The sequence below is a fragment of the Spea bombifrons genome, chromosome 3 (genome assembly GCF_027358695.1).
Source record: "Spea bombifrons isolate aSpeBom1 chromosome 3, aSpeBom1.2.pri, whole genome shotgun sequence".
NCBI classification, from domain to species: domain Eukaryota; kingdom Metazoa; phylum Chordata; class Amphibia; order Anura; family Pelobatidae; genus Spea; species Spea bombifrons.
The window spans coordinates 71592214-71652564 of NC_071089.1; the positions used below are offsets into that span (position 1 = coordinate 71592214).

At 45.3% G+C, this 60351-nt stretch overlaps 10 protein-coding genes across 10 annotated transcripts in view; all 10 read left to right on the forward strand.

The window, feature by feature from the left end:
- The first annotated feature begins 998 nt into the window (after positions 1-998).
- LOC128484010 (DC-STAMP domain-containing protein 2-like) lies at positions 999-3650 on the forward strand. The gene has a single exon (XM_053460329.1). It carries the CDS (start codon positions 999-1001, stop codon positions 3648-3650), a length of 2652 nt encoding a protein of 883 aa, XP_053316304.1.
- A 3903-nt stretch (positions 3651-7553) lies between these two features.
- LOC128484011 (DC-STAMP domain-containing protein 2-like) lies at positions 7554-10217 on the forward strand. Its single transcript, XM_053460330.1, has one exon. It carries the CDS (start codon positions 7554-7556, stop codon positions 10215-10217), a length of 2664 nt encoding a protein of 887 aa, XP_053316305.1.
- Positions 10218-14124: 3907 nt separating this feature from the next.
- LOC128484012 (DC-STAMP domain-containing protein 2-like) lies at positions 14125-16788 on the forward strand. The gene has a single exon (XM_053460332.1). The coding sequence runs from the start codon at positions 14125-14127 to the stop codon at positions 16786-16788; it is 2664 nt and encodes an 887-aa protein (XP_053316307.1).
- Positions 16789-20690: 3902 nt separating this feature from the next.
- Positions 20691-23354, forward strand: LOC128484013 (DC-STAMP domain-containing protein 2-like). The gene has a single exon (XM_053460333.1). It carries the CDS (start codon positions 20691-20693, stop codon positions 23352-23354), a length of 2664 nt encoding a protein of 887 aa, XP_053316308.1.
- A 3893-nt stretch (positions 23355-27247) lies between these two features.
- Positions 27248-29911, forward strand: LOC128484014 (DC-STAMP domain-containing protein 2-like). The gene has a single exon (XM_053460334.1). It carries the CDS (start codon positions 27248-27250, stop codon positions 29909-29911), a length of 2664 nt encoding a protein of 887 aa, XP_053316309.1.
- A 3892-nt stretch (positions 29912-33803) lies between these two features.
- LOC128484015 (DC-STAMP domain-containing protein 2-like) lies at positions 33804-36467 on the forward strand. Its single transcript, XM_053460335.1, has one exon. It carries the CDS (start codon positions 33804-33806, stop codon positions 36465-36467), a length of 2664 nt encoding a protein of 887 aa, XP_053316310.1.
- Positions 36468-40369: 3902 nt separating this feature from the next.
- Positions 40370-43033, forward strand: LOC128484016 (DC-STAMP domain-containing protein 2-like). The gene has a single exon (XM_053460336.1). The coding sequence runs from the start codon at positions 40370-40372 to the stop codon at positions 43031-43033; it is 2664 nt and encodes an 887-aa protein (XP_053316311.1).
- A 3899-nt stretch (positions 43034-46932) lies between these two features.
- Positions 46933-49596, forward strand: LOC128484017 (DC-STAMP domain-containing protein 2-like). Its single transcript, XM_053460337.1, has one exon. The coding sequence runs from the start codon at positions 46933-46935 to the stop codon at positions 49594-49596; it is 2664 nt and encodes an 887-aa protein (XP_053316312.1).
- A 3904-nt stretch (positions 49597-53500) lies between these two features.
- LOC128484018 (DC-STAMP domain-containing protein 2-like) lies at positions 53501-56164 on the forward strand. The gene has a single exon (XM_053460338.1). It carries the CDS (start codon positions 53501-53503, stop codon positions 56162-56164), a length of 2664 nt encoding a protein of 887 aa, XP_053316313.1.
- A 3900-nt stretch (positions 56165-60064) lies between these two features.
- Positions 60065-60351, forward strand: part of LOC128484019 (DC-STAMP domain-containing protein 2-like) — a 2664-nt gene continuing 2377 nt past the window's right edge. The window contains exon 1 of the mRNA XM_053460339.1: positions 60065-60351. This exon is cut by the window's right edge and continues 2377 nt beyond it. Within this exon, the coding sequence (XP_053316314.1) occupies positions 60065-60351 (287 nt within the window).

A 60351-nucleotide genomic window follows, 5' to 3' on the forward strand; every position in this document is an offset into this window, starting at 1 on the left:
CGAGGAGGCTCCAAAACCAGAGTTAGCCACAATTGACTCAATGACCTGACTAAACTTTAATTGATCTTAATGGTGTAAAACCAAATAAACACACTGGACAAGTAAAGCAAAAACAAAACCTTATAGCAAGGGTGTTTAACCCTCTCAATGCTGACCCAGTGACTTTGTCAAGTTCTGTGAATAATAGACTTAGAATTATAAGAGGCAAATGAGCCCAATTTCCGAGTTGCTGAGATCCTTGCATACTGTTAAGGGATTTCTGCCAAAGCAATAATTGGGCATTCAGTACTGTTCTGGGATCTCCACCAACTTAAATTAGAAACATGTGTCTGTCATTTTACACTTTAGATACCTCAGGTCTCTTTCTACAGTCCCTTTGGTCTAACTGCTGGTAAAGAGGTTTGGCTGCTCTCAAAGCAAACCCTTGTGGTTTCATTACGTGATATGGTCCTTACATGCATTTTGGCTCATACCCTTTATTATCTTTTAGTCAAGGACTGAATTGTGCCGCACAGATTTTTCTGACTACAACCAGATTTTATGGCTTAAAGGATATGTAATTTAATGTATATATATATAGAGAGAGAGAGAGAGAAAGAGAGAGATAAATATATATATATATATATATATATATATATATATATATATATATATATATATATATAGTTTAATAAGCTTCTCATAACCGTTATGTCAGTTCATCTTTATAAAAAGCAAGGTGCCCCTCCCCCGTAGGTGCTGGCATGTGCCCTGCTCTCCCTGTCATGACAGCAGTGCTATTGTGACATCATCAGAGCATAATAACCTCACACTGGGCGTGGAGCTTCAGTACTAGAGGAGACAGCAAGCTACTTGTAGTGACTGAACCTCCAGTAGTGCAAAAGATTAGTAAAGAGACTGACTTTTATTTCTTCATTTTGACCCATTTCTCCTCCTGCTTTTGTGATCGCTGAGTGAGGCAAGTCAGGGCAGATATTGTCGCAAAAACAACTGACGAGATGGGGACAACACTAGGCCCCTGGGAATGGATGTGTACCTGCTGCAAAACCACATGTGGCCTATGCCGGCGTGCCTGCCCCTGCGCCTGTTCCTGCAACTGTCCTTGCTCCTGCAAGTGCCCCTGCAAGCGCAAGTGCCCCTGCGACTGCCCGCGGGACTGCGACTGCCCTCGCGACTGCCCCTGTGACTGCTCCCGCGATTGCTTGTCAAACCTGTGCCCTGAAGAAGTGAAGGTCGAGGAAGTGAGCGCCGAGGATTACATTGACGAGGACAAAAAGGAGGTGAGAGCCCAACTCCGAGAGGACAACGCGGTGAAATCTTCTCTGAGGAGCTGTGGCGCCTTCACCTTTGGGTTGATTCTCACCGCCATGTATGCGGCCATCGTCCTCTTTGTGAAGAACTATAGCCTGAAGTACTGCATCGTGTCCTCAGTGGTCATCTGCATCCTCCTCACCCTCGGCATGGCCTTCTTCATGAAGATGCGGGTCACAGTGTTCCTTATGCTGCCCCAGCTCTTCTCAATTGAGGGCAAGACCATCGTGCTCCTGGTCGCCTTCTCGCTGGCCTTACAGGGACCTGCAGCCAACACCTTGGAGAATTTCCGGCGCTCATCTGAGTCCGTGTCCTGCGGCGTGGAACTGGCCATGAACCAGACCAAGGAGCTCCTGGAAAAAGTTAAAAGGCCGTTAGTGAGTGCGCTGGATATTCTGAGGAACATCGGCCAGAGGCTGAAAGGAGTGGCCGATCGGGCCAGAAAGTTCTTCAAGACGGTGACAGACGGAGTGAAGCACATCGGACGCGTCCTGCAGAATGTGTGGCGTTTTATCGCCAATATCGGGGAGGTCTGTAACGAGGAACTGGAAGTTCCCTATCTAAAGTGCAGGAAAATATTTGACACGGCACGGAATCAGTGCTTCCAGGTGATGCCATTCTTGTCATTCCTGTGCTACATTGTGGACGCCTTCAAACCGCTGTGTGGACTGGCTAAAACCGCTACAATCCTATGCCTCCTGCCAAAGTATCTCCAGAAATATGTCCGAAAGCATGTGAAAAACCCCATCATCAACATGCTCCGCAACATCAAGGACAAGTTTGAGTTTAACGTGACGGTTATTCACGACTTCGACATAAACCTGAACTCCAGCAAGAGCATCAAGCAGGTGGCAGTCGGCATCATGAGCGAAGTGCAGAGCACACTGAACCCCTATCTGGATGTGCTCAGCATGTTCAGCTATTCAATGACATTTGTTTGCCTCTTCATCTACATCATGGCCGCTCGGTACCAGCGCAAGTACCTCTATGAAGATAACCACGACAATATCTACATAACGCGGTCCTTCATAGAGCTGGACGTGATGAGAGCCAAGCAAGGGCGCAGAACCCTCCTGCCCCTTTCCGCCAGAGAGGCCTACAACTTCATCCTGCCAGGTTCGCTTTACCTGACCAAACGTGAGAGGAAGGGATATTCTTTTGACATCATCAACGTCTTCCGAAATGTTCTGGTGGTCGCATTTATGATGGTGATGGACTTCATCATCTACTGGGTGCTGGACATGGTGTATTACCTGCTGCAAGCGGACGTGGTTGCCAGAGCTCCGGTGACGTTCTCTGTGCTGATCAACGGCTCCGGTTATGCCAGCGAAATCTTCTCCAATGTGGTGTCTGCGTTTGACATCCTTCAGAGAGGGAACTTGACAGTTTTGTCAAAGAAATGCCTAGTCGCTCCGTCCGCCCCAGACTTTAAAGGATACATACTCATAGGTTCAATGTATGGCCTGTGCTTCCTCATTGCGATATTTGGCGTCTACATACGGAGGCTGCAGCGCGTAATCTGTGCCTATTATTACCCATCCCGTGAGCAGGAGCGCATCTGTTTTCTTTACAACAACTTGATAACCAAACGCACAAACATTGAGGACTCCTTGATCAGGAGCGTGAGGATGAATGCAGAGGACGGGGGGCACTCTAGCTTCCTGCAGGTCCTGGCGGCAAAACTCCCCGGGTGCCGCTGGTTTGCCCAGCTGTTGGGCACCAATGAGCAGTACTGCATGGCATGTGCCAAGACAATCACTGGCAGCGAGGGGCAGGACTGCGTGGCCTGCATCACCCCAGGCTGTAAAGGGATGTACTGCAGGGGCTGCTTTGAGATCCTTAATAACATCTGCACAATTTGTATGGCTCCACTGGCATACTCTGAGGCTATCGAAGAGGAGGTCGACTCCAGTGACGAAGAACAGGTCCACCTCTGGATCGATGCCATGAAAACCATTAAGGCTGAAGAGAAAGGAAAGAGGAAGAAGCTGAAAGAGGTTGTGAAGGATCGCCTCAAACAGGTTCTCCGTAGCCAGGGTAGCAGAGCAGCGTTAGGCGAGAAGCTCCTGGAGAAGTATAAGGAGGAGGTCCGTGGCAGGGAGGAAGATGAGAGCTCAGGAATCAGTGAGGTTGAATCCAGTGAGGACTCTGAAGATACAGATTTTGAATATCAGAACTCAACAGAGGACACTGACTCTTCAGATTCTGAGGACCACACGACCCCCCCATTCACAAAGTGGACAGAAGCACGAAGGAAGAGGGATCTGGTCACCCCCGCGCGGCAGAGGCCACCCAGGAGGAGAGGACGGCGGGCGGTGAAGAATGGAGGTGGAAACTAGAATGGAATTCAGAACTATACCCACCCCTTCTTCTACCTAAATTTCCTTTGTAATCCCTTCACCACCAAGTGAATCGGCTTGCATCCTGTTCCTGCTGGTTTAGACCACAGTTTTTTGCGCCTTTCACTCTTAAATAAATTTTGACTTTGGGTTTGGGAAAACAAATAGCAGGTTTCTTTTAAGACATTTTAAATGTTCTTTTTTTATTATTTTTTTAGAAAACGAACAAAAAAGGATTAATACTTCAGGTCTACTGTACGTATTCCTTTCAATATTTAATGTCCCCAGATGTGAGTCGTTACTGCCAACTGAATGCCCAATCCATTCTTATGACAAGCAGATCCAACAGAAGCTAGCACTTTAGGTCAGTATTGCTGACAGTAGATCGTCTATACCTGCTGAATACAGAACTAGACTGATGCATCATTTTCAAAGCCATTCGCATCTGGGAGGTATTTAGTTTTGCTGGCTTTAATCGCCAAATTCACAGGTTTCAGCATCTCTTTAAATGTAATACTTATATTTTAATGCTACCGAAAAATATATAATGGGAAAACTAAAAAGAAAGTTACCCGAATGGTCAATTCCCGCATTCAGATTCAATGGTCATGTTGTAGTATAAGCTGCATAGCATAGTCCCAGATGTTTATGAGTACTAATGTGTACTGCTTCTATTTAAATTGTAGTAGATATGAACATAGGGATAAAAAAAGAAGATGGGGTGCAAGTCACATTTTACCACTCAGTAAATTAAGCCAAACACGCGTATAGATCATTCCCCATTATTATTATTATTATTATTATTATTATTATTATCTTTTATTTATATAGCGCCAATAGTTTACGCAGGGCTTACTACAGTACATGAATTCAAGGGATATGACAAGACAAGAATTGACAGAGAGAGCCCTGCTCGCAAGCTTACAATCTTGAGGGAATGGGGTGACAAACATAAGGCACAGAGAAACTGTGAGAGGTAGTGTGATGGTTGTATCAATGACAAGGAAGTTCTAGCAGCTAAGATGGTATGCTTCTCTGAAGAAGTGGGTTTTGAGATGTTTCTTGAATGTCGGGAGGGAGGGAGGGTGAATGCTGAAGGTTCCTTGGGAGTAGATTCCAGAGATATATGGCAGCTCGAGTGAAATCTTGTAGACGGGAAAAGGAAGAGGTGATAAGTGAGGAGGAGTGCCTTAGCCCATGGGAAGAACGTAGGGATCGAGTAAGAGAGTATTTGCTAATGAGGTCAGAAATGTATGGAGGAACCGTATTATGGATGGCCTTATATGTCAGTACCAGGATTTTAAATGTAATTCTAAAGGCAATTGGGAGCCAGTGGAGGGTTTCACAGAGTGGGGAAGCAGAAGAGGAGCGACGTGCAAGGAAGATAAGGAAGTCCCTCAGACCAGAGGAGGATGTCTGGAGAAAACCAGATCAAGTGAGTGTCCTCAGACCAGAGGAGGATGTCGGGGAGAGGAGTTTAGAGCTAGCAGAGTTGTTAGATATATCTAAAGGAATGTTAAAGTCACCCAGAATAAGGCAGGGGATATTAGGAGAGAGGAAGAAAGGGAGCCAGGCAGTCAAAGAACTGTGAGGTAGGGCCTGGAGGGCAATATATGACAGCAATTTGAAGAGAGAGTGGAGAGAAAAGATGGATTGTGTGAACTTCAAAGCAACAGAATGAGAGGGAGGGAGGGCTTGGTATATGCTGGAAGGTGCAGTCAGGTGAGAGAAGGATGCCTACACCACCACCCTTTCTGCCATCAGGCCTAGGAGTGTGGCATCCTGTTATCTATGAAATCAAAGAGTATTTTGTGTGGGGGGGGGAATCAGAGCTTTTGGCATACAAAGAAGAATGGATCCAGCCCCAAAATACCTTACCAACGATTAATGCATATTAAAGTACATAGGACCTACTTGAATATTTTGGGGTTTTGTTTACGTGAAAGAAAAGGAATAAACACCTGCTGGAGACACTGCGGCTCCAGAGCTGTTCAATGGAACGCATCTCCAGCAAGGCAAAAAGCTGAGGGCAGGGAAACAGCGCAAACGAGTTCTGATTAATCGCTCTATGCTTTTGCATAAAAAACAGGAAAATAATAGGTGACCCTCGGCTATCACAAACATCAAAAGACATATCGTGGCTAGAGTTTAACTTTAACCAATCTAGACCTTAGTTGGGTTTTCTCCACACTGTCCATCTCTCATTGTAATGTAGTGTAAAATAATTTAACCAACAAACTTTAAACAGAGTTTAAACACAGGTTTACTTTGAATCTACTTAAAATACATTTTGTACCTTTCACTTTCCTAGATTTCCTTTCAAGTCCTAGATTTTGCAGTTCCATACACTAAAACATATGCCACGATGTTTAAAGATTACAGATTTAAGACATTAATATATGCTTCAAAAAACTTCAAGGGGCAGGGAAATGACTAGATAATGCTGCCTGTTCCACAGTGAGACATAGATCTCAGCTTCCCTGAAGTAAACTAAATCACTACAAAATGACACTAATAAAACAATGTATCTCATTAGTTTATGAAACTGTTAGTATATGGCCAACTGAGGAGAGTTCAAAGATTCCAATATACTGATATGAATTTTGAAACAGCTGCCTCAGCGAAAAAGCTGCAAGGGTAAATCAATGTCAGGTTTGAACAGTATCAATGTATCTATTACTTATACAGCTAAGCCATTCTCCTAGCCAGTTTTAGTGGCTTCCACCCTGCATACACACATAAGCCGCTGAAATGAATCTTTCTGCGTGACACATTTTTTCTACTCTGCAATCTTGTGGTGTGGTGAAAATGTCATTAGGATGTAAGCCCCAAAAGGTAGACCGGCATTAACATACAGGCAACCCTGGGCAGGGCACCTAGATGGTAGGGGCACCTCTGCCAAGATGTCTGTTGGATTAGTAAGGCGGTATACACGAGGAGGCTCCAAAACCAGAGTTAGCCACAATTGACTCAATGACCTGACTAAACTTTAATTGATCTTAATGGTGTAAAACCAAATAAACACACTGGACAAGTAAAGCAAAAACAAAACCTTATAGCAAGGGTGTTTAACCCTCTCAATGCTGACCCAGTGACTTTGTCAAGTTCTGTGAATAATAGACTTAGAATTATAAGAGGCAAATGAGCCCAATTTCCGAGTTGCTGAGATCCTTGCATACTGTTAAGGGATTTCTGCCAAAGCAATAATTGGGCATTCAGTACTGTTCTGGGATCTCCACCAACTTAAATTAGAAACATGTGTCTGTCATTTTACACTTTAGATACCTCAGGTCTCTTTCTACAGTCCCTTTGGTCTAACTGCTGGTAAAGAGGTTTGGCTGCTCTCAAAGCAAACCCTTGTGGTTTCATTACGTGATATGGTCCTTACATGCATTTTGGCTCATACCCTTTATTATCTTTTAGTCAAGGACTGAATTGTGCCGCACAGATTTTTCTGACTACAACCAGATTTTATGGCTTAAAGGATATGTAATTTAATGTATATATATATAGAGAGAGAGAGAGAGAAAGAGAGAGATAAATATATATATATATATATATATATATATAGTTTAATAAGCTTCTCATAACCGTTATGTCAGTTCATCTTTATAAAAAGCAAGGTGCCCCTCCCCCGTAGGTGCTGGCATGTGCCCTGCTCTCCCTGTCATGACAGCAGTGCTATTGTGACATCATCAGAGCATAATAACCTCACACTGGGCGTGGAGCTTCAGTACTAGAGGAGACAGCAAGCTACTTGTAGTGACTGAACCTCCAGTAGTGCAAAAGATTAGTAAAGAGACTGACTTTTATTTCTTCATTTTGACCCATTTCTCCTCCTGCTTTTGTGATCGCTGAGTGAGGCAAGTCAGGGCAGATATTGTCGCAAAAACAACTGACGAGATGGGGACAACACTAGGCCCCTGGGAATGGATGTGTACCTGCTGCAAAACCACATGTGGCCTATGCCGGCGTGCCTGCCCCTGCGCCTGTTCCTGCAACTGTCCTTGCTCCTGCAAGTGCCCCTGCAAGCGCAAGTGCCCCTGCGACTGCCCCTGCGACTGCCCGCGGGACTGCGACTGCCCTCGCGACTGCCCCTGTGACTGCTCCCGCGATTGCTTGTCAAACCTGTGCCCTGAAGAAGTGAAGGTCGAGGAAGTGAGCGCCGAGGATTACATTGACGAGGACAAAAAGGAGGTGAGAGCCCAACTCCGAGAGGACAACGCGGTGAAATCTTCTCTGAGGAGCTGTGGCGCCTTCACCTTTGGGTTGATTCTCACCGCCATGTATGCGGCCATCGTCCTCTTTGTGAAGAACTATAGCCTGAAGTACTGCATCGTGTCCTCAGTGGTCATCTGCATCCTCCTCACCCTCGGCATGGCCTTCTTCATGAAGATGCGGGTCACAGTGTTCCTTATGCTGCCCCAGCTCTTCTCAATTGAGGGCAAGACCATCGTGCTCCTGGTCGCCTTCTCGCTGGCCTTACAGGGACCTGCAGCCAACACCTTGGAGAATTTCCGGCGCTCATCTGAGTCCGTGTCCTGCGGCGTGGAACTGGCCATGAACCAGACCAAGGAGCTCCTGGAAAAAGTTAAAAGGCCGTTAGTGAGTGCGCTGGATATTCTGAGGAACATCGGCCAGAGGCTGAAAGGAGTGGCCGATCGGGCCAGAAAGTTCTTCAAGACGGTGACAGACGGAGTGAAGCACATCGGACGCGTCCTGCGGAATGTGTGGCGTTTTATCGCCAATATCGGGGAGGTCTGTAACGAGGAACTGGAAGTTCCCTATCTAAAGTGCAGGAAAATATTTGACACGGCACGGAATCAGTGCTTCCAGGTGATGCCATTCTTGTCATTCCTGTGCTACATTGTGGACGCCTTCAAACCGCTGTGTGGACTGGCTAAAACCGCTACAATCCTATGCCTCCTGCCAAAGTATCTCCAGAAATATGTCCGAAAGCATGTGAAAAACCCCATCATCAACATGCTCCGCAACATCAAGGACAAGTTTGAGTTTAACGTGACGGTTATTCACGACTTCGACATAAACCTGAACTCCAGCAAGAGCATCAAGCAGGTGGCAGTCGGCATCATGAGCGAAGTGCAGAGCACACTGAACCCCTATCTGGATGTGCTCAGCATGTTCAGCTATTCAATGACATTTGTTTGCCTCTTCATCTACATCATGGCCGCTCGGTACCAGCGCAAGTACCTCTATGAAGATAACCACGACAATATCTACATAACGCGGTCCTTCATAGAGCTGGACGTGATGAGAGCCAAGCAAGGGCGCAGAACCCTCCTGCCCCTTTCCGCCAGAGAGGCCTACAACTTCATCCTGCCAGGTTCGCTTTACCTGACCAAACGTGAGAGGAAGGGATATTCTTTTGACATCATCAACGTCTTCCGAAATGTTCTGGTGGTCGCATTTATGATGGTGATGGACTTCATCATCTACTGGGTGCTGGACATGGTGTATTACCTGCTGCAAGCGGACGTGGTTGCCAGAGCTCCGGTGACGTTCTCTGTGCTGATCAACGGCTCCGGTTATGCCAGCGAAATCTTCTCCAATGTGGTGTCTGCGTTTGACATCCTTCAGAGAGGGAACTTGACAGTTTTGTCAAAGAAATGCCTAGTCGCTCCGTCCGCCCCAGACTTTAAAGGATACATACTCATAGGTTCAATGTATGGCCTGTGCTTCCTCATTGCGATATTTGGCGTCTACATACGGAGGCTGCAGCGCGTAATCTGTGCCTATTATTACCCATCCCGTGAGCAGGAGCGCATCTGTTTTCTTTACAACAACTTGATAACCAAACGCACAAACATTGAGGACTCCTTGATCAGGAGCGTGAGGATGAATGCAGAGGACGGGGGGCACTCTAGCTTCCTGCAGGTCCTGGCGGCAAAACTCCCCGGGTGCCGCTGGTTTGCCCAGCTGTTGGGCACCAATGAGCAGTACTGCATGGCATGTGCCAAGACAATCACTGGCAGCGAGGGGCAGGACTGCGTGGCCTGCATCACCCCAGGCTGTAAAGGGATGTACTGCAGGGGCTGCTTTGAGATCCTTAATAACATCTGCACAATTTGTATGGCTCCACTGGCATACTCTGAGGCTATCGAAGAGGAGGTCGACTCCAGTGACGAAGAACAGGTCCACCTCTGGATCGATGCCATGAAAACCATTAAGGCTGAAGAGAAAGGAAAGAGGAAGAAGCTGAAAGAGGTTGTGAAGGATCGCCTCAAACAGGTTCTCCGTAGCCAGGGTAGCAGAGCAGCGTTAGGCGAGAAGCTCCTGGAGAAGTATAAGGAGGAGGTCCGTGGCAGGGAGGAAGATGAGAGCTCAGGAATCAGTGAGGTTGAATCCAGTGAGGACTCTGAAGATACAGATTTTGAATATCAGAACTCAACAGAGGACACTGACTCTTCAGATTCTGAGGACCACACGACCCCCCCATTCACAAAGTGGACAGAAGCACGAAGGAAGAGGGATCTGGTCACCCCCGCGCGGCAGAGGCCACCCAGGAGGAGAGGACGGCGGGCGGTGAAGAATGGAGGTGGAAACTAGAATGGAATTCAGAACTATACCCACCCCTTCTTCTACCTAAATTTCCTTTGTAATCCCTTCACCACCAAGTGAATCGGCTTGCATCCTGTTCCTGCTGGTTTAGACCACAGTTTTTTGCGCCTTTCACTCTTAAATAAATTTTGACTTTGGGTTTGGGAAAACAAATAGCAGGTTTCTTTTAAGACATTTTAAATGTTCTTTTTTATTATTTTTTTAGAAAACGAACAAAAAAGGATTAATACTTCAGGTCTACTGTACGTATTCCTTTCAATATTTAATGTCCCCAGATGTGAGTCGTTACTGCCAACTGAATGCCCAATCCATTCTTATGACAAGCAGATCCAACAGAAGCTAGCACTTTAGGTCAGTATTGCTGACAGTAGATCGTCTATACCTGCTGAATACAGAACTAGACTGATGCATCATTTTCAAAGCCATTCGCATCTGGGAGGTATTTAGTTTTGCTGGCTTTAATCGCCAAATTCACAGGTTTCAGCATCTCTTTAAATGTAATACTTATATTTTAATGCTACCGAAAAATATATAATGGGAAAACTAAAAAGAAAGTTACCCGAATGGTCAATTCCCGCATTCAGATTCAATGGTCATGTTGTAGTATAAGCTGCATAGCATAGTCCCAGATGTTTATGAGTACTAATGTGTACTGCTTCTATTTAAATTGTAGTAGATATGAACATAGGGATAAAAAAAGAAGATGGGGTGCAAGTCACATTTTACCACTCAGTAAATTAAGCCAAACACGCGTATAGATCATTCCCCATTATTATTATTATTATTATTATTATTATCTTTTATTTATATAGCGCCAATAGTTTACGCAGGGCTTACTACAGTACATGAATTCAAGGGATATGACAAGACAAGAATTGACAGAGAGAGCCCTGCTCGCAAGCTTACAATCTTGAGGGAATGGGGTGACAAACATAAGGCACAGAGAAACTGTGAGAGGTAGTGTGATGGTTGTATCAATGACAAGGAAGTTCTAGCAGCTAAGATGGTATGCTTCTCTGAAGAAGTGGGTTTTGAGATGTTTCTTGAATGTCGGGAGGGAGGGAGGGTGAATGCTGAAGGTTCCTTGGGAGTAGATTCCAGAGATATATGGCAGCTCGAGTGAAATCTTGTAGACGGGAAAAGGAAGAGGTGATAAGTGAGGAGGAGTGCCTTAGCCCATGGGAAGAACGTAGGGATCGAGTAAGAGAGTATTTGCTAATGAGGTCAGAAATGTATGGAGGAACCGTATTATGGATGGCCTTATATGTCAGTACCAGGATTTTAAATGTAATTCTAAAGGCAATTGGGAGCCAGTGGAGGGTTTCACAGAGTGGGGAAGCAGAAGAGGAGCGACGTGCAAGGAAGATAAGGAAGTCCCTCAGACCAGAGGAGGATGTCTGGAGAAAACCAGATCAAGTGAGTGTCCTCAGACCAGAGGAGGATGTCGGGGAGAGGAGTTTAGAGCTAGCAGAGTTGTTAGATATATCTAAAGGAATGTTAAAGTCACCCAGAATAAGGCAGGGGATATTAGGAGAGAGGAAGAAAGGGAGCCAGGCAGTCAAAGAACTGTGAGGTAGGGCCTGGAGGGCGATATATGACAGCAATTTGAAGAGAGAGTGGAGAGAAAAGATGGATTGTGTGAACTTCAAAGCAACAGAATGAGAGGGAGGGAGGGCTTGGTATATGCTGGAAGGTGCAGTCAGGTGAGAGAAGGATGCCTACACCACCACCCTTTCTGCCATCAGGCCTAGGAGTGTGGCATCCTGTTATCTATGAAATCAAAGAGTATTTTGTGTGGGGGGGGGGAATCAGAGCTTTTGGCATACAAAGAAGAATGGATCCAGCCCCAAAATACCTTACCAACGATTAATGCATATTAAAGTACATAGGACCTACTTGAATATTTTGGGGTTTTGTTTACGTGAAAGAAAAGGAATAAACACCTGCTGGAGACACTGCGGCTCCAGAGCTGTTCAATGGAACGCATCTCCAGCAAGGCAAAAAGCTGAGGGCAGGGAAACAGCGCAAACGAGTTCTGATTAATCGCTCTATGCTTTTGCATAAAAAACAGGAAAATAATAGGTGACCCTCGGCTATCACAAACATCAAAAGACATATCGTGGCTAGAGTTTAACTTTAACCAATCTAGACCTTAGTTGGGTTTTCTCCACACTGTCCATCTCTCATTGTAATGTAGTGTAAAATAATTTAACCAACAAACTTTAAACAGAGTTTAAACACAGGTTTACTTTGAATCTACTTAAAATACATTTTGTACCTTTCACTTTCCTAGATTTCCTTTCAAGTCCTAGATTTTGCAGTTCCATACACTAAAACATATGCCACGATGTTTAAAGATTACAGATTTAAGACATTAATATATGCTTCAAAAAACTTCAAGGGGCAGGGAAATGACTAGATAATGCTGCCTGTTCCACAGTGAGACATAGATCTCAGCTTCCCTGAAGTAAACTAAATCACTACAAAATGACACTAATAAAACAATGTATCTCATTAGTTTATGAAACTGTTAGTATATGGCCAACTGAGGAGAGTTCAAAGATTCCAATATACTGATATGAATTTTGAAACAGCTGCCTCAGCGAAAAAGCTGCAAGGGTAAATCAATGTCAGGTTTGAACAGTATCAATGTATCTATTACTTATACAGCTAAGCCATTCTCCTAGCCAGTTTTAGTGGCTTCCACCCTGCATACACACATAAGCCGCTGAAATGAATCTTTCTGCGTGACACATTTTTTCTACTCTGCAATCTTGTGGTGTGGTGAAAATGTCATTAGGATGTAAGCCCCAAAAGGTAGACCGGCATTAACATACAGGCAACCCTGGGCAGGGCACCTAGATGGTAGGGGCACCTCTGCCAAGATGTCTGTTGGATTAGTAAGGCGGTATACACGAGGAGGCTCCAAAACCAGAGTTAGCCACAATTGACTCAATGACCTGACTAAACTTTAATTGATCTTAATGGTGTAAAACCAAATAAACACACTGGACAAGTAAAGCAAAAACAAAACCTTATAGCAAGGGTGTTTAACCCTCTCAATGCTGACCCAGTGACTTTGTCAAGTTCTGTGAATAATAGACTTAGAATTATAAGAGGCAAATGAGCCCAATTTCCGAGTTGCTGAGATCCTTGCATACTGTTAAGGGATTTCTGCCAAAGCAATAATTGGGCATTCAGTACTGTTCTGGGATCTCCACCAACTTAAATTAGAAACATGTGTCTGTCATTTTACACTTTAGATACCTCAGGTCTCTTTCTACAGTCCCTTTGGTCTAACTGCTGGTAAAGAGGTTTGGCTGCTCTCAAAGCAAACCCTTGTGGTTTCATTACGTGATATGGTCCTTACATGCATTTTGGCTCATACCCTTTATTATCTTTTAGTCAAGGACTGAATTGTGCCGCACAGATTTTTCTGACTACAACCAGATTTTATGGCTTAAAGGATATGTAATTTAATGTATATATATATAGAGAGAGAGAGAGAGAAAGAGAGAGATAAATATATATATATATATATATATATATATATATATATATAGTTTAATAAGCTTCTCATAACCGTTATGTCAGTTCATCTTTATAAAAAGCAAGGGGCCCCTCCCCCGTAGGTGCTGGCATGTGCCCTGCTCTCCCTGTCATGACAGCAGTGCTATTGTGACATCATCAGAGCATAATAACCTCACACTGGGCGTGGAGCTTCAGTACTAGAGGAGACAGCAAGCTACTTGTAGTGACTGAACCTCCAGTAGTGCAAAAGATTAGTAAAGAGACTGACTTTTATTTCTTCATTTTGACCCATTTCTCCTCCTGCTTTTGTGATCGCTGAGTGAGGCAAGTCAGGGCAGATATTGTCGCAAAAACAACTGACGAGATGGGGACAACACTAGGCCCCTGGGAATGGATGTGTACCTGCTGCAAAACCACATGTGGCCTATGCCGGCGTGCCTGCCCCTGCGCCTGTTCCTGCAACTGTCCTTGCTCCTGCAAGTGCCCCTGCAAGCGCAAGTGCCCCTGCGACTGCCCCTGCGACTGCCCGCGGGACTGCGACTGCCCTCGCGACTGCCCCTGTGACTGCTCCCGCGATTGCTTGTCAAACCTGTGCCCTGAAGAAGTGAAGGTCGAGGAAGTGAGCGCCGAGGATTACATTGACGAGGACAAAAAGGAGGTGAGAGCCCAACTCCGAGAGGACAACGCGGTGAAATCTTCTCTGAGGAGCTGTGGCGCCTTCACCTTTGGGTTGATTCTCACCGCCATGTATGCGGCCATCGTCCTCTTTGTGAAGAACTATAGCCTGAAGTACTGCATCGTGTCCTCAGTGGTCATCTGCATCCTCCTCACCCTCGGCATGGCCTTCTTCATGAAGATGCGGGTCACAGTGTTCCTTATGCTGCCCCAGCTCTTCTCAATTGAGGGCAAGACCATCGTGCTCCTGGTCGCCTTCTCGCTGGCCTTACAGGGACCTGCAGCCAACACCTTGGAGAATTTCCGGCGCTCATCTGAGTCCGTGTCCTGCGGCGTGGAACTGGCAATGAACCAGACCAAGGAGCTCCTGGAAAAAGTTAAAAGGCCGTTAGTGAGTGCGCTGGATATTCTGAGGAACATCGGCCAGAGGCTGAAAGGAGTGGCCGATCGGGCCAGAAAGTTCTTCAAGACGGTGACAGACGGAGTGAAGCACATCGGACGCGTCCTGCGGAATGTGTGGCGTTTTATCGCCAATATCGGGGAGGTCTGTAACGAGGAACTGGAAGTTCCCTATCTAAAGTGCAGGAAAATATTTGACACGGCACGGAATCAGTGCTTCCAGGTGATGCCATTCTTGTCATTCCTGTGCTACATTGTGGACGCCTTCAAACCGCTGTGTGGACTGGCTAAAACCGCTACAATCCTATGCCTCCTGCCAAAGTATCTCCAGAAATATGTCCGAAAGCATGTGAAAAACCCCATCATCAACATGCTCCGCAACATCAAGGACAAGTTTGAGTTTAACGTGACGGTTATTCACGACTTCGACATAAACCTGAACTCCAGCAAGAGCATCAAGCAGGTGGCAGTCGGCATCATGAGCGAAGTGCAGAGCACACTGAACCCCTATCTGGATGTGCTCAGCATGTTCAGCTATTCAATGACATTTGTTTGCCTCTTCATCTACATCATGGCCGCTCGGTACCAGCGCAAGTACCTCTATGAAGATAACCACGACAATATCTACATAACGCGGTCCTTCATAGAGCTGGACGTGATGAGAGCCAAGCAAGGGCGCAGAACCCTCCTGCCCCTTTCCGCCAGAGAGGCCTACAACTTCATCCTGCCAGGTTCGCTTTACCTGACCAAACGTGAGAGGAAGGGATATTCTTTTGACATCATCAACGTCTTCCGAAATGTTCTGGTGGTCGCATTTATGATGGTGATGGACTTCATCATCTACTGGGTGCTGGACATGGTGTATTACCTGCTGCAAGCAGACGTGGTTGCCAGAGCTCCGGTGACGTTCTCTGTGCTGATCAACGGCTCCGGTTATGCCAGCGAAATCTTCTCCAATGTGGTGTCTGCGTTTGACATCCTTCAGAGAGGGAACTTGACAGTTTTGTCAAAGAAATGCCTAGTCGCTCCGTCCGCCCCAGACTTTAAAGGATACATACTCATAGGTTCAATGTATGGCCTGTGCTTCCTCATTGCGATATTTGGCGTCTACATACGGAGGCTGCAGCGCGTAATCTGTGCCTATTATTACCCATCCCGTGAGCAGGAGCGCATCTGTTTTCTTTACAACAACTTGATAACCAAACGCACAAACATTGAGGACTCCTTGATCAGGAGCGTGAGGATGAATGCAGAGGACGGGGGGCACTCTAGCTTCCTGCAGGTCCTGGCGGCAAAACTCCCCGGGTGCCGCTGGTTTGCCCAGCTGTTGGGCACCAATGAGCAGTACTGCATGGCATGTGCCAAGACAATCACTGGCAGCGAGGGGCAGGACTGCGTGGCCTGCATCACCCCAGGCTGTAAAGGGATGTACTGCAGGGGCTGCTTTGAGATCCTTAATAACATCTGCACAATTTGTATGGCTCCACTGGCATACTCTGAGGCTATCGAAGAGGAGGTCGACTCCAGTGACGAAGAACAGGTCCACCTCTGGATCGATGCCATGAAAACCATTAAGGCTGAAGAGAAAGGAAAGAGGAAGAAGCTGAAAGAGGTTGTGAAGGATCGCCTCAAACAGGTTCTCCGTAGCCAGGGTAGCAGAGCAGCGTTAGGCGAGAAGCTCCTGGAGAAGTATAAGGAGGAGGTCCGTGGCAGGGAGGAAGATGAGAGCTCAGGAATCAGTGAGGTTGAATCCAGTGAGGACTCTGAAGATACAGATTTTGAATATCAGAACTCAACAGAGGACACTGGCTCTTCAGATTCTGAGGACCACACGACCCCCCCATTCACAAAGTGGACAGAAGCACGAAGGAAGAGGGATCTGGTCACCCCCGCGCGGCAGAGGCCACCCAGGAGGAGAGGACGGCGGGCGGTGAAGAATGGAGGTGGAAACTAGAATGGAATTCAGAACTATACCCACCCCTTCTTCTACCTAAATTTCCTTTGTAATCCCTTCACCACCAAGTGAATCGGCTTGCATCCTGTTCCTGCTGGTTTAGACCACAGTTTTTTGCGCCTTTCACTCTTAAATAAATTTTGACTTTGGGTTTGGGAAAACAAATAGCAGGTTTCTTTTAAGACATTTTAAATGTTCTTTTTTTATTATTTTTTTAGAAAACGAACAAAAAAGGATTAATACTTCAGGTCTACTGTACGTATTCCTTTCAATATTTAATGTCCCCAGATGTGAGTCGTTACTGCCAACTGAATGCCCAATCCATTCTTATGACAAGCAGATCCAACAGAAGCTAGCACTTTAGGTCAGTATTGCTGACAGTAGATCGTCTATACCTGCTGAATACAGAACTAGACTGATGCATCATTTTCAAAGAAATTCGCATCTGGGAGGTATTTAGTTTTGCTGGCTTTAATCGCCAAATTCACAGGTTTCAGCATCTCTTTAAATGTAATACTTATATTTTAATGCTACCGAAAAATATATAATGGGAAAACTAAAAAGAAAGTTACCCGAATGGTCAATTCCCGCATTCAGATTCAATGGTCATGTTGTAGTATAAGCTGCATAGCATAGTCCCAGATGTTTATGAGTACTAATGTGTACTGCTTCTATTTAAATTGTAGTAGATATGAACATAGGGATAAAAAAAGAAGATGGGGTGCAAGTCACATTTTACCACTCAGTAAATTAAGCCAAACACGCGTATAGATCATTCCCCATTATTATTATTATTATTATTATTATCTTTTATTTATATAGCGCCAATAGTTTACGCAGGGCTTACTACAGTACATGAATTCAAGGGATATGACAAGACAAGAATTGACAGAGAGAGCCCTGCTCGCAAGCTTACAATCTTGAGGGAATGGGGTGACAAACATAAGGCACAGAGAAACTGTGAGAGGTAGTGTGATGGTTGTATCAATGACAAGGAAGTTCTAGCAGCTAAGATGGTATGCTTCTCTGAAGAAGTGGGTTTTGAGATGTTTCTTGAATGTCGGGAGGGAGGGAGGGTGAATGCTGAAGGTTCCTTGGGAGTAGATTCCAGAGATATATGGCAGCTCGAGTGAAATCTTGTAGACGGGAAAAGGAAGAGGTGATAAGTGAGGAGGAGTGCCTTAGCCCATGGGAAGAACGTAGGGATCGAGTAAGAGAGTATTTGCTAATGAGGTCAGAAATGTATGGAGGAACCGTATAATGGATGGCCTTATATGTCAGTACCAGGATTTTAAATGTAATTCTAAAGGCAATTGGGAGCCAGTGGAGGGTTTCACAGAGTGGGGAAGCAGAAGAGGAGCGACGTGCAAGGAAGATAAGGAAGTCCCTCAGACCAGAGGAGGATGTCTGGAGAAAACCAGATCAAGTGAGTGTCCTCAGACCAGAGGAGGATGTCGGGGAGAGGAGTTTAGAGCTAGCAGAGTTGTTAGATATATCTAAAGGAATGTTAAAGTCACCCAGAATAAGGCAGGGGATATTAGGAGAGAGGAAGAAAGGGAGCCAGGCAGTCAAAGAACTGTGAGGTAGGGCCTGGAGGGCGATATATGACAGCAATTTGAAGAGAGAGTGGAGAGAAAAGATGGATTGTGTGAACTTCAAAGCAACAGAATGAGAGGGAGGGAGGGCTTGGTATATGCTGGAAGGTGCAGTCAGGTGAGAGAAGGATGCCTACACCACCACCCTTTCTGCCATCAGGCCTAGGAGTGTGGCATCCTGTTATCTATGAAATCAAAGAGTATTTTGTGTGTGGGGGGGAATCAGAGCTTTTGGCATACAAAGAAGAATGGATCCAGCCCCAAAATACCTTACCAACGATTAATGCATATTAAAGTACATAGGACCTACTTGAATATTTTGGGGTTTTGTTTACGTGAAAGAAAAGGAATAAACACCTGCTAGAGACACTGCGGCTCCAGAGCTGTTCAATGGAACGCATCTCCAGCAAGGCAAAAAGCTGAGGGCAGGGAAACAGCGCAAACGAGTTCTGATTAATCGCTCTATGCTTTTGCATAAAAAACAGGAAAATAATAGGTGACCCTCGGCTATCACAAACATCAAAAGACATATCGTGGCTAGAGTTTAACTTTAACCAATCTAGACCTTAGTTGGGTTTTCTCCACACTGTCCATCTCTCATTGTAATGTAGTGTAAAATAATTTAACCAACAAACTTTAAACAGAGTTTAAACACAGGTTTACTTTGAATCTACTTAAAATACATTTTGTACCTTTCACTTTCCTAGATTTCCTTTCAAGTCCTAGATTTTGCAGTTCCATACACTAAAACATATGCCACGATGTTTAAAGATTACAGATTTAAGACATTAATATATGCTTCAAAAAACTTCAAGGGGCAGGGAAATGACTAGATAATGCTGCCTGTTCCACAGTGAGACATAGATCTCAGCTTCCCTGAAGTAAACTAAATCACTACAAAATGACACTAATAAAACAATGTATCTCATTAGTTTATGAAACTGTTAGTATATGGCCAACTGAGGAGAGTTCAAAGATTCCAATATACTGATATGAATTTTGAAACAGCTGCCTCAGCGAAAAAGCTGCAAGGGTAAATCAATGTCAGGTTTGAACAGTATCAATGTATCTATTACTTATACAGCTAAGCCATTCTCCTAGCCAGTTTTAGTGGCTTCCACCCTGCATACACACATAAGCCGCTGAAATGAATCTTTCTGCGTGACACATTTTTTCTACTCTGCAATCTTGTGGTGTGGTGAAAATGTCATTAGGATGTAAGCCCCAAAAGGTAGACCGGCATTAACATACAGGCAACCCTGGGCAGGGCACCTAGATGGTAGGGGCACCTCTGCCAAGATGTCTGTTGGATTAGTAAGGCGGTATACACGAGGAGGCTCCAAAACCAGAGTTAGCCACAATTGACTCAATGACCTGACTAAACTTTAATTGATCTTAATGGTGTAAAACCAAATAAACACACTGGACAAGTAAAGCAAAAACAAAACCTTATAGCAAGGGTGTTTAACCCTCTCAATGCTGACCCAGTGACTTTGTCAAGTTCTGTGAATAATAGACTTAGAATTATAAGAGGCAAATGAGCCCAATTTCCGAGTTGCTGAGATCCTTGCATACTGTTAAGGGATTTCTGCCAAAGCAATAATTGGGCATTCAGTACTGTTCTGGGATCTCCACCAACTTAAATTAGAAACATGTGTCTGTCATTTTACACTTTAGATACCTCAGGTCTCTTTCTACAGTCCCTTTGGTCTAACTGCTGGTAAAGAGGTTTGGCTGCTCTCAAAGCAAACCCTTGTGGTTTCATTACGTGATATGGTCCTTACATGCATTTTGGCTCATACCCTTTATTATCTTTTAGTCAAGGACTGAATTGTGCCGCACAGATTTTTCTGACTACAACCAGATTTTATGGCTTAAAGGATATGTAATTTAATGTATATATATATAGAGAGAGAGAGAGAGAAAGAGAGAGATAAATATATATATATATATATATATATATATATATATATAGTTTAATAAGCTTCTCATAACCGTTATGTCAGTTCATCTTTATAAAAAGCAAGGTGCCCCTCCCCCGTAGGTGCTGGCATGTGCCCTGCTCTCCCTGTCATGACAGCAGTGCTATTGTGACATCATCAGAGCATAATAACCTCACACTGGGCGTGGAGCTTCAGTACTAGAGGAGACAGCAAGCTACTTGTAGTGACTGAACCTCCAGTAGTGCAAAAGATTAGTAAAGAGACTGACTTTTATTTCTTCATTTTGACCCATTTCTCCTCCTGCTTTTGTGATCGCTGAGTGAGGCAAGTCAGGGCAGATATTGTCGCAAAAACAACTGACGAGATGGGGACAACACTAGGCCCCTGGGAATGGATGTGTACCTGCTGCAAAACCACATGTGGCCTATGCCGGCGTGCCTGCCCCTGCGCCTGTTCCTGCAACTGTCCTTGCTCCTGCAAGTGCCCCTGCAAGCGCAAGTGCCCCTGCGACTGCCCCTGCGACTGCCCGCGGGACTGCGACTGCCCTCGCGACTGCCCCTGTGACTGCTCCCGCGATTGCTTGTCAAACCTGTGCCCTGAAGAAGTGAAGGTCGAGGAAGTGAGCGCCGAGGATTACATTGACGAGGACAAAAAGGAGGTGAGAGCCCAACTCCGAGAGGACAACGCGGTGAAATCTTCTCTGAGGAGCTGTGGCGCCTTCACCTTTGGGTTGATTCTCACCGCCATGTATGCGGCCATCGTCCTCTTTGTGAAGAACTATAGCCTGAAGTACTGCATCGTGTCCTCAGTGGTCATCTGCATCCTCCTCACCCTCGGCATGGCCTTCTTCATGAAGATGCGGGTCACAGTGTTCCTTATGCTGCCCCAGCTCTTCTCAATTGAGGGCAAGACCATCGTGCTCCTGGTCGCCTTCTCGCTGGCCTTACAGGGACCTGCAGCCAACACCTTGGAGAATTTCCGGCGCTCATCTGAGTCCGTGTCCTGCGGCGTGGAACTGGCCATGAACCAGACCAAGGAGCTCCTGGAAAAAGTTAAAAGGCCGTTAGTGAGTGCGCTGGATATTCTGAGGAACATCGGCCAGAGGCTGAAAGGAGTGGCCGATCGGGCCAGAAAGTTCTTCAAGACGGTGACAGACGGAGTGAAGCACATCGGACGCGTCCTGCGGAATGTGTGGCGTTTTATCGCCAATATCGGGGAGGTCTGTAACGAGGAACTGGAAGTTCCCTATCTAAAGTGCAGGAAAATATTTGACACGGCACGGAATCAGTGCTTCCAGGTGATGCCATTCTTGTCATTCCTGTGCTACATTGTGGACGCCTTCAAACCGCTGTGTGGACTGGCTAAAACCGCTACAATCCTATGCCTCCTGCCAAAGTATCTCCAGAAATATGTCCGAAAGCATGTGAAAAACCCCATCATCAACATGCTCCGCAACATCAAGGACAAGTTTGAGTTTAACGTGACGGTTATTCACGACTTCGACATAAACCTGAACTCCAGCAAGAGCATCAAGCAGGTGGCAGTCGGCATCATGAGCGAAGTGCAGAGCACACTGAACCCCTATCTGGATGTGCTCAGCATGTTCAGCTATTCAATGACATTTGTTTGCCTCTTCATCTACATCATGGCCGCTCGGTACCAGCGCAAGTACCTCTATGAAGATAACCACGACAATATCTACATAACGCGGTCCTTCATAGAGCTGGACGTGATGAGAGCCAAGCAAGGGCGCAGAACCCTCCTGCCCCTTTCCGCCAGAGAGGCCTACAACTTCATCCTGCCAGGTTCGCTTTACCTGACCAAACGTGAGAGGAAGGGATATTCTTTTGACATCATCAACGTCTTCCGAAATGTTCTGGTGGTCGCATTTATGATGGTGATGGACTTCATCATCTACTGGGTGCTGGACATGGTGTATTACCTGCTGCAAGCAGACGTGGTTGCCAGAGCTCCGGTGACGTTCTCTGTGCTGATCAACGGCTCCGGTTATGCCAGCGAAATCTTCTCCAATGTGGTGTCTGCGTTTGACATCCTTCAGAGAGGGAACTTGACAGTTTTGTCAAAGAAATGCCTAGTCGCTCCGTCCGCCCCAGACTTTAAAGGATACATACTCATAGGTTCAATGTATGGCCTGTGCTTCCTCATTGCGATATTTGGCGTCTACATACGGAGGCTGCAGCGCGTAATCTGTGCCTATTATTACCCATCCCGTGAGCAGGAGCGCATCTGTTTTCTTTACAACAACTTGATAACCAAACGCACAAACATTGAGGACTCCTTGATCAGGAGCGTGAGGATGAATGCAGAGGACGGGGGGCACTCTAGCTTCCTGCAGGTCCTGGCGGCAAAACTCCCCGGGTGCCGCTGGTTTGCCCAGCTGTTGGGCACCAATGAGCAGTACTGCATGGCATGTGCCAAGACAATCACTGGCAGCGAGGGGCAGGACTGCGTGGCCTGCATCACCCCAGGCTGTAAAGGGATGTACTGCAGGGGCTGCTTTGAGATCCTTAATAACATCTGCACAATTTGTATGGCTCCACTGGCATACTCTGAGGCTATCGAAGAGGAGGTCGACTCCAGTGACGAAGAACAGGTCCACCTCTGGATCGATGCCATGAAAACCATTAAGGCTGAAGAGAAAGGAAAGAGGAAGAAGCTGAAAGAGGTTGTGAAGGATCGCCTCAAACAGGTTCTCCGTAGCCAGGGTAGCAGAGCAGCGTTAGGCGAGAAGCTCCTGGAGAAGTATAAGGAGGAGGTCCGTGGCAGGGAGGAAGATGAGAGCTCAGGAATCAGTGAGGTTGAATCCAGTGAGGACTCTGAAGATACAGATTTTGAATATCAGAACTCAACAGAGGACACTGACTCTTCAGATTCTGAGGACCACACGACCCCCCCATTCACAAAGTGGACAGAAGCACGAAGGAAGAGGGATCTGGTCACCCCCGCGCGGCAGAGGCCACCCAGGAGGAGAGGACGGCGGGCGGTGAAGAATGGAGGTGGAAACTAGAATGGAATTCAGAACTATACCCACCCCTTCTTCTACCTAAATTTCCTTTGTAATCCCTTCACCACCAAGTGAATCGGCTTGCATCCTGTTCCTGCTGGTTTAGACCACAGTTTTTTGCGCCTTTCACTCTTAAATAAATTTTGACTTTGGGTTTGGGAAAACAAATAGCAGGTTTCTTTTAAGACATTTTAAATGTTCTTTTTTTATTATTTTTTTAGAAAACGAACAAAAAAGGATTAATACTTCAGGTCTACTGTACGTATTCCTTTCAATATTTAATGTCCCCAGATGTGAGTCGTTACTGCCAACTGAATGCCCAATCCATTCTTATGACAAGCAGATCCAACAGAAGCTAGCACTTTAGGTCAGTATTGCTGACAGTAGATCGTCTATACCTGCTGAATACAGAACTAGACTGATGCATCATTTTCAAAGCCATTCGCATCTGGGAGGTATTTAGTTTTGCTGGCTTTAATCGCCAAATTCACAGGTTTCAGCATCTCTTTAAATGTAATACTTATATTTTAATGCTACCGAAAAATATATAATGGGAAAACTAAAAAGAAAGTTACCCGAATGGTCAATTCCCGCATTCAGATTCAATGGTCATGTTGTAGTATAAGCTGCATAGCATAGTCCCAGATGTTTATGAGTACTAATGTGTACTGCTTCTATTTAAATTGTAGTAGATATGAACATAGGGATAAAAAAAGAAGATGGGGTGCAAGTCACATTTTACCACTCAGTAAATTAAGCCAAACACGCGTATAGATCATTCCCCATTATTATTATTATTATTATTATTATCTTTTATTTATATAGCGCCAATAGTTTACGCAGGGCTTACTACAGTACATGAATTCAAGGGATATGACAAGACAAGAATTGACAGAGAGAGCCCTGCTCGCAAGCTTACAATCTTGAGGGAATGGGGTGACAAACATAAGGCACAGAGAAACTGTGAGAGGTAGTGTGATGGTTGTATCAATGACAAGGAAGTTCTAGCAGCTAAGATGGTATGCTTCTCTGAAGAAGTGGGTTTTGAGATGTTTCTTGAATGTCGGGAGGGAGGGAGGGTGAATGCTGAAGGTTCCTTGGGAGTAGATTCCAGAGATATATGGCAGCTCGAGTGAAATCTTGTAGACGGGAAAAGGAAGAGGTGATAAGTGAGGAGGAGTGCCTTAGCCCATGGGAAGAACGTAGGGATCGAGTAAGAGAGTATTTGCTAATGAGGTCAGAAATGTATGGAGGAACCGTATAATGGATGGCCTTATATGTCAGTACCAGGATTTTAAATGTAATTCTAAAGGCAATTGGGAGCCAGTGGAGGGTTTCACAGAGTGGGGAAGCAGAAGAGGAGCGACGTGCAAGGAAGATAAGGAAGTCCCTCAGACCAGAGGAGGATGTCTGGAGAAAACCAGATCAAGTGAGTGTCCTCAGACCAGAGGAGGATGTCGGGGAGAGGAGTTTAGAGCTAGCAGAGTTGTTAGATATATCTAAAGGAATGTTAAAGTCACCCAGAATAAGGCAGGGGATATTAGGAGAGAGGAAGAAAGGGAGCCAGGCAGTCAAAGAACTGTGAGGTAGGGCCTGGAGGGCGATATATGACAGCAATTTGAAGAGAGAGTGGAGAGAAAAGATGGATTGTGTGAACTTCAAAGCAACAGAATGAGAGGGAGGGAGGGCTTGGTATATGCTGGAAGGTGCAGTCAGGTGAGAGAAGGATGCCTACACCACCACCCTTTCTGCCATCAGGCCTAGGAGTGTGGCATCCTGTTATCTATGAAATCAAAGAGTATTTTGTGTGGGGGGGGGGGAATCAGAGCTTTTGGCATACAAAGAAGAATGGATCCAGCCCCAAAATACCTTACCAACGATTAATGCATATTAAAGTACATAGGACCTACTTGAATATTTTGGGGTTTTGTTTACGTGAAAGAAAAGGAATAAACACCTGCTGGAGACACTGCGGCTCCAGAGCTGTTCAATGGAACGCATCTCCAGCAAAAAGCTGAGGGCAGGGAAACAGCGCAAACGAGTTCTGATTAATCGCTCTATGCTTTTGCATAAAAAACAGGAAAATAATAGGTGACCCTCGGCTATCACAAACATCAAAAGACATATCGTGGCTAGAGTTTAACTTTAACCAATCTAGACCTTAGTTGGGTTTTCTCCACACTGTCCATCTCTCATTGTAATGTAGTGTAAAATAATTTAACCAACAAACTTTAAACAGAGTTTAAACACAGGTTTACTTTGAATCTACTTAAAATACATTTTGTACCTTTCACTTTCCTAGATTTCCTTTCAAGTCCTAGATTTTGCAGTTCCATACACTAAAACATATGCCACGATGTTTAAAGATTACAGATTTAAGACATTAATATATGCTTCAAAAAACTTCAAGGGGCAGGGAAATGACTAGATAATGCTGCCTGTTCCACAGTGAGACATAGATCTCAGCTTCCCTGAAGTAAACTAAATCACTACAAAATGACACTAATAAAACAATGTATCTCATTAGTTTATGAAACTGTTAGTATATGGCCAACTGAGGAGAGTTCAAAGATTCCAATATACTGATATGAATTTTGAAACAGCTGCCTCAGCGAAAAAGCTGCAAGGGTAAATCAATGTCAGGTTTGAACAGTATCAATGTATCTATTACTTATACAGCTAAGCCATTCTCCTAGCCAGTTTTAGTGGCTTCCACCCTGCATACACACATAAGCCGCTGAAATGAATCTTTCTGCGTGACACATTTTTTCTACTCTGCAATCTTGTGGTGTGGTGAAAATGTCATTAGGATGTAAGCCCCAAAAGGTAGACCGGCATTAACATACAGGCAACCCTGGGCAGGGCACCTAGATGGTAGGGGCACCTCTGCCAGGATGTCTGTTGGATTAGTAAGGCGGTATACACGAGGAGGCTCCAAAACCAGAGTTAGCCACAATTGACTCAATGACCTGACTAAACTTTAATTGATCTTAATGGTGTAAAACCAAATAAACACACTGGACAAGTAAAGCAAAAACAAAACCTTATAGCAAGGGTGTTTAACCCTCTCAATGCTGACCCAGTGACTTTGTCAAGTTCTGTGAATAATAGACTTAGAATTATAAGAGGCAAATGAGCCCAATTTCCGAGTTGCTGAGATCCTTGCATACTGTTAAGGGATTTCTGCCAAAGCAATAATTGGGCATTCAGTACTGTTCTGGGATCTCCACCAACTTAAATTAGAAACATGTGTCTGTCATTTTACACTTTAGATACCTCAGGTCTCTTTCTACAGTCCCTTTGGTCTAACTGCTGGTAAAGAGGTTTGGCTGCTCTCAAAGCAAACCCTTGTGGTTTCATTACGTGATATGGTCCTTACATGCATTTTGGCTCATACCCTTTATTATCTTTTAGTCAAGGACTGAATTGTGCCGCACAGATTTTTCTGACTACAACCAGATTTTATGGCTTAAAGGATATGTAATTTAATGTATATATATATATAGAGAGAGAGAGAGAAAGAGAGAGATAAATATATATATATATATATATATATATATATAGTTTAATAAGCTTCTCATAACCGTTATGTCAGTTCATCTTTATAAAAAGCAAGGTGCCCCTCCCCCGTAGGTGCTGGCATGTGCCCTGCTCTCCCTGTCATGACAGCAGTGCTATTGTGACATCATCAGAGCATAATAACCTCACACTGGGCGTGGAGCTTCAGTACTAGAGGAGACAGCAAGCTACTTGTAGTGACTGAACCTCCAGTAGTGCAAAAGATTAGTAAAGAGACTGACTTTTATTTCTTCATTTTGACCCATTTCTCCTCCTGCTTTTGTGATCGCTGAGTGAGGCAAGTCAGGGCAGATATTGTCGCAAAAACAACTGACGAGATGGGGACAACACTAGGCCCCTGGGAATGGATGTGTACCTGCTGCAAAACCACATGTGGCCTATGCCGGCGTGCCTGCCCCTGCGCCTGTTCCTGCAACTGTCCTTGCTCCTGCAAGTGCCCCTGCAAGCGCAAGTGCCCCTGCGACTGCCCCTGCGACTGCCCGCGGGACTGCGACTGCCCTCGCGACTGCCCCTGTGACTGCTCCCGCGATTGCTTGTCAAACCTGTGCCCTGAAGAAGTGAAGGTCGAGGAAGTGAGCGCCGAGGATTACATTGACGAGGACAAAAAGGAGGTGAGAGCCCAACTCCGAGAGGACAACGCGGTGAAATCTTCTCTGAGGAGCTGTGGCGCCTTCACCTTTGGGTTGATTCTCACCGCCATGTATGCGGCCATCGTCCTCTTTGTGAAGAACTATAGCCTGAAGTACTGCATCGTGTCCTCAGTGGTCATCTGCATCCTCCTCACCCTCGGCATGGCCTTCTTCATGAAGATGCGGGTCACAGTGTTCCTTATGCTGCCCCAGCTCTTCTCAATTGAGGGCAAGACCATCGTGCTCCTGGTCGCCTTCTCGCTGGCCTTACAGGGACCTGCAGCCAACACCTTGGAGAATTTCCGGCGCTCATCTGAGTCCGTGTCCTGCGGCGTGGAACTGGCCATGAACCAGACCAAGGAGCTCCTGGAAAAAGTTAAAAGGCCGTTAGTGAGTGCGCTGGATATTCTGAGGAACATCGGCCAGAGGCTGAAAGGAGTGGCCGATCGGGCCAGAAAGTTCTTCAAGACGGTGACAGACGGAGTGAAGCACATCGGACGCGTCCTGCGGAATGTGTGGCGTTTTATCGCCAATATCGGGGAGGTCTGTAACGAGGAACTGGAAGTTCCCTATCTAAAGTGCAGGAAAATATTTGACACGGCACGGAATCAGTGCTTCCAGGTGATGCCATTCTTGTCATTCCTGTGCTACATTGTGGACGCCTTCAAACCGCTGTGTGGACTGGCTAAAACCGCTACAATCCTATGCCTCCTGCCAAAGTATCTCCAGAAATATGTCCGAAAGCATGTGAAAAACCCCATCATCAACATGCTCCGCAACATCAAGGACAAGTTTGAGTTTAACGTGACGGTTATTCACGACTTCGACATAAACCTGAACTCCAGCAAGAGCATCAAGCAGGTGGCAGTCGGCATCATGAGCGAAGTGCAGAGCACACTGAACCCCTATCTGGATGTGCTCAGCATGTTCAGCTATTCAATGACATTTGTTTGCCTCTTCATCTACATCATGGCCGCTCGGTACCAGCGCAAGTACCTCTATGAAGATAACCACGACAATATCTACATAACGCGGTCCTTCATAGAGCTGGACGTGATGAGAGCCAAGCAAGGGCGCAGAACCCTCCTGCCCCTTTCCGCCAGAGAGGCCTACAACTTCATCCTGCCAGGTTCGCTTTACCTGACCAAACGTGAGAGGAAGGGATATTCTTTTGACATCATCAACGTCTTCCGAAATGTTCTGGTGGTCGCATTTATGATGGTGATGGACTTCATCATCTACTGGGTGCTGGACATGGTGTATTACCTGCTGCAAGCGGACGTGGTTGCCAGAGCTCCGGTGACGTTCTCTGTGCTGATCAACGGCTCCGGTTATGCCAGCGAAATCTTCTCCAATGTGGTGTCTGCGTTTGACATCCTTCAGAGAGGGAACTTGACAGTTTTGTCAAAGAAATGCCTAGTCGCTCCGTCCGCCCCAGACTTTAAAGGATACATACTCATAGGTTCAATGTATGGCCTGTGCTTCCTCATTGCGATATTTGGCGTCTACATACGGAGGCTGCAGCGCGTAATCTGTGCCTATTATTACCCATCCCGTGAGCAGGAGCGCATCTGTTTTCTTTACAACAACTTGATAACCAAACGCACAAACATTGAGGACTCCTTGATCAGGAGCGTGAGGATGAATGCAGAGGACGGGGGGCACTCTAGCTTCCTGCAGGTCCTGGCGGCAAAACTCCCCGGGTGCCGCTGGTTTGCCCAGCTGTTGGGCACCAATGAGCAGTACTGCATGGCATGTGCCAAGACAATCACTGGCAGCGAGGGGCAGGACTGCGTGGCCTGCATCACCCCAGGCTGTAAAGGGATGTACTGCAGGGGCTGCTTTGAGATCCTTAATAACATCTGCACAATTTGTATGGCTCCACTGGCATACTCTGAGGCTATCGAAGAGGAGGTCGACTCCAGTGACGAAGAACAGGTCCACCTCTGGATCGATGCCATGAAAACCATTAAGGCTGAAGAGAAAGGAAAGAGGAAGAAGCTGAAAGAGGTTGTGAAGGATCGCCTCAAACAGGTTCTCCGTAGCCAGGGTAGCAGAGCAGCGTTAGGCGAGAAGCTCCTGGAGAAGTATAAGGAGGAGGTCCGTGGCAGGGAGGAAGATGAGAGCTCAGGAATCAGTGAGGTTGAATCCAGTGAGGACTCTGAAGATACAGATTTTGAATATCAGAACTCAACAGAGGACACTGACTCTTCAGATTCTGAGGACCACACGACCCCCCCATTCACAAAGTGGACAGAAGCACGAAGGAAGAGGGATCTGGTCACCCCCGCGCGGCAGAGGCCACCCAGGAGGAGAGGACGGCGGGCGGTGAAGAATGGAGGTGGAAACTAGAATGGAATTCAGAACTATACCCACCCCTTCTTCTACCTAAATTTCCTTTGTAATCCCTTCACCACCAAGTGAATCGGCTTGCATCCTGTTCCTGCTGGTTTAGACCACAGTTTTTTGCGCCTTTCACTCTTAAATAAATTTTGACTTTGGGTTTGGGAAAACAAATAGCAGGTTTCTTTTAAGACATTTTAAATGTTCTTTTTTTATTATTTTTTTAGAAAACGAACAAAAAAGGATTAATACTTCAGGTCTACTGTACGTATTCCTTTCAATATTTAATGTCCCCAGATGTGAGTCGTTACTGCCAACTGAATGCCCAATCCATTCTTATGACAAGCAGATCCAACAGAAGCTAGCACTTTAGGTCAGTATTGCTGACAGTAGATCGTCTATACCTGCTGAATACAGAACTAGACTGATGCATCATTTTCAAAGCCATTCGCATCTGGGAGGTATTTAGTTTTGCTGGCTTTAATCGCCAAATTCACAGGTTTCAGCATCTCTTTAAATGTAATACTTATATTTTAATGCTACCGAAAAATATATAATGGGAAAACTAAAAAGAAAGTTACCCGAATGGTCAATTCCCGCATTCAGATTCAATGGTCATGTTGTAGTATAAGCTGCATAGCATAGTCCCAGATGTTTATGAGTACTAATGTGTACTGCTTCTATTTAAATTGTAGTAGATATGAACATAGGGATAAAAAAAGAAGATGGGGTGCAAGTCACATTTTACCACTCAGTAAATTAAGCCAAACACGCGTATAGATCATTCCCCATTATTATTATTATTATTATCTTTTATTTATATAGCGCCAATAGTTTACGCAGGGCTTACTACAGTACATGAATTCAAGGGATATGACAAGACAAGAATTGACAGAGAGAGCCCTGCTCGCAAGCTTACAATCTTGAGGGAATGGGGTGACAAACATAAGGCACAGAGAAACTGTGAGAGGTAGTGTGATGGTTGTATCAATGACAAGGAAGTTCTAGCAGCTAAGATGGTATGCTTCTCTGAAGAAGTGGGTTTTGAGATGTTTCTTGAATGTCGGGAGGGAGGGAGGGTGAATGCTGAAGGTTCCTTGGGAGTAGATTCCAGAGATATATGGCAGCTCGAGTGAAATCTTGTAGACGGGAAAAGGAAGAGGTGGTAAGTGAGGAGGAGTGCCTTAGCCCATGGGAAGAACGTAGGGATCGAGTAAGAGAGTATTTGCTAATGAGGTCAGAAATGTATGGAGGAACCGTATTATGGATGGCCTTATATGTCAGTACCAGGATTTTAAATGTAATTCTAAAGGCAATTGGGAGCCAGTGGAGGGTTTCACAGAGTGGGGAAGCAGAAGAGGAGCGACGTGCAAGGAAGATAAGGAAGTCCCTCAGACCAGAGGAGGATGTCTGGAGAAAACCAGATCAAGTGAGTGTCCTCAGACCAGAGGAGGATGTCGGGGAGAGGAGTTTAGAGCTAGCAGAGTTGTTAGATATATCTAAAGGAATGTTAAAGTCACCCAGAATAAGGCAGGGGATATTAGGAGAGAGGAAGAAAGGGAGCCAGGCAGTCAAAGAACTGTGAGGTAGGGCCTGGAGGGCGATATATGACAGCAATTTGAAGAGAGAGTGGAGAGAAAAGATGGATTGTGTGAACTTCAAAGCAACAGAATGAGAGGGAGGGAGGGCTTGGTATATGCTGGAAGGTGCAGTCAGGTGAGAGAAGGATGCCTACACCACCACCCTTTCTGCCATCAGGCCTAGGAGTGTGGCATCCTGTTATCTATGAAATCAAAGAGTATTTTGTGTGGGGGGGGGAATCAGAGCTTTTGGCATACAAAGAAGAATGGATCCAGCCCCAAAATACCTTACCAACGATTAATGCATATTAAAGTACATAGGACCTACTTGAATATTTTGGGGTTTTGTTTACGTGAAAGAAAAGGAATAAACACCTGCTGGAGACACTGCGGCTCCAGAGCTGTTCAATGGAACGCATCTCCAGCAAGGCAAAAAGCTGAGGGCAGGGAAACAGCGCAAACGAGTTCTGATTAATCGCTCTATGCTTTTGCATAAAAAACAGGAAAATAATAGGTGACCCTCGGCTATCACAAACATCAAAAGACATATCGTGGCTAGAGTTTAACTTTAACCAATCTAGACCTTAGTTGGGTTTTCTCCACACTGTCCATCTCTCATTGTAATGTAGTGTAAAATAATTTAACCAACAAACTTTAAACAGAGTTTAAACACAGGTTTACTTTGAATCTACTTAAAATACATTTTGTACCTTTCACTTTCCTAGATTTCCTTTCAAGTCCTAGATTTTGCAGTTCCATACACTAAAACATATGCCACGATGTTTAAAGATTACAGATTTAAGACATTAATATATGCTTCAAAAAACTTCAAGGGGCAGGGAAATGACTAGATAATGCTGCCTGTTCCACAGTGAGACATAGATCTCAGCTTCCCTGAAGTAAACTAAATCACTACAAAATGACACTAATAAAACAATGTATCTCATTAGTTTATGAAACTGTTAGTATATGGCCAACTGAGGAGAGTTCAAAGATTCCAATATACTGATATGAATTTTGAAACAGCTGCCTCAGCGAAAAAGCTGCAAGGGTAAATCAATGTCAGGTTTGAACAGTATCAATGTATCTATTACTTATACAGCTAAGCCATTCTCCTAGCCAGTTTTAGTGGCTTCCACCCTGCATACACACATAAGCCGCTGAAATGAATCTTTCTGCGTGACACATTTTTTCTACTCTGCAATCTTGTGGTGTGGTGAAAATGTCATTAGGATGTAAGCCCCAAAAGGTAGACCGGCATTAACATACAGGCAACCCTGGGCAGGGCACCTAGATGGTAGGGGCACCTCTGCCAAGATGTCTGTTGGATTAGTAAGGCGGTATACACGAGGAGGCTCCAAAACCAGAGTTAGCCACAATTGACTCAATGACCTGACTAAACTTTAATTGATCTTAATGGTGTAAAACCAAATAAACACACTGGACAAGTAAAGCAAAAACAAAACCTTATAGCAAGGGTGTTTAACCCTCTCAATGCTGACCCAGTGACTTTGTCAAGTTCTGTGAATAATAGACTTAGAATTATAAGAGGCAAATGAGCCCAATTTCCGAGTTGCTGAGATCCTTGCATACTGTTAAGGGATTTCTGCCAAAGCAATAATTGGGCATTCAGTACTGTTCTGGGATCTCCACCAACTTAAATTAGAAACATGTGTCTGTCATTTTACACTTTAGATACCTCAGGTCTCTTTCTACAGTCCCTTTGGTCTAACTGCTGGTAAAGAGGTTTGGCTGCTCTCAAAGCAAACCCTTGTGGTTTCATTACGTGATATGGTCCTTACATGCATTTTGGCTCATACCCTTTATTATCTTTTAGTCAAGGACTGAATTGTGCCGCACAGATTTTTCTGACTACAACCAGATTTTATGGCTTAAAGGATATGTAATTTAATGTATATATATATAGAGAGAGAGAGAGAGAAAGAGAGAGATAAATATATATATATATATATATATATATATATATAGTTTAATAAGCTTCTCATAACCGTTATGTCAGTTCATCTTTATAAAAAGCAAGGTGCCCCTCCCCCGTAGGTGCTGGCATGTGCCCTGCTCTCCCTGTCATGACAGCAGTGCTATTGTGACATCATCAGAGCATAATAACCTCACACTGGGCGTGGAGCTTCAGTACTAGAGGAGACAGCAAGCTACTTGTAGTGACTGAACCTCCAGTAGTGCAAAAGATTAGTAAAGAGACTGACTTTTATTTCTTCATTTTGACCCATTTCTCCTCCTGCTTTTGTGATCGCTGAGTGAGGCAAGTCAGGGCAGATATTGTCGCAAAAACAACTGACGAGATGGGGACAACACTAGGCCCCTGGGAATGGATGTGTACCTGCTGCAAAACCACATGTGGCCTATGCCGGCGTGCCTGCCCCTGCGCCTGTTCCTGCAACTGTCCTTGCTCCTGCAAGTGCCCCTGCAAGCGCAAGTGCCCCTGCGACTGCCCCTGCGACTGCCCGCGGGACTGCGACTGCCCTCGCGACTGCCCCTGTGACTGCTCCCGCGATTGCTTGTCAAACCTGTGCCCTGAAGAAGTGAAGGTCGAGGAAGTGAGCGCCGAGGATTACATTGACGAGGACAAAAAGGAGGTGAGAGCCCAACTCCGAGAGGACAACGCGGTGAAATCTTCTCTGAGGAGCTGTGGCGCCTTCACCTTTGGGTTGATTCTCACCGCCATGTATGCGGCCATCGTCCTCTTTGTGAAGAACTATAGCCTGAAGTACTGCATCGTGTCCTCAGTGGTCATCTGCATCCTCCTCACCCTCGGCATGGCCTTCTTCATGAAGATGCGGGTCACAGTGTTCCTTATGCTGCCCCAGCTCTTCTCAATTGAGGGCAAGACCATCGTGCTCCTGGTCGCCTTCTCACTGGCCTTACAGGGACCTGCAGCCAACACCTTGGAGAATTTCCGGCGCTCATCTGAGTCCGTGTCCTGCGGCGTGGAACTGGCCATGAACCAGACCAAGGAGCTCCTGGAAAAAGTTAAAAGGCCGTTAGTGAGTGCGCTGGATATTCTGAGGAACATCGGCCAGAGGCTGAAAGGAGTGGCCGATCGGGCCAGAAAGTTCTTCAAGACGGTGACAGACGGAGTGAAGCACATCGGACGCGTCCTGCGGAATGTGTGGCGTTTTATCGCCAATATCGGGGAGGTCTGTAACGAGGAACTGGAAGTTCCCTATCTAAAGTGCAGGAAAATATTTGACACGGCACGGAATCAGTGCTTCCAGGTGATGCCATTCTTGTCATTCCTGTGCTACATTGTGGACGCCTTCAAACCGCTGTGTGGACTGGCTAAAACCGCTACAATCCTATGCCTCCTGCCAAAGTATCTCCAGAAATATGTCCGAAAGCATGTGAAAAACCCCATCATCAACATGCTCCGCAACATCAAGGACAAGTTTGAGTTTAACGTGACGGTTATTCACGACTTCGACATAAACCTGAACTCCAGCAAGAGCATCAAGCAGGTGGCAGTCGGCATCATGAGCGAAGTGCAGAGCACACTGAACCCCTATCTGGATGTGCTCAGCATGTTCAGCTATTCAATGACATTTGTTTGCCTCTTCATCTACATCATGGCCGCTCGGTACCAGCGCAAGTACCTCTATGAAGATAACCACGACAATATCTACATAACGCGGTCCTTCATAGAGCTGGACGTGATGAGAGCCAAGCAAGGGCGCAGAACCCTCCTGCCCCTTTCCGCCAGAGAGGCCTACAACTTCATCCTGCCAGGTTCGCTTTACCTGACCAAACGTGAGAGGAAGGGATATTCTTTTGACATCATCAACGTCTTCCGAAATGTTCTGGTGGTCGCATTTATGATGGTGATGGACTTCATCATCTACTGGGTGCTGGACATGGTGTATTACCTGCTGCAAGCGGACGTGGTTGCCAGAGCTCCGGTGACGTTCTCTGTGCTGATCAACGGCTCCGGTTATGCCAGCGAAATCTTCTCCAATGTGGTGTCTGCGTTTGACATCCTTCAGAGAGGGAACTTGACAGTTTTGTCAAAGAAATGCCTAGTCGCTCCGTCCGCCCCAGACTTTAAAGGGTACATACTCATAGGTTCAATGTATGGCCTGTGCTTCCTCATTGCGATATTTGGCGTCTACATACGGAGGCTGCAGCGCGTAATCTGTGCCTATTATTACCCATCCCGTGAGCAGGAGCGCATCTGTTTTCTTTACAACAACTTGATAACCAAACGCACAAACATTGAGGACTCCTTGATCAGGAGCGTGAGGATGAATGCAGAGGACGGGGGGCACTCTAGCTTCCTGCAGGTCCTGGCGGCAAAACTCCCCGGGTGCCGCTGGTTTGCCCAGCTGTTGGGCACCAATGAGCAGTACTGCATGGCATGTGCCAAGACAATCACTGGCAGCGAGGGGCAGGACTGCGTGGCCTGCATCACCCCAGGCTGTAAAGGGATGTACTGCAGGGGCTGCTTTGAGATCCTTAATAACATCTGCACAATTTGTATGGCTCCACTGGCATACTCTGAGGCTATCGAAGAGGAGGTCGACTCCAGTGACGAAGAACAGGTCCACCTCTGGATCGATGCCATGAAAACCATTAAGGCTGAAGAGAAAGGAAAGAGGAAGAAGCTGAAAGAGGTTGTGAAGGATCGCCTCAAACAGGTTCTCCGTAGCCAGGGTAGCAGAGCAGCGTTAGGCGAGAAGCTCCTGGAGAAGTATAAGGAGGAGGTCCGTGGCAGGGAGGAAGATGAGAGCTCAGGAATCAGTGAGGTTGAATCCAGTGAGGACTCTGAAGATACAGATTTTGAATATCAGAACTCAACAGAGGACACTGACTCTTCAGATTCTGAGGACCACACGACCCCCCCATTCACAAAGTGGACAGAAGCACGAAGGAAGAGGGATCTGGTCACCCCCGCGCGGCAGAGGCCACCCAGGAGGAGAGGACGGCGGGCGGTGAAGAATGGAGGTGGAAACTAGAATGGAATTCAGAACTATACCCACCCCTTCTTCTACCTAAATTTCCTTTGTAATCCCTTCACCACCAAGTGAATCGGCTTGCATCCTGTTCCTGCTGGTTTAGACCACAGTTTTTTGCGCCTTTCACTCTTAAATAAATTTTGACTTTGGGTTTGGGAAAACAAATAGCAGGTTTCTTTTAAGACATTTTAAATGTTCTTTTTTTATTATTTTTTTAGAAAACGAACAAAAAAGGATTAATACTTCAGGTCTACTGTACGTATTCCTTTCAATATTTAATGTCCCCAGATGTGAGTCGTTACTGCCAACTGAATGCCCAATCCATTCTTATGACAAGCAGATCCAACAGAAGCTAGCACTTTAGGTCAGTATTGCTGACAGTAGATCGTCTATACCTGCTGAATACAGAACTAGACTGATGCATCATTTTCAAAGCCATTCGCATCTGGGAGGTATTTAGTTTTGCTGGCTTTAATCGCCAAATTCACAGGTTTCAGCATCTCTTTAAATGTAATACTTATATTTTAATGCTACCGAAAAATATATAATGGGAAAACTAAAAAGAAAGTTACCCGAATGGTCAATTCCCGCATTCAGATTCAATGGTCATGTTGTAGTATAAGCTGCATAGCATAGTCCCAGATGTTTATGAGTACTAATGTGTACTGCTTCTATTTAAATTGTAGTAGATATGAACATAGGGATAAAAAAAGAAGATGGGGTGCAAGTCACATTTTACCACTCAGTAAATTAAGCCAAACACGCGTATAGATCATTCCCCATTATTATTATTATTATTATTATTATCTTTTATTTATATAGCGCCAATAGTTTACGCAGGGCTTACTACAGTACATGAATTCAAGGGATATGACAAGACAAGAATTGACAGAGAGAGCCCTGCTCGCAAGCTTACAATCTTGAGGGAATGGGGTGACAAACATAAGGCACAGAGAAACTGTGAGAGGTAGTGTGATGGTTGTATCAATGACAAGGAAGTTCTAGCAGCTAAGATGGTATGCTTCTCTGAAGAAGTGGGTTTTGAGATGTTTCTTGAATGTCGGGAGGGAGGGAGGGTGAATGCTGAAGGTTCCTTGGGAGTAGATTCCAGAGATATATGGCAGCTCGAGTGAAATCTTGTAGACGGGAAAAGGAAGAGGTGATAAGTGAGGAGGAGTGCCTTAGCCCATGGGAAGAACGTAGGGATCGAGTAAGAGAGTATTTGCTAATGAGGTCAGAAATGTATGGAGGAACCGTATAATGGATGGCCTTATATGTCAGTACCAGGATTTTAAATGTAATTCTAAAGGCAATTGGGAGCCAGTGGAGGGTTTCACAGAGTGGGGAAGCAGAAGAGGAGCGACGTGCAAGGAAGATAAGGAAGTCCCTCAGACCAGAGGAGGATGTCTGGAGAAAACCAGATCAAGTGAGTGTCCTCAGACCAGAGGAGGATGTCGGGGAGAGGAGTTTAGAGCTAGCAGAGTTGTTAGATATATCTAAAGGAATGTTAAAGTCACCCAGAATAAGGCAGGGGATATTAGGAGAGAGGAAGAAAGGGAGCCAGGCAGTCAAAGAACTGTGAGGTAGGGCCTGGAGGGCGATATATGACAGCAATTTGAAGAGAGAGTGGAGAGAAAAGATGGATTGTGTGAACTTCAAAGCAACAGAATGAGAGGGAGGGAGGGCTTGGTATATGCTGGAAGGTGCAGTCAGGTGAGAGAAGGATGCCTACACCACCACCCTTTCTGCCATCAGGCCTAGGAGTGTGGCATCCTGTTATCTATGAAATCAAAGAGTATTTTGTGTGGGGGGGGGAATCAGAGCTTTTGGCATACAAAGAAGAATGGATCCAGCCCCAAAATACCTTACCAACGATTAATGCATATTAAAGTACATAGGACCTACTTGAATATTTTGGGGTTTTGTTTACGTGAAAGAAAAGGAATAAACACCTGCTGGAGACACTGCGGCTCCAGAGCTGTTCAATGGAACGCATCTCCAGCAAGGCAAAAAGCTGAGGGCAGGGAAACAGCGCAAACGAGTTCTGATTAATCGCTCTATGCTTTTGCATAAAAAACAGGAAAATAATAGGTGACCCTCGGCTATCACAAACATCAAAAGACATATCGTGGCTAGAGTTTAACTTTAACCAATCTAGACCTTAGTTGGGTTTTCTCCACACTGTCCATCTCTCATTGTAATGTAGTGTAAAATAATTTAACCAACAAACTTTAAACAGAGTTTAAACACAGGTTTACTTTGAATCTACTTAAAATACATTTTGTACCTTTCACTTTCCTAGATTTCCTTTCAAGTCCTAGATTTTGCAGTTCCATACACTAAAACATATGCCACGATGTTTAAAGATTACAGATTTAAGACATTAATATATGCTTCAAAAAACTTCAAGGGGCAGGGAAATGACTAGATAATGCTGCCTGTTCCACAGTGAGACATAGATCTCAGCTTCCCTGAAGTAAACTAAATCACTACAAAATGACACTAATAAAACAATGTATCTCATTAGTTTATGAAACTGTTAGTATATGGCCAACTGAGGAGAGTTCAAAGATTCCAATATACTGATATGAATTTTGAAACAGCTGCCTCAGCGAAAAAGCTGCAAGGGTAAATCAATGTCAGGTTTGAACAGTATCAATGTATCTATTACTTATACAGCTAAGCCATTCTCCTAGCCAGTTTTAGTGGCTTCCACCCTGCATACACACATAAGCCGCTGAAATGAATCTTTCTGCGTGACACATTTTTTCTACTCTGCAATCTTGTGGTGTGGTGAAAATGTCATTAGGATGTAAGCCCCAAAAGGTAGACCGGCATTAACATACAGGCAACCCTGGGCAGGGCACCTAGATGGTAGGGGCACCTCTGCCAAGATGTCTGTTGGATTAGTAAGGCGGTATACACGAGGAGGCTCCAAAACCAGAGTTAGCCACAATTGACTCAATGACCTGACTAAACTTTAATTGATCTTAATGGTGTAAAACCAAATAAACACACTGGACAAGTAAAGCAAAAACAAAACCTTATAGCAAGGGTGTTTAACCCTCTCAATGCTGACCCAGTGACTTTGTCAAGTTCTGTGAATAATAGACTTAGAATTATAAGAGGCAAATGAGCCCAATTTCCGAGTTGCTGAGATCCTTGCATACTGTTAAGGGATTTCTGCCAAAGCAATAATTGGGCATTCAGTACTGTTCTGGGATCTCCACCAACTTAAATTAGAAACATGTGTCTGTCATTTTACACTTTAGATACCTCAGGTCTCTTTCTACAGTCCCTTTGGTCTAACTGCTGGTAAAGAGGTTTGGCTGCTCTCAAAGCAAACCCTTGTGGTTTCATTACGTGATATGGTCCTTACATGCATTTTGGCTCATACCCTTTATTATCTTTTAGTCAAGGACTGAATTGTGCCGCACAGATTTTTCTGACTACAACCAGATTTTATGGCTTAAAGGATATGTAATTTAATGTATATATATATATATAGAGAGAGAGAGAAAGAGAGAGATAAATATATATATATATATATATATATATATATATATATAGTTTAATAAGCTTCTCATAACCGTTATGTCAGTTCATCTTTATAAAAAGCAAGGTGCCCCTCCCCCGTAGGTGCTGGCATGTGCCCTGCTCTCCCTGTCATGACAGCAGTGCTATTGTGACATCATCAGAGCATAATAACCTCACACTGGGCGTGGAGCTTCAGTACTAGAGGAGACAGCAAGCTACTTGTAGTGACTGAACCTCCAGTAGTGCAAAAGATTAGTAAAGAGACTGACTTTTATTTCTTCATTTTGACCCATTTCTCCTCCTGCTTTTGTGATCGCTGAGTGAGGCAAGTCAGGGCAGATATTGTCGCAAAAACAACTGACGAGATGGGGACAACACTAGGCCCCTGGGAATGGATGTGTACCTGCTGCAAAACCACATGTGGCCTATGCCGGCGTGCCTGCCCCTGCGCCTGTTCCTGCAACTGTCCTTGCTCCTGCAAGTGCCCCTGCAAGCGCAAGTGCCCCTGCGACTGCCCCTGCGACTGCCCGCGGGACTGCGACTGCCCTCGCGACTGCCCCTGTGACTGCTCCCGCGATTGCTTGTCAAACCTGTGCCCTGAAGAAGTGAAGGTCGAGGAAGTGAGCGCCGAGGATTACATTGACGAGGACAAAAAGGAGGTGAGAGCCCAACTCCGAGAGGACAACGCGGTGAAATCTTCTCTGAGGAGCTGTGGCGCCTTCACCTTTGGGTTGATTCTCACCGCCATGTATGCGGCCATCGTCCTCTTTGTGAAGAACTATAGCCTGAAGTACTGCATCGTGTCCTCAGTGGTCATCTGCATCCTCCTCACCCTCGGCATGGCCTTCTTCATGAAGATGCGGGTCACAGTGTTCCTTATGCTGCCCCAGCTCTTCTCAATTGAGGGCAAGACCATCGTGCTCCTGGTCGCCTTCTCGCTGGCCTTACAGGGACCTGCAGCCAACACCTTGGAGAATTTCCGGCGCTCATCTGAGTCCGTGTCCTGCGGCGTGGAACTGGCCATGAACCAGACCAAGGAGCTCCTGGAAAAAGTTAAAAGGCCGTTAGTGAGTGCGCTGGATATTCTGAGGAACATCGGCCAGAGGCTGAAAGGAGTGGCCGATCGGGCCAGAAAGTTCTTCAAGACGGTGACAGACGGAGTGAAGCACATCGGACGCGTCCTGCGGAATGTGTGGCGTTTTATCGCCAATATCGGGGAGGTCTGTAACGAGGAACTGGAAGTTCCCTATCTAAAGTGCAGGAAAATATTTGACACGGCACGGAATCAGTGCTTCCAGGTGATGCCATTCTTGTCATTCCTGTGCTACATTGTGGACGCCTTCAAACCGCTGTGTGGACTGGCTAAAACCGCTACAATCCTATGCCTCCTGCCAAAGTATCTCCAGAAATATGTCCGAAAGCATGTGAAAAACCCCATCATCAACATGCTCCGCAACATCAAGGACAAGTTTGAGTTTAACGTGACGGTTATTCACGACTTCGACATAAACCTGAACTCCAGCAAGAGCATCAAGCAGGTGGCAGTCGGCATCATGAGCGAAGTGCAGAGCACACTGAACCCCTATCTGGATGTGCTCAGCATGTTCAGCTATTCAATGACATTTGTTTGCCTCTTCATCTACATCATGGCCGCTCGGTACCAGCGCAAGTACCTCTATGAAGATAACCACGACAATATCTACATAACGCGGTCCTTCATAGAGCTGGACGTGATGAGAGCCAAGCAAGGGCGCAGAACCCTCCTGCCCCTTTCCGCCAGAGAGGCCTACAACTTCATCCTGCCAGGTTCGCTTTACCTGACCAAACGTGAGAGGAAGGGATATTCTTTTGACATCATCAACGTCTTCCGAAATGTTCTGGTGGTCGCATTTATGATGGTGATGGACTTCATCATCTACTGGGTGCTGGACATGGTGTATTACCTGCTGCAAGCGGACGTGGTTGCCAGAGCTCCGGTGACGTTCTCTGTGCTGATCAACGGCTCCGGTTATGCCAGCGAAATCTTCTCCAATGTGGTGTCTGCGTTTGACATCCTTCAGAGAGGGAACTTGACAGTTTTGTCAAAGAAATGCCTAGTCGCTCCGTCCGCCCCAGACTTTAAAGGATACATACTCATAGGTTCAATGTATGGCCTGTGCTTCCTCATTGCGATATTTGGCGTCTACATACGGAGGCTGCAGCGCGTAATCTGTGCCTATTATTACCCATCCCGTGAGCAGGAGCGCATCTGTTTTCTTTACAACAACTTGATAACCAAACGCACAAACATTGAGGACTCCTTGATCAGGAGCGTGAGGATGAATGCAGAGGACGGGGGGCACTCTAGCTTCCTGCAGGTCCTGGCGGCAAAACTCCCCGGGTGCCGCTGGTTTGCCCAGCTGTTGGGCACCAATGAGCAGTACTGCATGGCATGTGCCAAGACAATCACTGGCAGCGAGGGGCAGGACTGCGTGGCCTGCATCACCCCAGGCTGTAAAGGGATGTACTGCAGGGGCTGCTTTGAGATCCTTAATAACATCTGCACAATTTGTATGGCTCCACTGGCATACTCTGAGGCTATCGAAGAGGAGGTCGACTCCAGTGACGAAGAACAGGTCCACCTCTGGATCGATGCCATGAAAACCATTAAGGCTGAAGAGAAAGGAAAGAGGAAGAAGCTGAAAGAGGTTGTGAAGGATCGCCTCAAACAGGTTCTCCGTAGCCAGGGTAGCAGAGCAGCGTTAGGCGAGAAGCTCCTGGAGAAGTATAAGGAGGAGGTCCGCGGCAGGGAGGAAGATGAGAGCTCAGGAATCAGTGAGGTTGAATCCAGTGAGGACTCTGAAGATACAGATTTTGAATATCAGAACTCAACAGAGGACACTGACTCTTCAGATTCTGAGGACCACACGACCTCCCCATTCACAAAGTGGACAGAAGCACGAAGGAAGAGGGATCTGGTCACCCCCGCGCGGCAGAGGCCACCCAGGAGGAGAGGACGGCGGGCGGTGAAGAATGGAGGTGGAAACTAGAATGGAATTCAGAACTATACCCACCCCTTCTTCTACCTAAATTTCCTTTGTAATCCCTTCACCACCAAGTGAATCGGCTTGCATCCTGTTCCTGCTGGTTTAGACCACAGTTTTTTGCGCCTTTCACTCTTAAATAAATTTTGACTTTGGGTTTGGGAAAACAAATAGCAGGTTTCTTTTAAGACATTTTAAATGTTCTTTTTTTATTATTTTTTTAGAAAACGAACAAAAAAGGATTAATACTTCAGGTCTACTGTACGTATTCCTTTCAATATTTAATGTCCCCAGATGTGAGTCGTTACTGCCAACTGAATGCCCAATCCATTCTTATGACAAGCAGATCCAACAGAAGCTAGCACTTTAGGTCAGTATTGCTGACAGTAGATCGTCTATACCTGCTGAATACAGAACTAGACTGATGCATCATTTTCAAAGCCATTCGCATCTGGGAGGTATTTAGTTTTGCTGGCTTTAATCGCCAAATTCACAGGTTTCAGCATCTCTTTAAATGTAATACTTATATTTTAATGCTACCGAAAAATATATAATGGGAAAACTAAAAAGAAAGTTACCCGAATGGTCAATTCCCGCATTCAGATTCAATGGTCATGTTGTAGTATAAGCTGCATAGCATAGTCCCAGATGTTTATGAGTACTAATGTGTACTGCTTCTATTTAAATTGTAGTAGATATGAACATAGGGATAAAAAAAGAAGATGGGGTGCAAGTCACATTTTACCACTCAGTAAATTAAGCCAAACACGCGTATAGATCATTCCCCATTATTATTATTATTATTATTATTATCTTTTATTTATATAGCGCCAATAGTTTACGCAGGGCTTACTACAGTACATGAATTCAAGGGATATGACAAGACAAGAATTGACAGAGAGAGCCCTGCTCGCAAGCTTACAATCTTGAGGGAATGGGGTGACAAACATAAGGCACAGAGAAACTGTGAGAGGTAGTGTGATGGTTGTATCAATGACAAGGAAGTTCTAGCAGCTAAGATGGTATGCTTCTCTGAAGAAGTGGGTTTTGAGATGTTTCTTGAATGTCGGGAGGGAGGGAGGGTGAATGCTGAAGGTTCCTTGGGAGTAGATTCCAGAGATATATGGCAGCTCGAGTGAAATCTTGTAGACGGGAAAAGGAAGAGGTGATAAGTGAGGAGGAGTGCCTTAGCCCATGGGAAGAACGTAGGGATCGAGTAAGAGAGTATTTGCTAATGAGGTCAGAAATGTATGGAGGAACCGTATTATGGATGGCCTTATATGTCAGTACCAGGATTTTAAATGTAATTCTAAAGGCAATTGGGAGCCAGTGGAGGGTTTCACAGAGTGGGGAAGCAGAAGAGGAGCGACGTGCAAGGAAGATAAGGAAGTCCCTCAGACCAGAGGAGGATGTCTGGAGAAAACCAGATCAAGTGAGTGTCCTCAGACCAGAGGAGGATGTCGGGGAGAGGAGTTTAGAGCTAGCAGAGTTGTTAGATATATCTAAAGGAATGTTAAAGTCACCCAGAATAAGGCAGGGGATATTAGGAGAGAGGAAGAAAGGGAGCCAGGCAGTCAAAGAACTGTGAGGTAGGGCCTGGAGGGCGATATATGACAGCAATTTGAAGAGAGAGTGGAGAGAAAAGATGGATTGTGTGAACTTCAAAGCAACAGAATGAGAGGGAGGGAGGGCTTGGTATATGCTGGAAGGTGCAGTCAGGTGAGAGAAGGATGCCTACACCACCACCCTTTCTGCCATCAGGCCTAGGAGTGTGGCATCCTGTTATCTATGAAATCAAAGAGTATTTTGTGTGTGGGGGGGGAATCAGAGCTTTTGGCATACAAAGAAGAATGGATCCAGCCCCAAAATACCTTACCAACGATTAATGCATATTAAAGTACATAGGACCTACTTGAATATTTTGGGGTTTTGTTTACGTGAAAGAAAAGGAATAAACACCTGCTGGAGACACTGCGGCTCCAGAGCTGTTCAATGGAACGCATCTCCAGCAAGGCAAAAAGCTGAGGGCAGGGAAACAGCGCAAACGAGTTCTGATTAATCGCTCTATGCTTTTGCATAAAAAACAGGAAAATAATAGGTGACCCTCGGCTATCACAAACATCAAAAGACATATCGTGGCTAGAGTTTAACTTTAACCAATCTAGACCTTAGTTGGGTTTTCTCCACACTGTCCATCTCTCATTGTAATGTAGTGTAAAATAATTTAACCAACAAACTTTAAACAGAGTTTAAACACAGGTTTACTTTGAATCTACTTAAAATACATTTTGTACCTTTCACTTTCCTAGATTTCCTTTCAAGTCCTAGATTTTGCAGTTCCATACACTAAAACATATGCCACGATGTTTAAAGATTACAGATTTAAGACATTAATATATGCTTCAAAAAACTTCAAGGGGCAGGGAAATGACTAGATAATGCTGCCTGTTCCACAGTGAGACATAGATCTCAGCTTCCCTGAAGTAAACTAAATCACTACAAAATGACACTAATAAAACAATGTATCTCATTAGTTTATGAAACTGTTAGTATATGGCCAACTGAGGAGAGTTCAAAGATTCCAATATACTGATATGAATTTTGAAACAGCTGCCTCAGCGAAAAAGCTGCAAGGGTAAATCAATGTCAGGTTTGAACAGTATCAATGTATCTATTACTTATACAGCTAAGCCATTCTCCTAGCCAGTTTTAGTGGCTTCCACCCTGCATACACACATAAGCCGCTGAAATGAATCTTTCTGCGTGACACATTTTTTCTACTCTGCAATCTTGTGGTGTGGTGAAAATGTCATTAGGATGTAAGCCCCAAAAGGTAGACCGGCATTAACATACAGGCAACCCTGGGCAGGGCACCTAGATGGTAGGGGCACCTCTGCCAAGATGTCTGTTGGATTAGTAAGGCGGTATACACGAGGAGGCTCCAAAACCAGAGTTAGCCACAATTGACTCAATGACCTGACTAAACTTTAATTGATCTTAATGGTGTAAAACCAAATAAACACACTGGACAAGTAAAGCAAAAACAAAACCTTATAGCAAGGGTGTTTAACCCTCTCAATGCTGACCCAGTGAGTTTGTCAAGTTCTGTGAATAATAGACTTAGAATTATAAGAGGCAAATGAGCCCAATTTCCGAGTTGCTGAGATCCTTGCATACTGTTAAGGGATTTCTGCCAAAGCAATAATTGGGCATTCAGTACTGTTCTGGGATCTCCACCAACTTAAATTAGAAACATGTGTCTGTCATTTTACACTTTAGATACCTCAGGTCTCTTTCTACAGTCCCTTTGGTCTAACTGCTGGTAAAGAGGTTTGGCTGCTCTCAAAGCAAACCCTTGTGGTTTCATTACGTGATATGGTCCTTACATGCATTTTGGCTCATACCCTTTATTATCTTTTAGTCAAGGACTGAATTGTGCCGCACAGATTTTTCTGACTACAACCAGATTTTATGGCTTAAAGGATATGTAATTTAATGTATATATATATAGAGAGAGAGAGAGAGAAAGAGAGAGATAAATATATATATATATATATATATATATATATATAGTTTAATAAGCTTCTCATAACCGTTATGTCAGTTCATCTTTATAAAAAGCAAGGTGCCCCTCCCCCGTAGGTGCTGGCATGTGCCCTGCTCTCCCTGTCATGACAGCAGTGCTATTGTGACATCATCAGAGCATAATAACCTCACACTGGGCGTGGAGCTTCAGTACTAGAGGAGACAGCAAGCTACTTGTAGTGACTGAACCTCCAGTAGTGCAAAAGATTAGTAAAGAGACTGACTTTTATTTCTTCATTTTGACCCATTTCTCCTCCTGCTTTTGTGATCGCTGAGTGAGGCAAGTCAGGGCAGATATTGTCGCAAAAACAACTGACGAGATGGGGACAACACTAGGCCCCTGGGAATGGATGTGTACCTGCTGCAAAACCACATGTGGCCTATGCCGGCGTGCCTGCCCCTGCGCCTGTTCCTGCAACTGTCCTTGCTCCTGCAAGTGCCCCTGCAAGCGCAAGTGCCCCTGCGACTGCCCCTGCGACTGCCCGCGGGACTGCGACTGCCCTCGCGACTGCCCCTGTGACTGCTCCCGCGATTGCTTGTCAAACCTGTGCCCTGAAGAAGTGAAGGTCGAGGAAGTGAGCGCCGAGGATTACATTGACGAGGACAAAAAGGAGGTGAGAGCCCAACTCCGAGAGGACAACGCGGTGAAATCTTCTCTGAGGAGCTGTGGCGCCTTCACCTTTGGGTTGATTCTCACCGCCATGTATGCGGCCATCGTCCTCTTTGTGAAGAACTATAGCCTGAAGTACTGCATCGTGTCCTCAGTGGTCATCTGCATCCTCCTCACCCTCGGCATGGCCTTCTTCATGAAGATGCGGGTCACAGTGTTCCTTATGCTGCCCCAGCTCTTCTCAATTGAGGGCAAGACCATCGTGCTCCTGGTCGTCTTCTCGCTGGCCTTACAGGGACCTGCAGCCAACACCTTGGAGAATTTCCGGCGCTCATCTGAGTCCGTGTCCTGCGGCGTGGAACTGGCCATGAACCAGACCAAGGAGCTCCTGGAAAAAGTTAAAAGGCCGTTAGTGAGTGCGCTGGATATTCTGAGGAACATCGGCCAGAGGCTGAAAGGAGTGGCCGATCGGGCCAGAAAGTTCTTCAAGACGGTGACAGACGGAGTGAAGCACATCGGACGCGTCCTGCGGAATGTGTGGCGTTTTATCGCCAATATCGGGGAGGTCTGTAACGAGGAACTGGAAGTTCCCTATCTAAAGTGCAGGAAAATATTTGACACGGCACGGAATCAGTGCTTCCAGGTGATGCCATTCTTGTCATTCCTGTGCTACATTGTGGACGCCTTCAAACCGCTGTGTGGACTGGCTAAAACCGCTACAATCCTATGCCTCCTGCCAAAGTATCTCCAGAAATATGTCCGAAAGCATGTGAAAAACCCCATCATCAACATGCTCCGCAACATCAAGGACAAGTTTGAGTTTAACGTGACGGTTATTCACGACTTCGACATAAACCTGAACTCCAGCAAGAGCATCAAGCAGGTGGCAGTCGGCATCATGAGCGAAGTGCAGAGCACACTGAACCCCTATCTGGATGTGCTCAGCATGTTCAGCTATTCAATGACATTTGTTTGCCTCTTCATCTACATCATGGCCGCTCGGTACCAGCGCAAGTACCTCTATGAAGATAACCACGACAATATCTACATAACGCGGTCCTTCATAGAGCTGGACGTGATGAGAGCCAAGCAAGGGCGCAGAACCCTCCTGCCCCTTTCCGCCAGAGAGGCCTACAACTTCATCCTGCCAGGTTCGCTTTACCTGACCAAACGTGAGAGGAAGGGATATTCTTTTGACATCATCAACGTCTTCCGAAATGTTCTGGTGGTCGCATTTATGATGGTGATGGACTTCATCATCTACTGGGTGCTGGACATGGTGTATTACCTGCTGCAAGCGGACGTGGTTGCCAGAGCTCCGGTGACGTTCTCTGTGCTGATCAACGGCTCCGGTTATGCCAGCGAAATCTTCTCCAATGTGGTGTCTGCGTTTGACATCCTTCAGAGAGGGAACTTGACAGTTTTGTCAAAGAAATGCCTAGTCGCTCCGTCCGCCCCAGACTTTAAAGGATACATACTCATAGGTTCAATGTATGGCCTGTGCTTCCTCATTGCGATATTTGGCGTCTACATACGGAGGCTGCAGCGCGTAATCTGTGCCTATTATTACCCATCCCGTGAGCAGGAGCGCATCTGTTTTCTTTACAACAACTTGATAACCAAACGCACAAACATTGAGGACTCCTTGATCAGGAGCGTGAGGATGAATGCAGAGGACGGGGGGCACTCTAGCTTCCTGCAGGTCCTGGCGGCAAAACTCCCCGGGTGCCGCTGGTTTGCCCAGCTGTTGGGCACCAATGAGCAGTACTGCATGGCATGTGCCAAGACAATCACTGGCAGCGAGGGGCAGGACTGCGTGGCCTGCATCACCCCAGGCTGTAAAGGGATGTACTGCAGGGGCTGCTTTGAGATCCTTAATAACATCTGCACAATTTGTATGGCTCCACTGGCATACTCTGAGGCTATCGAAGAGGAGGTCGACTCCAGTGACGAAGAACAGGTCCACCTCTGGATCGATGCCATGAAAACCATTAAGGCTGAAGAGAAAGGAAAGAGGAAGAAGCTGAAAGAGGTTGTGAAGGATCGCCTCAAACAGGTTCTCCGTAGCCAGGGTAGCAGAGCAGCGTTAGGCGAGAAGCTCCTGGAGAAGTATAAGGAGGAGGTCCGTGGCAGGGAGGAAGATGAGAGCTCAGGAATCAGTGAGGTTGAATCCAGTGAGGACTCTGAAGATACAGATTTTGAATATCAGAACTCAACAGAGGACACTGACTCTTCAGATTCTGAGGACCACACGACCCCCCCATTCACAAAGTGGACAGAAGCACGAAGGAAGAGGGATCTGGTCACCCCCGCGCGGCAGAGGCCACCCAGGAGGAGAGGACGGCGGGCGGTGAAGAATGGAGGTGGAAACTAGAATGGAATTCAGAACTATACCCACCCCTTCTTCTACCTAAATTTCCTTTGTAATCCCTTCACCACCAAGTGAATCGGCTTGCATCCTGTTCCTGCTGGTTTAGACCACAGTTTTTTGCGCCTTTCACTCTTAAATAAATTTTGACTTTGGGTTTGGGAAAACAAATAGCAGGTTTCTTTTAAGACATTTTAAATGTTCTTTTTTTTATTATTTTTTTAGAAAACGAACAAAAAAGGATTAATACTTCAGGTCTACTGTACGTATTCCTTTCAATATTTAATGTCCCCAGATGTGAGTCGTTACTGCCAACTGAATGCCCAATCCATTCTTATGACAAGCAGATCCAACAGAAGCTAGCACTTTAGGTCAGTATTGCTGACAGTAGATCGTCTATACCTGCTGAATACAGAACTAGACTGATGCATCATTTTCAAAGCCATTCGCATCTGGGAGGTATTTAGTTTTGCTGGCTTTAATCGCCAAATTCACAGGTTTCAGCATCTCTTTAAATGTAATACTTATATTTTAATGCTACCGAAAAATATATAATGGGAAAACTAAAAAGAAAGTTACCCGAATGGTCAATTCCCGCATTCAGATTCAATGGTCATGTTGTAGTATAAGCTGCATAGCATAGTCCCAGATGTTTATGAGTACTAATGTGTACTGCTTCTATTTAAATTGTAGTAGATATGAACATAGGGATAAAAAAAGAAGATGGGGTGCAAGTCACATTTTACCACTCAGTAAATTAAGCCAAACACGCGTATAGATCATTCCCCATTATTATTATTATTATTATTATTATTATTATCTTTTATTTATATAGCGCCAATAGTTTACGCAGGGCTTACTACAGTACATGAATTCAAGGGATATGACAAGACAAGAATTGACAGAGAGAGCCCTGCTCGCAAGCTTACAATCTTGAGGGAATGGGGTGACAAACATAAGGCACAGAGAAACTGTGAGAGGTAGTGTGATGGTTGTATCAATGACAAGGAAGTTCTAGCAGCTAAGATGGTATGCTTCTCTGAAGAAGTGGGTTTTGAGATGTTTCTTGAATGTCGGGAGGGAGGGAGGGTGAATGCTGAAGGTTCCTTGGGAGTAGATTCCAGAGATATATGGCAGCTCGAGTGAAATCTTGTAGACGGGAAAAGGAAGAGGTGATAAGTGAGGAGGAGTGCCTTAGCCCATGGGAAGAACGTAGGGATCGAGTAAGAGAGTATTTGCTAATGAGGTCAGAAATGTATGGAGGAACCGTATTATGGATGGCCTTATATGTCAGTACCAGGATTTTAAATGTAATTCTAAAGGCAATTGGGAGCCAGTGGAGGGTTTCACAGAGTGGGGAAGCAGAAGAGGAGCGACGTGCAAGGAAGATAAGGAAGTCCCTCAGACCAGAGGAGGATGTCTGGAGAAAACCAGATCAAGTGAGTGTCCTCAGACCAGAGGAGGATGTCGGGGAGAGGAGTTTAGAGCTAGCAGAGTTGTTAGATATATCTAAAGGAATGTTAAAGTCACCCAGAATAAGGCAGGGGATATTAGGAGAGAGGAAGAAAGGGAGCCAGGCAGTCAAAGAACTGTGAGGTAGGGCCTGGAGGGCGATATATGACAGCAATTTGAAGAGAGAGTGGAGAGAAAAGATGGATTGTGTGAACTTCAAAGCAACAGAATGAGAGGGAGGGAGGGCTTGGTATATGCTGGAAGGTGCAGTCAGGTGAGAGAAGGATGCCTACACCACCACCCTTTCTGCCATCAGGCCTAGGAGTGTGGCATCCTGTTATCTATGAAATCAAAGAGTATTTTGTGTGTGGGGGGGGAATCAGAGCTTTTGGCATACAAAGAAGAATGGATCCAGCCCCAAAATACCTTACCAACGATTAATGCATATTAAAGTACATAGGACCTACTTGAATATTTTGGGGTTTTGTTTACGTGAAAGAAAAGGAATAAACACCTGCTGGAGACACTGCGGCTCCAGAGCTGTTCAATGGAACGCATCTCCAGCAAGGCAAAAAGCTGAGGGCAGGGAAACAGCGCAAACGAGTTCTGATTAATCGCTCTATGCTTTTGCATAAAAAACAGGAAAATAATAGGTGACCCTCGGCTATCACAAACATCAAAAGACATATCGTGGCTAGAGTTTAACTTTAACCAATCTAGACCTTAGTTGGGTTTTCTCCACACTGTCCATCTCTCATTGTAATGTAGTGTAAAATAATTTAACCAACAAACTTTAAACAGAGTTTAAACACAGGTTTACTTTGAATCTACTTAAAATACATTTTGTACCTTTCACTTTCCTAGATTTCCTTTCAAGTCCTAGATTTTGCAGTTCCATACACTAAAACATATGCCACGATGTTTAAAGATTACAGATTTAAGACATTAATATATGCTTCAAAAAACTTCAAGGGGCAGGGAAATGACTAGATAATGCTGCCTGTTCCACAGTGAGACATAGATCTCAGCTTCCCTGAAGTAAACTAAATCACTACAAAATGACACTAATAAAACAATGTATCTCATTAGTTTATGAAACTGTTAGTATATGGCCAACTGAGGAGAGTTCAAAGATTCCAATATACTGATATGAATTTTGAAACAGCTGCCTCAGCGAAAAAGCTGCAAGGGTAAATCAATGTCAGGTTTGAACAGTATCAATGTATCTATTACTTATACAGCTAAGCCATTCTCCTAGCCAGTTTTAGTGGCTTCCACCCTGCATACACACATAAGCCGCTGAAATGAATCTTTCTGCGTGACACATTTTTTCTACTCTGCAATCTTGTGGTGTGGTGAAAATGTCATTAGGATGTAAGCCCCAAAAGGTAGACCGGCATTAACATACAGGCAACCCTGGGCAGGGCACCTAGATGGTAGGGGCACCTCTGCCAAGATGTCTGTTGGATTAGTAAGGCGGTATACACGAGGAGGCTCCAAAACCAGAGTTAGCCACAATTGACTCAATGACCTGACTAAACTTTAATTGATCTTAATGGTGTAAAACCAAATAAACACACTGGACAAGTAAAGCAAAAACAAAACCTTATAGCAAGGGTGTTTAACCCTCTCAATGCTGACCCAGTGACTTTGTCAAGTTCTGTGAATAATAGACTTAGAATTATAAGAGGCAAATGAGCCCAATTTCCGAGTTGCTGAGATCCTTGCATACTGTTAAGGGATTTCTGCCAAAGCAATAATTGGGCATTCAGTACTGTTCTGGGATCTCCACCAACTTAAATTAGAAACATGTGTCTGTCATTTTACACTTTAGATACCTCAGGTCTCTTTCTACAGTCCCTTTGGTCTAACTGCTGGTAAAGAGGTTTGGCTGCTCTCAAAGCAAACCCTTGTGGTTTCATTACGTGATATGGTCCTTACATGCATTTTGGCTCATACCCTTTATTATCTTTTAGTCAAGGACTGAATTGTGCCGCACAGATTTTTCTGACTACAACCAGATTTTATGGCTTAAAGGATATGTAATTTAATGTATATATATATAGAGAGAGAGAGAGAGAAAGAGAGAGATAAATATATATATATATATATATATATATATATAGTTTAATAAGCTTCTCATAACCGTTATGTCAGTTCATCTTTATAAAAAGCAAGGTGCCCCTCCCCCGTAGGTGCTGGCATGTGCCCTGCTCTCCCTGTCATGACAGCAGTGCTATTGTGACATCATCAGAGCATAATAACCTCACACTGGGCGTGGAGCTTCAGTACTAGAGGAGACAGCAAGCTACTTGTAGTGACTGAACCTCCAGTAGTGCAAAAGATTAGTAAAGAGACTGACTTTTATTTCTTCATTTTGACCCATTTCTCCTCCTGCTTTTGTGATCGCTGAGTGAGGCAAGTCAGGGCAGATATTGTCGCAAAAACAACTGACGAGATGGGGACAACACTAGGCCCCTGGGAATGGATGTGTACCTGCTGCAAAACCACATGTGGCCTATGCCGGCGTGCCTGCCCCTGCGCCTGTTCCTGCAACTGTCCTTGCTCCTGCAAGTGCCCCTGCAAGCGCAAGTGCCCCTGCGACTGCCCCTGCGACTGCCCGCGGGACTGCGACTGCCCTCGCGACTGCCCCTGTGACTGCTCCCGCGATTGCTTGTCAAACCTGTGCCCTGAAGAAGTGAAGGTCGAGGAAGTGAGCGCCGAGGATTACATTGACGAGGACAAAAAGGAGGTGAGAGCCCAACTCCGAGAGGACAACGCGGTGAAATCTTCTCTGAGGAGCTGTGGCGCCTTCACCTTTGGGTTGATTCTCACCGCCATGTATGCGGCCATCGTCCTCTTTGTGAAGAACTATAGCCTGAAGTACTGCATCGTGTCCTCAGTGGTCATCTGCATCCTCCTCACCCTCGGCATGGCCTTCTTCATGAAGATGCGGGTCACAGTGTTCCTTATGCTGCCCCAGCTCTTCTCAATTGAGGGCAAGACCATCGTGCTCCTGGTCGCCTTCTCGCTGGCCTTACAGGGACCTGCAGCCAACACCTTGGAGAATTTCCGGCGCTCATCTGAGTCCGTGTCCTGCGGCGTGGAACTGGCAATGAACCAGACCAAGGAGCTCCTGGAAAAAGTTAAAAGGCCGTTAGTGAGTGCGCTGGATATTCTGAGGAACATCGGCCAGAGGCTGAAAGGAGTGGCCGATCGGGCCAGAAAGTTCTTCAAGACGGTGACAGACGGAGTGAAGCACATCGGACGCGTCCTGCGGAATGTGTGGCGTTTTATCGCCAATATCGGGGAGGTCTGTAACGAGGAACTGGAAGTTCCCTATCTAAAGTGCAGGAAAATATTTGACACGGCACGGAATCAGTGCTTCCAGGTGATGCCATTCTTGTCATTCCTGTGCTACATTGTGGACGCCTTCAAACCGCTGTGTGGACTGGCTAAAACCGCTACAATCCTATGCCTCCTGCCAAAGTATCTCCAGAAATATGTCCGAAAGCATGTGAAAAACCCCATCATCAACATGCTCCGCAACATCAAGGACAAGTTTGAGTTTAACGTGACGGTTATTCACGACTTCGACATAAACCTGAACTCCAGCAAGAGCATCAAGCAGGTGGCAGTCGGCATCATGAGCGAAGTGCAGAGCACACTGAACCCCTATCTGGATGTGCTCAGCATGTTCAGCTATTCAATGACATTTGTTTGCCTCTTCATCTACATCATGGCCGCTCGGTACCAGCGCAAGTACCTCTATGAAGATAACCACGACAATATCTACATAACGCGGTCCTTCATAGAGCTGGACGTGATGAGAGCCAAGCAAGGGCGCAGAACCCTCCTGCCCCTTTCCGCCAGAGAGGCCTACAACTTCATCCTGCCAGGTTCGCTTTACCTGACCAAACGTGAGAGGAAGGGATATTCTTTTGACATCATCAACGTCTTCCGAAATGTTCTGGTGGTCGCATTTATGATGGTGATGGACTTCATCATCTACTGGGTGCTGGACATGGTGTATTACCTGCTGCAAGCAGACGTGGTTGCCAGAGCTCCGGTGACGTTCTCTGTGCTGATCAACGGCTCCGGTTATGCCAGCGAAATCTTCTCCAATGTGGTGTCTGCGTTTGACATCCTTCAGAGAGGGAACTTGACAGTTTTGTCAAAGAAATGCCTAGTCGCTCCGTCCGCCCCAGACTTTAAAGGATACATACTCATAGGTTCAATGTATGGCCTGTGCTTCCTCATTGCGATATTTGGCGTCTACATACGGAGGCTGCAGCGCGTAATCTGTGCCTATTATTACCCATCCCGTGAGCAGGAGCGCATCTGTTTTCTTTACAACAACTTGATAACCAAACGCACAAACATTGAGGACTCCTTGATCAGGAGCGTGAGAATGAATGCAGAGGACGGGGGGCACTCTAGCTTCCTGCAGGTCCTGGCGGCAAAACTCCCCGGGTGCCGCTGGTTTGCCCAGCTGTTGGGCACCAATGAGCAGTACTGCATGGCATGTGCCAAGACAATCACTGGCAGCGAGGGGCAGGACTGCGTGGCCTGCATCACCCCAGGCTGTAAAGGGATGTACTGCAGGGGCTGCTTTGAGATCCTTAATAACATCTGCACAATTTGTATGGCTCCACTGGCATACTCTGAGGCTATCGAAGAGGAGGTCGACTCCAGTGACGAAGAACAGGTCCACCTCTGGATCGATGCCATGAAAACCATTAAGGCTGAAGAGAAAGGAAAGAGGAAGAAGCTGAAAGAGGTTGTGAAGGATCGCCTCAAACAGGTTCTCCGTAGCCAGGGTAGCAGAGCAGCGTTAGGCGAGAAGCTCCTGGAGAAGTATAAGGAGGAGGTCCGTGGCAGGGAGGAAGATGAGAGCTCAGGAATCAGTGAGGTTGAATCCAGTGAGGACTCTGAAGATACAGATTTTGAATATCAGAACTCAACAGAGGACACTGGCTCTTCAGATTCTGAGGACCACACGACCCCCCCATTCACAAAGTGGACAGAAGCACGAAGGAAGAGGGATCTGGTCACCCCCGCGCGGCAGAGGCCACCCAGGAGGAGAGGACGGCGGGCGGTGAAGAATGGAGGTGGAAACTAGAATGGAATTCAGAACTATACCCACCCCTTCTTCTACCTAAATTTCCTTTGTAATCCCTTCACCACCAAGTGAATCGGCTTGCATCCTGTTCCTGCTGGTTTAGACCACAGTTTTTTGCGCCTTTCACTCTTAAATAAATTTTGACTTTGGGTTTGGGAAAACAAATAGCAGGTTTCTTTTAAGACATTTTAAATGTTCTTTTTTTATTATTTTTTTAGAAAACGAACAAAAAAGGATTAATACTTCAGGTCTACTGTACGTATTCCTTTCAATATTTAATGTCCCCAGATGTGAGTCGTTACTGCCAACTGAATGCCCAATCCATTCTTATGACAAGCAGATCCAACAGAAGCTAGCACTTTAGGTCAGTATTGCTGACAGTAGATCGTCTATACCTGCTGAATACAGAACTAGACTGATGCATCATTTTCAAAGAAATTCGCATCTGGGAGGTATTTAGTTTTGCTGGCTTTAATCGCCAAATTCACAGGTTTCAGCATCTCTTTAAATGTAATACTTATATTTTAATGCTACCGAAAAATATATAATGGGAAAACTAAAAAGAAAGTTACCCGAATGGTCAATTCCCGCATTCAGATTCAATGGTCATGTTGTAGTATAAGCTGCATAGCATAGTCCCAGATGTTTATGAGTACTAATGTGTACTGCTTCTATTTAAATTGTAGTAGATATGAACATAGGGATAAAAAAAGAAGATGGGGTGCAAGTCACATTTTACCACTCAGTAAATTAAGCCAAACACGCGTATAGATCATTCCCCATTATTATTATTATTATTATTATTATCTTTTATTTATATAGCGCCAATAGTTTACGCAGGGCTTACTACAGTACATGAATTCAAGGGATATGACAAGACAAGAATTGACAGAGAGAGCCCTGCTCGCAAGCTTACAATCTTGAGGGAATGGGGTGACAAACATAAGGCACAGAGAAACTGTGAGAGGTAGTGTGATGGTTGTATCAATGACAAGGAAGTTCTAGCAGCTAAGATGGTATGCTTCTCTGAAGAAGTGGGTTTTGAGATGTTTCTTGAATGTCGGGAGGGAGGGAGGGTGAATGCTGAAGGTTCCTTGGGAGTAGATTCCAGAGATATATGGCAGCTCGAGTGAAATCTTGTAGACGGGAAAAGGAAGAGGTGATAAGTGAGGAGGAGTGCCTTAGCCCATGGGAAGAACGTAGGGATCGAGTAAGAGAGTATTTGCTAATGAGGTCAGAAATGTATGGAGGAACCGTATAATGGATGGCCTTATATGTCAGTACCAGGATTTTAAATGTAATTCTAAAGGCAATTGGGAGCCAGTGGAGGGTTTCACAGAGTGGGGAAGCAGAAGAGGAGCGACGTGCAAGGAAGATAAGGAAGTCCCTCAGACCAGAGGAGGATGTCTGGAGAAAACCAGATCAAGTGAGTGTCCTCAGACCAGAGGAGGATGTCGGGGAGAGGAGTTTAGAGCTAGCAGAGTTGTTAGATATATCTAAAGGAATGTTAAAGTCACCCAGAATAAGGCAGGGGATATTAGGAGAGAGGAAGAAAGGGAGCCAGGCAGTCAAAGAACTGTGAGGTAGGGCCTGGAGGGCGATATATGACAGCAATTTGAAGAGAGAGTGGAGAGAAAAGATGGATTGTGTGAACTTCAAAGCAACAGAATGAGAGGGAGGGAGGGCTTGGTATATGCTGGAAGGTGCAGTCAGGTGAGAGAAGGATGCCTACACCACCACCCTTTCTGCCATCAGGCCTAGGAGTGTGGCATCCTGTTATCTATGAAATCAAAGAGTATTTTGTGTGTGGGGGGGAATCAGAGCTTTTGGCATACAAAGAAGAATGGATCCAGCCCCAAAATACCTTACCAACGATTAATGCATATTAAAGTACATAGGACCTACTTGAATATTTTGGGGTTTTGTTTACGTGAAAGAAAAGGAATAAACACCTGCTAGAGACACTGCGGCTCCAGAGCTGTTCAATGGAACGCATCTCCAGCAAGGCAAAAAGCTGAGGGCAGGGAAACAGCGCAAACGAGTTCTGATTAATCGCTCTATGCTTTTGCATAAAAAACAGGAAAATAATAGGTGACCCTCGGCTATCACAAACATCAAAAGACATATCGTGGCTAGAGTTTAACTTTAACCAATCTAGACCTTAGTTGGGTTTTCTCCACACTGTCCATCTCTCATTGTAATGTAGTGTAAAATAATTTAACCAACAAACTTTAAACAGAGTTTAAACACAGGTTTACTTTGAATCTACTTAAAATACATTTTGTACCTTTCACTTTCCTAGATTTCCTTTCAAGTCCTAGATTTTGCAGTTCCATACACTAAAACATATGCCACGATGTTTAAAGATTACAGATTTAAGACATTAATATATGCTTCAAAAAACTTCAAGGGGCAGGGAAATGACTAGATAATGCTGCCTGTTCCACAGTGAGACATAGATCTCAGCTTCCCTGAAGTAAACTAAATCACTACAAAATGACACTAATAAAACAATGTATCTCATTAGTTTATGAAACTGTTAGTATATGGCCAACTGAGGAGAGTTCAAAGATTCCAATATACTGATATGAATTTTGAAACAGCTGCCTCAGCGAAAAAGCTGCAAGGGTAAATCAATGTCAGGTTTGAACAGTATCAATGTATCTATTACTTATACAGCTAAGCCATTCTCCTAGCCAGTTTTAGTGGCTTCCACCCTGCATACACACATAAGCCGCTGAAATGAATCTTTCTGCGTGACACATTTTTTCTACTCTGCAATCTTGTGGTGTGGTGAAAATGTCATTAGGATGTAAGCCCCAAAAGGTAGACCGGCATTAACATACAGGCAACCCTGGGCAGGGCACCTAGATGGTAGGGGCACCTCTGCCAAGATGTCTGTTGGATTAGTAAGGCGGTATACACGAGGAGGCTCCAAAACCAGAGTTAGCCACAATTGACTCAATGACCTGACTAAACTTTAATTGATCTTAATGGTGTAAAACCAAATAAACACACTGGACAAGTAAAGCAAAAACAAAACCTTATAGCAAGGGTGTTTAACCCTCTCAATGCTGACCCAGTGACTTTGTCAAGTTCTGTGAATAATAGACTTAGAATTATAAGAGGCAAATGAGCCCAATTTCCGAGTTGCTGAGATCCTTGCATACTGTTAAGGGATTTCTGCCAAAGCAATAATTGGGCATTCAGTACTGTTCTGGGATCTCCACCAACTTAAATTAGAAACATGTGTCTGTCATTTTACACTTTAGATACCTCAGGTCTCTTTCTACAGTCCCTTTGGTCTAACTGCTGGTAAAGAGGTTTGGCTGCTCTCAAAGCAAACCCTTGTGGTTTCATTACGTGATATGGTCCTTACATGCATTTTGGCTCATACCCTTTATTATCTTTTAGTCAAGGACTGAATTGTGCCGCACAGATTTTTCTGACTACAACCAGATTTTATGGCTTAAAGGATATGTAATTTAATGTATATATATATAGAGAGAGAGAGAGAGAAAGAGAGAGATAAATATATATATATATATATATATATATATATATATAGTTTAATAAGCTTCTCATAACCGTTATGTCAGTTCATCTTTATAAAAAGCAAGGTGCCCCTCCCCCGTAGGTGCTGGCATGTGCCCTGCTCTCCCTGTCATGACAGCAGTGCTATTGTGACATCATCAGAGCATAATAACCTCACACTGGGCGTGGAGCTTCAGTACTAGAGGAGACAGCAAGCTACTTGTAGTGACTGAACCTCCAGTAGTGCAAAAGATTAGTAAAGAGACTGACTTTTATTTCTTCATTTTGACCCATTTCTCCTCCTGCTTTTGTGATCGCTGAGTGAGGCAAGTCAGGGCAGATATTGTCGCAAAAACAACTGACGAGATGGGGACAACACTAGGCCCCTGGGAATGGATGTGTACCTGCTGCAAAACCACATGTGGCCTATGCCGGCGTGCCTGCCCCTGCGCCTGTTCCTGCAACTGTCCTTGCTCCTGCAAGTGCCCCTGCAAGCGCAAGTGCCCCTGCGACTGCCCCTGCGACTGCCCGCGGGACTGCGACTGCCCTCGCGACTGCCCCTGTGACTGCTCCCGCGATTGCTTGTCAAACCTGTGCCCTGAAGAAGTGAAGGTCGAGGAAGTGAGCGCCGAGGATTACATTGACGAGGACAA

Bases quoted from the DNA above. Each gene is read 5' to 3' on its own strand.
- LOC128484014 (XM_053460334.1), top strand. From the start codon at position 27,248: ATGGGGACAACACTAGGCCCCTGGGAATGGATGTGTACCTGCTGCAAA.
- LOC128484016 (XM_053460336.1), top strand. From the start codon at position 40,370: ATGGGGACAACACTAGGCCCCTGGGAATGGATGTGTACCTGCTGCAAA.
- LOC128484015 (XM_053460335.1), top strand. From the start codon at position 33,804: ATGGGGACAACACTAGGCCCCTGGGAATGGATGTGTACCTGCTGCAAA.
- LOC128484018 (XM_053460338.1), top strand. From the start codon at position 53,501: ATGGGGACAACACTAGGCCCCTGGGAATGGATGTGTACCTGCTGCAAA.
- LOC128484010 (XM_053460329.1), top strand. From the start codon at position 999: ATGGGGACAACACTAGGCCCCTGGGAATGGATGTGTACCTGCTGCAAA.
- LOC128484012 (XM_053460332.1), top strand. From the start codon at position 14,125: ATGGGGACAACACTAGGCCCCTGGGAATGGATGTGTACCTGCTGCAAA.
- LOC128484011 (XM_053460330.1), top strand. From the start codon at position 7,554: ATGGGGACAACACTAGGCCCCTGGGAATGGATGTGTACCTGCTGCAAA.
- LOC128484013 (XM_053460333.1), top strand. From the start codon at position 20,691: ATGGGGACAACACTAGGCCCCTGGGAATGGATGTGTACCTGCTGCAAA.
- LOC128484017 (XM_053460337.1), top strand. From the start codon at position 46,933: ATGGGGACAACACTAGGCCCCTGGGAATGGATGTGTACCTGCTGCAAA.